This window comes from Oncorhynchus mykiss, chromosome 3, assembly GCF_057628025.1.
Source record: "Oncorhynchus mykiss isolate SJ-2025 chromosome 3, ASM5762802v1, whole genome shotgun sequence".
Classification (NCBI taxonomy): domain Eukaryota; kingdom Metazoa; phylum Chordata; class Actinopteri; order Salmoniformes; family Salmonidae; genus Oncorhynchus; species Oncorhynchus mykiss.
In genome coordinates, this window is record NC_143024.1 from 42,836,214 (window position 1) to 42,907,953 (window position 71,740).

General features: G+C 44.6%; 1 protein-coding gene across 2 annotated transcripts; it reads right to left on the minus strand.

Annotated features, from left to right (window-relative positions):
- Positions 1-5,331: 5,331 nt before the first annotated feature.
- LOC110518297 (zinc finger protein 516) lies at positions 5,332-58,366 on the minus strand. Of its 2 annotated transcripts, XM_036973838.2 has the most exons (6): positions 57,519-58,366; positions 26,720-29,066; positions 14,432-15,769; positions 11,078-11,182; positions 9,951-10,018; positions 5,332-8,508 (listed from the first exon to the last, which is right to left on the minus strand). In XM_036973838.2, exons 2-6 carry the CDS (start codon positions 28,518-28,520, stop codon positions 8,449-8,451), a joined length of 3,372 nt encoding a protein of 1,123 aa, XP_036829733.2. In that variant the 5' UTR covers positions 28,521-29,066; positions 57,519-58,366; the 3' UTR covers positions 5,332-8,448. The 2 variants fall into 2 exon arrangements, with proteins under 2 accessions (XP_036829733.2, XP_036829732.2); XM_036973837.2 differs by lacking the exon at positions 9,951-10,018.
- Positions 58,367-71,740: the final 13,374 nt, after the last annotated feature.

Genomic DNA, 71,740 nt, shown 5'->3' on the forward strand with positions numbered 1-71,740 from the left:
GAAAATTACAGGGGAATTTAAGTCTGCTGGCTAATGGCATTGGCACGGACAGTTTGCCAATATACATTTAGCACTGTAGCGGCTCGGCCAGCCCGGGTGCCTGAGGAGAGTGACACGTCTCTCTTGAGCCTGTCCAGGCGGGAGATTGGGCTGTCCGTCAGCGCCAGTTCCCCTGCCATTACCCATGAGCACCCACCACCACCTCTCCCCCGTCCCCCTCCCTCCCCTGTATCACCCCTCCACCTGTCCTCTTCTCCCCCCCCAGGGGAGAGTGACCAGTTAGAGCGATTAGATGTAACAAGAGGAGATGTGCTCAGCTGCTGTCCTCGCTGTCTCCTGCTCTGACACTCAGTCACCGGGCAATGCTGATGTGTTCATCTGCACGTTTGGTTTACGCACAAAGAACACATGGTACTGCCAAGACACAGGAAGGGATTGGCTGCTCAGTGCTCAATGTCCATGTTTCTCTTCTTTCTGTGCAGTCCTAAGAATGAGTAGGAACACACGGCAGCATTCCTCCGCTGATATTATATCCATTGTGTGATTTGGCTTTGAGAGGAAGACTATAGGCACGCCGCAGGGTTGGAGTTTGAAGACGAAGGGTATCGGACAGCATTTGTTTAAAGAGGGGGAGCGGAGAGCTAAAATTAGAGATGTGCACAGAAGAGACAAGAGAAAGCGAGACCCCGCTCTTAATCTCTGGCGACGCTGATGCCAATTGGTGAAGAGTTTGCGACCTACAGAATAGATTCGAAACTTAAAAGGGGTTTTACTACAATCCACAATCTCTCGCTTTAAGTCTTTCACTTCTCCTTCCTTGTTGCTACTCCTCAAAAGAAGCAGGGTGGCTGTTGGGGGGAGAGAGAAAGTTAAAGCGAAGGATTTCAGCCAAAAGTGTTCCATTAAATTTAAGCTGTAGGAAGAAGCAGCCACAAGCATTAGCTGGTTAAGTATCAGTAGAAAAGGGGGAAATGAATGTGGAGGGGAAGACATATGAAATGTCATTAATGTTCATTCTAATCACTTTTTGGCTATTAAGCGCAAATTAGTGAAGGCGATGTTAAATGTCATGGTCTGTCCAGGGAATCATGCAGAGGGTGTGTGTGTGTGGGGGGGACAGAATAGGTTCTCATTTGCATACTGAAGATCCAACTGAATTCTGGTCAGGATTGATATAAAACGAACCAGAGCGCTAAACCGATGATGTTGACACGTGGTGTTAAAAAACACATGCGTTCTTTGGCGGCTGATTGCTCATTGTTCGCTGGCTCAAGGTTATTTTCTTGAGCTTGTCATCACGAGAATGTCATTCCCTTGAATAATTCCACTCAGGCTTCTCTTCCTTTTTTTTTTTGGCTTTAAGGTTCCAGGGGTATTTAAGACCAATCACGTCAGTGTAAAAAATAATTCATCCCGCCTAAGAAAAAATTACATGACTGGAATGAATGTATTTCCTGATTCTGTCTCAGAATTTAGTACCCTGCAGTGTTTTAGGACAGGGCTGTATATAGTTGCTTATTTATGGCTTTGGTTTGGGGTAAAACTATTAAACAGACTGATATAGCTTTAAGAAATAATCACTATTCACAATTCCGTATTTGTGAGTTTTATGAACAAAGTCAGAAACATCCATCCATGATAAATAAAACAACAAACATGACATTTTATTTGACAGATCACCAAAGCGAAGTCCACACAGTCCTCCTATGCATAGTGCACAGAGGGCTCTGCATCGCTCTCTCTCTCTCTCCCCCCTCTCTCTCTCTTCTCTCTCTCTCTACCTCTCTCTCTCTCCCCCCTGTCTCTCTCCCCCCCCTCTCTCTCCTCTCTCTCTCTCACTCTCTCTCTCCCCCCCCTTTCTCTCTCCTCTCTCTCTCTGGCTCTCTCTCTCCCCCTCTCTCTCTCCTCTCCATCTCTCCCTCTCTCTCCATTTCTCTCTCTCTCTCTCCATTTCTCTCTCTCTCTCTCTCTCTGTCTCTCTCTTCCTCTCTCTTTTCTCTTTCTGCTTGTGGTACATATATATCCCCTTTCTATTCGTTACTGTCAATGTCGGTGGAGTTGCAGGAGGCGCAGGGAGGCACAGGGGGCAGAGGTCACCGTGTGAAGGTCCTCCTCAGGCAGGAGGGGTGCCTGTGGAAGCTGTCACTCTGACCCCCTCTCCCTCCCGACCCCCCCCCCCCCCCCTCAACGCGCCTTCACTCTCCTATTACCACAGGCTCCAGGTCATAACCTTTTCTGTGGCATTTGGCGATTCCGGAACCCTTTGATTAGTGCAATATTTACATATTTCTCGGTGGAGAGGGCATTCTCGTGTCGCCGACACTTGAAGTGTTGTAAATTGTGTTTGGCCTTTTGCCTGGATTCCCGAGCAGAGCTCTACTGTTCTGTGTATGTGAGTGTGTGTTTTAAGTTTATTTAGACCCCCCTCACCCCCCACCCACTCACACACCCTCACATGGTACAAGTGTCATTTGGTCTGGGTTGGTGTTCGATGTGGCCCTTGTCCTCCTGAAGATGGTAGTTTAGTGACCATTAGAGCAGAATGCTGCCCTCTGGTGGCAGGCTCAGATCAAGCCCCCGGACACAGCCACAACAGAGACAAGAGACACATAGGAGAGCTAGTCTGAAGAGACGGTGCAGACATGTTTACATAGTAGAACAACAGCAAAGAGCACTGAAGATATGGCTGTGAGTGTGAGCTGTGAGGTATACTGTACATACAGCAATACTCCCACTAAGGTCCGAGCTGTGTATTGTAAAGGGAAACGTGATCTTTTGTGTCTGTCTGTGGGGTGAAAACAGACTGTATGATCACAAACATTTATAAAATATAGGCCTAATGAGTTCTTTCCATAGGTGGTTTTATTGGCAATTTGTCTTTATTTTTCATGGTTTGACTTAAAAGCCTGTAAAAACTCCCAAGAAATCAGCTCCAAGTGATTTAACTTTTAACACATGATATAGACACGTGATCCTAAACAAATGTAAGCAAGGTTTGAAATGATTATGTTTTAGTCAAATATGATATGTTTGAGCTTCTTGAGGTCAATTTGCAGTCTACAAATGATTTGTAATGATGTTCCGCCCCCCCGACTATCCGCTCAAGAGAAAATCTGCCAGCGGCTGAATGAAGTTGATAATCCCTGTAGTACTCTACCCTGCAAAAACGGCATTTCACAAGTTTATTCACGTTCAAATGGATAAATCTATTCAGAAGGCACATATCATATCAGTCATCAAAATGGAGTCTGCTGCCTGAAGGTTGATCTCTCTCTCTCTCTCTCTCCCGTCAGTGAGACAGAAAGCAGAGATGTCAGGGAACAGGTTTCTCAGTGAGTGCTGCCTGCATGGCCGTCATGTTACTGAGGAGGGGGGGAGAGCGACAGGCAGCTGCTGTCTCTCTGTCTTTCCACCGGCCTGCAGGCCTCACTGGCATTAACGTCATGTGCCATGTTCTCTGGGAAAACCTGTCACTCACCACTCAGTCAGTCAGTCCTTCAGTCAGTTAGGTCTCAAAGCACACAGTCACAGGCTAGTACATGAAAAGGACTGGTAATAGTGAGGAGCAGGTCTGTCAAGTCCTAGGGCAGTCAGTGTGTCTCTGCAAAAGGTGGGTGGGAGGCTGGGAGTCCATTTTTGAACATTGCCTCAAATGGACTTTGGCCTTAACTAGGCAAAACATCAGAAATAGAAACAAGCTCAAGCTATTTTTCCACATTAAAGGCCAAATGCAGAGTATTAAGTACCTCTACTGTATTTGTTTTTAATTAAAATTGGCAGAAATAGCTTTTTAGCAACAACAAGAAATGCTCAAGCAAGAATTTTGCTAGGTGTGTCTGGGAGTGGTCTAAGTGGGGAGGGGAAAACTAGCTGTTACTGGCAGAGAGGTTTGGAACACCAATTTACCACCTGGTGATGCCACCAGGCAAGCCGAAACGTCCGCCCAAGCAAACCTTCTGTTTAGAAGGCCCTGTGTAGATTGTATTTTCAAACAGCAACTATCAGGAAATAACACTGATCAAACACAGGGAAAATGAATTTTGACTGGACTGGGCCTTTCATCACACGTGTCAGAAAACATCTAATTTCAAGTGTCACATAAAAGTGTTCATAAAAAAATATGGTCAACCCCTGAAAAGGTATTTTTGTTTCTTCTTAGTCTACTACCATACTTGCATCTGAAAATGGTTTCTGCCTAATGTTACTAAGTCGAAAGTCAGTTCTCTGTATTATAAGAATTAGTAGACTAGTCGTGTTCATTAAGGCACGAAACAAAACAAAAACATTTTAGAACCTTATGCAAAATAGTGTTTGTTATTGGACAAGTTCAGGTAGTTCTTCCCTATTTTCTTCCATTTGGTGCCTAATGAACATGACCCAGTACCTCTCTGGACCTGTAGGGGATAGTGGGATAAGTTGAGATAAAGGGGTAAGTTGAACAACCCTTGTTTCTAAGGAACCACACACAAAATGAATGATTTGACAAAAACGTTAGGAACAGGTAATCATGTCATGGAATTGGTGAAGGAAGCAACCACATGGAGAAAGTGGTAAGCAAGTCAGGTTCAAAAAACGAATTTATTATGTTTTTTTAAAACCTTTGTTTAACTAGGCAAGTCTTAAGAACAAATTCTTATTTACAACGACGGCCTAGGAACAGTGGGTTAACAGCCTCGTTCAGGGGGCAGAACGACAGATGTTTACCATGTCAGCTCTGGGATTTGATCTAGCAAACCTTCCGGTTACTTGTCCATCCTTGTAGCTGTGTGGGCTAATATAGTCTAAATGTTTGCCTTGTGGTAAGTGGCCATGGGCTAAAGCCAATGGCAAGTTGAGCAAATTGAAGTGTGTTTTTTTTCTCCCCAGGTGTAATGCAAGGCGTTATCACTGGAATGATGTTCAAAGTGTATTTAAATAGTGCCTGTTAGGTGTTAAGCCTGTGTTAAATTATGCTTAAAATGATTACAAGACAAAAATGTGATGTCGAATTGAATTTGGGGAAAAACGTAGACATGGTATTAAAAAGGTAGTGGGAATATTTCATTCAGTCTAAGAATTTGTAGGCATCTTAACCCATACCCAGGGTAAGTTGTGCCAAGGGACCACTTTATTGGACAAGCTATATTTTCAAAACTGTAATGTTTACATGAATTCCGATTATTTCCAGGGATACACAACATCCTGAAATATATGTAGATACCTTTGTTAGAAAGAAAACTATATTTCCCTTGACGGGGTGATCCTTAATGTAAAAACAAAAATGGCACAACTTACAATTCTTTCCCCTACAGGATGCTGCTCATTCTGTCACATGCGAGGAAGGGAGACCGGTTGAATGGTGCCATGTTTTGTGTATTTAATGTGGACATGGTGAAATGACATTTTCTGCAACGATGTGCAAAACTTTAACAGAACTGAGAAGGCCTCAGACGAGGTAGAGCTTTCACATCGGGGACAGTGAAAACAAAGTGTAAAAACAAATCAGAAAAGAATCAAATAAATCAACTCCTGTCTGCTTCTGCTCTGATCCTTGTAACTAATAAATACAGTTGTCAACCAGATACATTTCAAACAGTGTCATCTACGGGAAAAATGACAATGTAGTTCATTACAAATAAAAAGCCAACAGACACACACGACTTGGAGGATTTGTTAAAACCCCAACCAAATAGAAATAACGACTTCCACCAAGTTCTTTGGGAGGGCACCCTTGGATAATCTACTGAACAAGTCCTCATTTTTTAAGCAAAGAGAGAGAGAGAGACTAAAAACGCACTCTTTATGAAACATATTTCTGTGCCTATCATTTCCCATTAGAAAACTGAACTAAGGAGTGTAATACAAACCCAAACGCCTAAAAAAAGCAAAAACACATAGCAAATGAAATAAAATAATTGATATCTATAATAATATAATAATAATCATTAAAAACCAGAGGTGACATTGAACTGGAGCACCTTAACCAGTCAAAGACTGAATGAAATGAAGACAGTTAAACGTGTTAAAGCAGTAACCTAGTCTAAGTGCACCGGAAATGCCATTTGGTATCTAACGCTGTTTACCGGGTTTGGTAAGATTAAAATACAGACAGACACACTTACATATGCACGCACAAATACTCACTCTCTCACTCCCGCGTGGTCTGCTCATATCTGCTAAGTCACACTTAGGAGTACAAATGTGTATTTTAGGAGTTCATCTTAAAAAGGGTCATTCTGTACAACGGTATTGAAGGGCACTAATTATTAAGGACACTACTTGATAGGCTATATTATCCGCTTCAAGTATTTGACTATCCTCATCGTTAAAATGCACATACAGTAAGTGTAGCTATATTCAAGCACACAGCTGTATACATATTCAACCAACCACACCAAGTAACCGACACAGAAATCCTTTCATCTTGTGTTCATGTAAAAACTACTACTGAGGTCTCAAAGTAGACAGTATTATATCCCATGACAATAATTCCATATCTTTGACCCCCCCCCCCCCCCCCCCCACACACACACAAAAATATTATTCTAAACAGCTGATAATTATTCATTATTTTCCTATCTATTTCTGGCTCTCTGTCTCACACTTGGACATTTGCAGTGTCATGTACAGTGCACGTGGCCTTGCGCGCATACAACGTTTGCTCAAAAAGACCGTCTGACCAATCGTCTGCTTGTCTGAACGAACATGTTGACGTCCATGCACCAAAACAAGAATGTCTAACTTATTAGAGCGTCACCTCACCTGGGCTGTGTTCATTAGGCACCAAACGGAAGAAAGTGGACTGAAATAGGGAGGGCCCATCTGGTTTTGTCCAATCAGAAACGCTCATTTTTGTTTCCCGTTGCAAAATGTTTTTTTTTGGTGTCTGCCCTAACAAACAGGACCCAGGTACTTACATTCAATGTAATCCAATAGTCATAGGCATGGCTATGAATCCAGGAGGCGTTTTATGAGGGTGAATGCAACTTTGAGAAAAAAAAACATCACACATATGGTTACAGTGAAGCCTCTCCTTATATCGCATATACAGTATGCAAGCATGGCTTTGGTCCTCACTTCACACCTGGCCGTACAAAAACCAAAACAAGCTTTTATTGCAAAGGAGGTAGTATGCAAAGCGTCTAAAGGGAGTCTAATACGCAGAGGTAATCAAGAAGGGGCAAAACACGCACACACACACAGGCCGCACACACACACACACACACAGCAACCCTACGACGGCGCCGCAGCCATCAGAAGCAAAACACTGTCTTCATCAATGCTCCCTGAAAGCTCTAGACGCCTGACCTCTCAAAAGCCACTGTTGTGAGGACTAGCTTTTAGGAGTTTAGTCTTATTCAAGTAGAAAGGAGAGCAAGGGCAACTTGAACCAAACAGTCCGACCACTTTGTTCCTGCTAAGAGGTTTCAGTAAGTGGGTATAATTTGAGGTTGTGGGTGTGGGAGGAGGACTACGCTCGGATCAGAGGGATCAGAAAAAAACGGCCTCCTCTTCTTCTCCTCCACAATAATTGAACGACCGTTAAAACCGCACGCTCGTTTATACCCCCCATTAAAAGCGCACACTCTTTTTAATGAGCAGTAAAGCAGGCACCTCCTCTCACACTGTCATTAGCCCTCTCTCCTTCCCTCTCTCTCTCGTTCTCTCTCCTTAATGACCGGCCAAACAGCCTCGGAGTCAGATCGTGTAGTGGTCACTCCACTTCAGCCAATCATACTGGACTCATTATAGTGGTCCTCGAGAGGATAGAACACACACACACACACACACACACACTCACACACACACACACACACACACCCACACACCGTCTTAAGTTAGCTGCAATCGGGGGGTTAGCCAAGTGTGTTCAGTTCAGTCAGTGTAAGCATCGCCAACTTGGCTGCTCCCTTCTGCCGTGTGTTTTTAAGGGATCAGTGTCCTGAGGAATGCACAAAACCATTTCATCACAATCTAAATCAAATGGGGAAAAATAGGAAAACGGAAAGCTATAGGGACGCCGCCATGCCGTCCTTGCCCATGGGTCCGCAGAGGGAAAAAACAGCATTTGTTTGCACAGTGTCCGATTTTTCTTCTCTTTCCAAGAAACCCTTTTCTTTCTTTTTTAAACACATTTCAAATAATCCAGGTAATATTTCAAACCAAAACGACAACGGGGGGGAGTTCACGCTGATGTCACTCTGTCAGGTGGTGTCTCTGACACAGCTCTCAGTTCTCTCTGCTGTCTGTGGGGAGGGGCTGGGAATATGGATGGAGTCTCCAGCTCTATCTTAGGCCCTGGGGATGTCACGTTGGTGGGTCTGTTATTAGGTCGCGGTGGGTCGGTGGTGTTGGGTGAGAACCAGTCTCCCGGCTCCTCCTCCTGATCGTGGTCCAGTCCCGGTGGTCTGTAATCAGGGTACTGGGCGTTGTCGAAATGTACGTGGTGGACACTCTGGACGTGGGTCTTCAGGTTCCCTTTCTGAGAGGCTCGGTACGGGCAGAGGCGGCATCGGAACGGTCTCTCCCCTTTGGAACACACACAGCAACACACACACACACACACACACACACACATAGAGGTCAGAGGTCACACAGAGGGCAGATATGGCATGACCTTTCATAGAGTACGGGTGGTGGCAGAACTCTCCCCTGGAACGATTTCATTTGGGAGGGATTTAATACGAGGAACAATACATAGAATGATGTAAACCATGCTGGGACTGACTGTAGGTAAAACAGCACAATGAATAAGACCTGTATACATACACACAGTTATAACACAAACAGGCACAAGAACGAATTTAACCCCAAATCATGAAACTTCATGGCAACAGACGTCTAACCATTAAAATATACTGCACCTGATTCCAAAAGCAACACGTCAACTTTCCTCTTTTCTAACCTAGATGAACCTGCCCTCCTCTCCTGTGACCATTCATTTCTCTCTCTCTCTTTCCCTCAAGTCAGCCAGCTCCACCCACTCGCTTTGCGAATTAGACTGACCCACAAACGGGCTCTGGCGCCAAATCACATAAATAAGCAACGGCACACCTGAACTAAACAAATGAAAATGCCGTTTAATTGCGCCTAATTATCATAATGATAAATGGAAGAATATAAAATGGGGGGGGGAAACAAATGACTCCTTCTGCCCTCAACCTCTCATTCCCTCTCTCTTACCTGAAGAAGAGGCAGAAAAATATGTGTGTTATCATACATCATTATCATGAGGGAAATAAAAATAAAAAAAATACACAATTAATCAAAAAATAATCTAAAAGCAGAGCCAGGCGATCAGGCGGGCAGGTTGAGACGTGAGCGGAAAGCGAGCACCTCTAGGACACCGTCGTCCTGTTAGGAAGCGAGGCGGGGAGGGAGGCTGGATGGGAGTGGTGCACTAAATTACACTAAAGGTTATCGTCACCGTAAAGCACCGCCAACACTACATCTAATTGGACGCTGTTTCTGCTCCCATCATTCATAGCGTCGCGATACATTTGCGGATGGGTGATTCATTAAGATGGAGGTGCGGCTTGCGGACCTGGCTCTCTCCGAATGTCAAAGCAGAGGAGATTTACCTCACCCAACCCTCTCTCGTTCTCCCCCCCCCCCCCCTCTCTCTTTCTCTCAGAAAACGTTCATCTGATGCAGAGAGAAAAGAGACATTTTGTGTGTTCTCAGGGCCAATCCTTCACACAGGGACAGACTACCCAAACTGTCTTGTTGCCGCCTATGGTTCTAGTGACTTGGTGACATCAAGAAATATGTGGAGTCTGAAAGCGGATGATTCCGGAAAGACACATAACTCATAGTGAAAATGACAGAATGAGTAAAAACAATAAGGACAGGAGCGCCAGCAAACATGCAGGCATGCAAACATACACAGGAAAACACACATGCACACTAAACTGACGGGCATGAGGAAACAGGAAGCAGCAGTCCAATGTGAATCTAGGGGAGCAACATACTTGTTTGGGAGCTTCCGAGGAGTTGGTTTGAGCGTCAGCACCTCGGAGTCCGTTATAATCAAACACGACTGTGGGGAAAAAGGAGGGTGAGGGGTGGGGGGGTGGGGGTGGGGGGGTTGGGTACTTGTTAAAAAAATTAGTCTCCATTCACCTGCATCACCATTTGCAAACGCTACCATCAACCACAGCAACAACCAGTTAGTTAGAGAGAGAAAACACAACAACAGCAGAGCAGAGTGGAACTAGATGATGATGGTGATGATGATGATGATGAGACCTGGTGGAGTGAAGCCAGTGATTTAATATGACACAGACATGCTAATGGGAGGCTTCGGGGTGACTGGCCTTTCGCGTGAGGGATGACATCCATGCTGAAGAAAACCATCGGTGACAACATTAATTACAGCTCACTCTCTGTGTGTGTGTGTGTTTGTGCGGTGTGTGTGTGTAGGGTGTGTGTGTTTACAGTGGATGCTGCATCCCTTGTCGTTTGGCTCCTGTCACTTAGCATCACTGGCTGTGCCGCATATCATTCACACTCTCCATAAAGAAGTTACTTATCTCACTGTCTACCACTATTACAGCTGCCCCCCACTGATGGACATGACCAAAGAGGAGAGGAGAACGAGGACAAAGGAGAGCAAGGAGGCACAATAACTGGTTTGGCGGCTGAACAAGGATGCGTGATAATGGAGACATACGTTGGCATGATGGACAAATGCTACAGTTCACTAGCGTGCACAATTCCTTCTCTCTATCTGGCACGTGATTAATAACGTACACTATTTGTCACAGGTCAGCAAATCATATGAGTTTAAAAAGCTATAAACAGCTATCCTGGTCAAGGGCAAAGAATGGACCCACAGGCTGAGGAGCGCAAGTGAACAAATAATGTAGTTGAATGTTACTGATGTTCAGTATTGGATATGTGATTGTATGCATTGTATATGTATGTGTGTATATGTATGTGTGTGTACACGTGTGTGTGTGTACGGGCATATGTGTTTGTGCGCACATACATATACACATGTGTATTTGTATACACACCTGCTTGTGTGTGTGTGTGTGTGTGTGTGTGTGTGTGTGTGTGTGTGTGTGTGTGTGTGTGTGTGTTAATCCCCATTTACCTGTGTGGGATCTCATGTGTGTGCGGAGGTGACTGGGCTGACTGAAGCTCTTCCCGCACTCTTGGCAGCCGTATTCCCCTTGTCGAACCAGAGGCCTCAGCATCCCTACAACAGAGAGAGAGAGAGAGAGAGAGAGAGAGAGAGGGGGGAACACGGATTAAAACGTCCTCTTAAAACGCACGTCATCCGGGACGACACCGAGAGAAGGATATGGGAAGCGAGAAAGAGAGAAGTAACAGGGACAGTGTGATAAAATAAGAGTAAGGGTAAATTGGGAATTGTGAGAGAGAGAGAAAAAAATGAAAATCCACACAAAAGACCTGATGACCAAAATGAAGATGTAGAGATGGGATGGGAGGATGGAAAACAAGAGGGAGAAAAGCCGTGAAGAACTAGATGAAGTGCACACGGTCCGCACCTGCTGCCTCGACCTCTGAATGCTCGGCTATGAAAAGCCAACTGGCATTTACTCCTGAGATGCTGACCTGTTGCACCCTCTATAACCACTGTGCTTATTATTTGACCCGGCTGGTCATCTATGAACATTTGAACATCTTGAAGAACGATCTCGCCTTTAAATGGCCATGTACTGTTATAATATCCACAGGTCAAGGCAGAGATGGCGTGACCTTCCAGAGAGGACAGGTGGTGGCAGAACTCTCCCCTTGAGCTGTTTTATTTGGGAGGGATTCAATACGAGGGAACAACACATAAAATGACGTAAACTATGTACTGTTATAATCCCTACACAGCCAGAAGAGGACTGGCTCCCCCTCAGAACCTGGTTCCTCTCTTAGGTTGCTTGCCTTTCTAAAGGAGTTTTTCCTAGCAACCGTGCTTCTACATCTGCAATTGCTTGCTCTTTGGGGTTTCAGGCTGGGTTTCTGTGTTAGCACTTCGTGACATCTGCTGATGTAAAATGCACTTTGGAAATGCATGTCATTGATTGATGGATTGATTGGATGGATGTAAATGAATGGAACACAGGGCCACCGACAGACATGGTCAGACTAGTCTCTCGTCTCTGGCTGGAGAGAGCTAGCCTCAACTCCAGTAGAGAAGAGTAGAGTATAGAGAGGGAAGCATCATTAGTATGTCTAATGTGTCATTATGGGAGGCTAGCTCCAGGGGTTGGACTGCAGCTGTCACACAGCATCATCTCAGGCTCTGACAGGCAGACACACACAGCTACACGGCCGCCGCATAAATTACAGCCAATTAAAACGCCCCGGCTGTGATGTGCCCGCTCCGCCGACCAGCCCGCGTGTCATCACATGTCAGGTGTGTGTGTGTGTTTGAGAGAGAGAGAGAGAGAGAGAGAGTGTGTGTTCTGTTTATTTGTACGTGTGTACATGTGCAGAAGGGGAATATAAAATATCTTTGGCGTGTCATCCGGTGATGCAGGATGCAGGGAGACAGCAGGAAGACAAGAGAGACCAACTTGGTCCATCCATCGTCACATAACTCCCTTTCCTCCCCACCACCGCCACTACCAAACTCCTCCTATGACCTCTTCCCCTGCCAGCCAAAAAGCCCCGGGGGTGTGTGCAGTGAGTGAGGGGGTGAGTTCCCAGCCCTGCCTTGGCATGTACCTGGGCTCGTGGTGCCCGCTGGTGGTATGGGTGACAAGGGAGTGGAGGTGACTGAGAGTGTCTCTGGCAGGCCTAACCCTGCCTGGCCCCTGGAAACATCCAGCCAGACTCACAAGCCTCTCTCTCTCTCGCCGAGGCACTAATGAAAGACAAGTGAGCTGGACTAAACACACTAATGCACACATACACCCCCCCCCCCTCGCCACACACACACACACACAACACACATACATCCTGGCTTTCTCAAAAAAGGTCACTTTATAGCATCTGACTCAAAGGGCTAAGGCGGAGCGTGACGGTATCGGCCTGGACGGGTGACAGCGATGTCATACGTCTGCCTCCCAGGCTGTTTTCTCTCTCTGGAACATGGGGAGGAATAGAAGCCTGCCAGCTGGGTGTCTTAAGCAGAGGCCCACTTGACCTTAGGAAAGCAGCAGCAGAATACGGGGGAAATATAGGATGTTTTGGTAATCACCATTTCTAAAGCAGCTGCTGCTGGGTTAATTATTATGTCACGTCTCTCGCTCTTTGCCTCTCTCTTTCAATCTTTCTCCCTCTCTTTCTCTCTCTCCCTGCCCTTCTCTCGCTCGCTCTCTCTCTCCATATATATATATATATATATCTGTAGCTCTCTTTCTTTCTCCCTTTTTACATATCGCTCTGTCTCCCCCTCTCTCTCTCCCCCCGTCTGTGAGAGTATCATCAGCCGGAGCCCTGATCCAAACAGTTGGCGACAGGTCAACGGGAGAGTGGAGATATGCCTTGCAGAACAGAGACCCACGAAGGTCCTGCCACATCTTTCACTGTTATAACATCACTCCCTACCCGTGGAGGCTGGTGGGAGGAGCTATAAGGAGGACTGGCTCATTGTAATAGAATGGAATCAATGGAGCGGATTCAAATATGTGGTTCCCATATGTTTGATGTGTTTCATACCATTCCATTGCCACCATTACAACGAGCCCGTCCTCCTATAGCTCCTCCCACCAGCCGCCACATCTCCCTACATATAGAACACACACTGCCCCAGATACAGCTTTTTTACAATATAAAGTACCTCTTGTGCTCGTACACACACACACACAGTCAGCACACACACACACACAGCTACTTTAATGCATCTCCCTTTCGTTATTTATGCCTCTGTCAGTCTGGCCAGTCGTCCTGTCTATCAATCATCTTCTGCCAGATGGTGTGTGTGTGTGTAGGCGTGCGTGCGTGTGTATGTGTGCGCGTGCGTACAACTGAGCCTACGTGTTCGTACTGACCACCTCAGGGGCCAGTCCCTCTGGTAGATCCAGTCCAGTGACGCCAGCCACCACACGTGATATGAGCTGTCAATCAGCGAGCCAAAAAAGGGCTGCTCAACATTTCCTGGAATCTGGCCTTTCCTCTAAACACATGATCCCGAGGCGTGTTTATCATCATCCCTACTGCCCTTCTGACTGTCTCCCCTTCTCGTCACAGCACTGACAGGCTACTCACAAAACACCGACTAGAAACATATCTGAATATTATAGTAGGCCTAAAGATAGAAAGAAATAGACTGTGTGTGAAAAGGGTGACTTTTATGCCAGAGGGTGCCAGAGGGTGACTTTACAGTCATTAAAGATATCTTGTCAGAGTGGCAAACAATGAGTGGATGTTCCCTCTGTTTTCTTGATGTTATTTTGTGTCCAGGTCATGTGCCAAGTTCGCTAAACATACTTTCCTATCTATTTAAAGACCTACGGTTGTTTGACAGCTCTGCCCTGGCTCTTACCTGTGGGGTCCAGTAGGGGGTTGGCGGCGCCCCAGCGGTGGTAGAGTGTCGCCAGGTCATTGGAGTTGCAGCTCTTCAGGAAGCTGAGGATGTCCATGGGCAGATCTGGTGTCTCCACCCCCCGTGCCTCCTCCTGTTTCACCTCCACACGCTGGGCTGAGGAGGAGGAGGTGGAGGATATCTGGACGGCGCTCCCATGTGTCTGGGAGTGGGAGGCTCCATAGCCCTGGCCTGCCGTGGTGGTGTTGTGGGCTGGGCGCTCTGCCCTGGGTCTGCCCTGGGACTGTGGGTGAGACTGGGTGTGGGACTGGGAGCTCCTGGGCTTGGGCTTGGGCTGGGGCTGAGGCGAGCTCCTGGCTCTGCTGTACTCTGCAAGGCCATGTTTGCTGGACAGCATGAATCCCAGGCCTTCCCGAGGCAACATGTACCTTTCCACCAGCCTGGTAGTTCCTCCGACACTGGGGCTAGGGGCTGAGGGTTGCTGGGGAGCCCCGGCTGCAGTGCTCTTCTCCAGGGAGCTGGTCGAGCAGCCTCCACGTGGGTAGATCTCCACCCTGGGCCTAGAGTTGGAGCGAGAGCGCTGGCCATGATCCGGCACAGCCTCGCCTCTCTGTCTGCTGCTGCCTGCCCTGGGAGGCCGCACACTCTGGGGGCCTGAGGCAGAGGAGGAGGAGGAAGAGCTGGGTTGACTGGCTGCCCTGTCCCTGCTGTCTTTCTTCTGGCCCCCATTCAACGATGGGGGGCGTGTCCGGGGGGTGCGCACCACAGGGGGCAAAGGGGGACACTCCCTCCCATCCAGAGCGGGAGGAGGGCCCGTGCGTCTCCTGGAGGACGAGCCCTCTCGGGGGCCCTTGAAGCTATTCTTCAGGAGGGCCCATTTGGGGGCCAGGGCACTGCTGTTGATGCGATGGGCAACGGTCTGGTGCATCCACAGCACCTCCAGGTAGTGGGTGGAGTGGGAGCAGTAGGAGCACTTATGACTGGGCAGGCCCTTCTGCTGAAGAGCTGAGGAGGCCGGGCCCCTGTGGCCCTCGGCTCTCACACACAAGTCCAGAGGAGCAACACGGTGAGAGTCAGTGGGTGAACTGCTCTCGGCGGTGCATTTGTCTCTCGACGGTCGGGCAGAGAGGTAAGGGTGGGGGGCAGAGGATTGAGCAAGCCCGTGGAGGAGAGCCCTCTTCAGCTTTGGGAAGCTACTGGGGGTGCCTCTCTCAGAGCTGGAGCTGGGGTCGGGAATAGGTCGGCCGTCACTGGTGTGCTGGAGACGTAGATGGGACAGGAAGGCAGAGGACTCTGTGCTGACAAAGTCACACAGGCTGCAGACATAAGGCTTCTCATCTGTGGAAGGCAAAACAGAACAGAGATGGTTTGGTCACTTCTCTGAAACATTCAACAAGTGGTGGGAAAAGCACTCAATTGTCATACCTGAGTAAAAGTAAAGATACTTGAGTCATTTTCTATAAATAAGGTAAAAGTGAAAGTCACCCAGAAAAATATTACTTGAGTAAAAGTCAAAGTATCTTGTGGAAAAAGTAGTACATTTTGAGTAAAAAGTAAATGCATCAAATTCTTTATATTTTATTAAGCAAACCAGATGGCACAAAGACATTTTATTTGCATTTTCTTACGGACAGCCAGGGGCAACACATTACAAAAAGTAGCTAATAGAGCCATGACTACAACAAACTCTCTTTCACATCAGGTAGCTCAAGTTAGCAATAAAATCCCATTTTTAAAAACATATAAAACAACACCTTGTGGCACAAAGAGACACACCGTTGTACATTGTAAATGTGTGATGGTGGAGCAGTGTACATTTGTATAGCGCACAATGTCCCGTGTGATGTGTTGTTACATTAATGATGTAGACAATGTTTTTTGTTGCCATCTGTTGTGTTATTCCTGTTTGGACGCCAGGAAGAGGACAGGCTGCCCGGCCAGCAGCTAATGTTGATCCTAATGAATCCAGCGGTTGTGTTTAGTGAGTCCGTCCAGATCAGAGGTAGTAGGGATGACAAAAGGTTATATTGATAGGTGCGTGAATTGGACCATATCGCTCCCCCGCCTGAGCACTCAAAATGTGACGAGCACTTTTGGATGTCAGGGAAAATGTACGGTATGAGTAGAGAGCACATATTTTCTTTAGGAATGTAGTGGAGCAAAAGGAAAAGTTGTCAACAACAAAAACAAGTAGTAAAGTAAAGTACAGATACCTCCCCCCGAAAAAATGAATAAAGCGAAGCCAGAACCCGAGAGCCTGCCTCAGCGATTGCACCAATTAGATGCTAGGAACAATCACGCCTTCCTTATTTGGCGGTCTATTTAAGCTGACCAGTTCTACTCACATATCCTGCTACCACTTGCTGCTACTGCTAGTATGCTTTTGCTTCTTTTGCTCCCACCACCACCCCAGCCGCCATCTGTTAGGTTCTGTTTTTCCTGCTGGGGGGGTTATAGCTTACAGCGCTCACTGCTTACAGGTCATTTTATATGTTGACGCTTTGCTTGGGCAGTGAGCTACACTGAAGGAGCAGAGTCTATATCGGCAAGACTTGCGTTATCCATTCTTACATAAATTGTGAAAAGCAAAACGTTGAGCGGCGGGGGTAGCCTAGTGGTTAGAGCGTTGGACTAGTAACTGGAAGGTTGCAAGTTCAAATCCCAGAGCTGACAAGGTACAAATCTGTCGTTCTGCCCCTGAACAGGCGGTTAACCCACTGTTCCTAGGCCATCATTGAAAATAACAATTTGTTCTTAACTGACTTGCCTAGTTAAAAAAAGTTCAAATCTGCCTAGAGATTTGCTTGAAATAGTAACTGACAAGTTGAATTGAGTCATGTTCCATGAAAAAGGGGGTGTTGTGCTTCCTCATGACCAATTGGTGGCAGTGTTGGCCTAAATACCAAACAGTAAGAATATATGGAGAAAATCTGAATTGATACCTCACATCCCCTCTCCTTGCCTCGTTCTCAAAACCAATTGGAGCATGAGGTCAGACAGCTGATGGAACTGTTTGCACAACCGAAGAATTTCTGCTCGTCATCCATACCAGGGTCTTGACCTGACTGCAGTTCAGCATCGCAACCTACTTCAGTCAGCAAATGCTCACCTTCGATGGCCCGGTCACGCTGCATGAGGCAAAATGGTGGTCACACCAGACTGGTTTTCTGATCCACGCCCCTACTTTTTAAAGTTATTTGTGATCAACAGATGCATATCTGTATTCTCAGTCATGTAAAATACATAGATTAGGGTTTATTTCAATTGACTGATTTCCTTATCTGAACTGTAAGTGAAATCGTTGAAATTGTTGCATGTTGCGTTTAAATTTTAGTTCAGTGTATATTTCTACTGGTTTGTAGAGTGCAGTAGTCAATGTTCACCACACGGTGGCATATATACACCGAGTCCCCTCCTGAACACACATAAACAGAACCCCACAATCTGTCACACACAAACATGAATACAAAAACACTCACACACCCACACTACTCCAGAGCATTGATCCCCCACCTCTCACTCTCTCTCCATCATACAGGAAGAAACACAAACACACACAAATGTTCAGTAATACTTCCTGAGGCCCCTTAAGGCGGCAATCAGCAGTTGAAACAATAACAACGCGTGCTCCTCGCCCCTGGAGATGGGACTGGAGATATGTAACCACTCTCAAATTCATAGACAGAGCAATGGATGCAAGGACTGACCATCCAGGACATCAAAATGATAGTTTTAACCATGTTTTGGCGCTATAGTGTGCATTTAAGTTTATTTTCTTTACAAACATTAGAGTCAAGCAAGCTTCTATTCTGGGTTATGCTGGGGTACCGGAGTTGAACTAAGCTCATGGGGCATTTATAAGTTATATCCTTCAAGAATCAAAATGGGCACACATCCTTCAAATATCATTACAAAAATGGATGTAGCAACTCCAGATTGCCCCCTTTAATTAAGAAGGATGTGTCCACACACTCAGTGCCTTCTGATGTACAAGACCTCCCTTGCCCACCGAAACAAATGGACGCACACACACACACACACACACACACTTCGTAATTAGAACATGCCATTGCCATCTGCTTTTCATTTGGCTTCTCTATTGTCCACATACTGCAGTGGCTAACACCCAGCCAGGGTTGAGCTGGAGGCTAATCCCTGTGTGTGTATGTGTGTGTTTTACATTTGACATTTTAGTCATTTAGTCATTTAGCAGACATTTAGCAGACGCTCTTATCCAGAGCTACTTATAGTTAGTGCGTTCATCTCAAGATAGCTAGGTGAGACAACCACATATCTCAGTCATACATAGTTCGCTTCTTTACTGAGGAAAAATGTACCATCACATAAGTCAGTACCAGTAGGTGGTGTGCATGTCAGTGTTGGAGAAGGGGAAAGAACCTGGTTCCCATAGAGCTGTCGGTGCCAAAACCTGCTTTGCTGCCAAGGGGAAACCACGAGGGGGGGGGATAACATCCATCTGACATAAACAAACACTGGCTGGGATATCCGCCGTTAACTGCACTCCTCCCTCGCTCCTTCGCTTGCTCCCTCCCTCCTTCGCTTGCTCTCTCCCTCCCTCCCACTCAGCAGTCAAGGCAATTGAGACTGACACTGTAGCTCCTCTCCTCTCCTCCACATGTACTGCAGGCATACAAGTGATCCTGGAACCCAGAAACCAAATCTTCCTTGCGCTCTCCAGTCTGTTGCAAGAGGCTAACAATTGGGTGGGACTAGGAGACTAGATATCCAGCGCCTACAGTAGCCATACAAACATTCTAAACGTACATTACTCAGCCGTTTAGAAAGCCGATCCACACTTCATAGGTAACGGCCTGAAAATGATCATGTTCTCCTGTACAGTATGTACTGTAGATAGTAAATAGGTTAAAAACAAGGCCTTGAGATACCGTCTCTGTCACCTCACCTCCATGGACCTGATCACCCGAGCAGCACACTCCCGCAGCCATTCAGTCATGTTCCTTGGCACTTCCAAACTATAAACAACACTGTCAACACCGCAAACCTTGAATGAACCCCCGATTTGAGCGACTTAGGGACCGATTCAATCCAATCCGCTTTAAGCAACATCCGCATATCTGATGTTTTGACGGTGTCTGAGTTGGAACAGCGTTAAGAGCTGTCAAATCCACAAGAGGCTCACGGTATACCTAAAGCGGACAAGGCCATTGGTTGCACGGAGTCGCATTAAGAGAAATCTTGCAGCCATGCAGCCTTGTTAACTGGAATGTGAGATGTAATCTACACCCTCATTAGGCTGATATAAATCCTTATTATTTTGTTGAATGATTTTAATTTTGAGCCTCATTATTTCTATACAACTGTCTCGCTGTGAACTTCTATTGCGAGTGGGACTGGTGTGGCTTCGTGACAATGGTCACATTTGACAGCGACAACGCGGTTCCACCTCCGACACCTCCAAAACATCAGCTATGCGGTTATCGCCGGCTAACACTTGATCTGATTGAATCTAGGCCTTTGCTCACCTTCCCACCAGATCACCTGTGTCAGTACACTCAAGTGAAGTCTGGGAGTGTGTATGTGTTTGTGTGTGCACATGCATTTATTTGACGGTTATTTGACCAGGTATGTTTGACTCACGATACATTCTCATTTACAGCAACAACCTGGGGAAGAGTTACTGAGCAGAGGAATGGGATGAATGAGCCAATATTGGAAGCTGGGGAAGATTAGGTGGCCATGATGGTATGAGAGCCAGATTGGGAATTGAGCCAGGACACTGGGGTTGACACCCTTACTCTTATGATAAGTGCCATGGGATCCTTAGTGACCACAGAGAGTCAGAACACCCGTTTAACATCCCATCTGAAAGACAGCACCCAACACAGAGCAATGTCCCCAATCACTGCCCTGGGGCAGTGGGAGACTTTTTGTTTTAGACCAGAGGAAAGAGTGCCTCCTATTGGGCCTCCAATACCACTTCCAGCAGCATCTGGTCTCCCAACCAGGTACAACCCTGCTCAGCTTCAGGGGCAAGTCAGCAGTGGGATGCAGGGTGGTATGCTGCTGGTGCATGCTAGGTGTGTGTGTCCTCTGAGAATATGTGTGTCCATTAGTAGTGTCTCTATAAATAACAAATCCCTGAGAAGTGGGGGAGCAGGAGAGGCATCAGGGTGGCTGGATGGCGTCAGCGGGGATTAGGTAACTAGCCAGTGGAACATAGAGGGTATAGATAGGGCAGAGGACGCCCTACCAGGCCCTGTTACCTGACTGTCTGACAAGGGATCTGAGGTAGCTCCTTTCCACCTTCTCCTCCCTACTTAATCCTCCACCCCCCTCCCCCTCTCTCCTCCCTCTCTGCAGATGACTTTGTCAACCACTTTGAAAAGAAGACTGACGTCATCCGCTTCTCATTCACTCAGCCTATTGAGTCCAGTGGTCCCACAGAACTACCCTATGCCTTGACTGCGTTCTTCCCTCTCTCTCCAGATGAAACCCTGCAACTAGTGAGTGAGGTCCGGCTGCCCAACAACCTGCCCACTTGACCTCATCCCCTCCTCTAGATCATCTCTGGAGGCCTTCTACCATTCCTCACTTCCCTCATCAACTCATGCCTGACCACTGGTTGCGTCCCCTCTGACTTCAAAAGGGCCCAAGTCGCTCCCCTCCTCAAGAAATCAACACTCCTCTGACATCAAAAACTACAGAACAGTATCCCTTCTTTATTTTCTTTCCAAAACACTTGAGTGTGCTGTCTCTAACCAACTCTCTCACCATCTATCTCAGAACGATCGTCTTGACACCAACCAGTCAGACTTTACGACGGTTCACTCAACCGAGACTGCTCTTCTCTGTGTCATGGAGGCTCTCCGCACTGCCAAAGCTGACACTCTCTCCTCTGTTCTCATCCTCCTAGATCTATCCACTGCCTTCAACACTGAACCATCAGATCCTCCTCTCCACGCTCTTAGGGCTGGGTGTCTCAGGCTCTACACACGCTTGGATTGCATCTTACCTGGCAAGCCGCTCCTACCAGGTGACGTGGAGAGGATTTGTATCTGCAAGTACTCTCACTACTGGTGTCCCCCAGGGCTCGGTTCTAGGCCCTCTTCTCTCTATATACCAAGTCACTCGGCTCCATCATATCCTCTCATGGTCTCTCCTATCATTCAACTACTCAACTACTTTTATCCATCCCCCCTTCTGACACCCAGGTGGCGAAACGCATCACTGCGTGCCTGGTAAATATCTTAGCTTGGATGTCAGCCCACCACCTCAAGCTCAACATCGACAAGGTGTGGCTGCTCTTCCTCCCTGGGAAGGCCTTCCCGCTCCAAGACCTCTCCATCACAGTTGACAACTCCACGGTGCCCCCCGCCCCGAGAATATAAAGAACCTTAGCAAGACCCTGGACAACACCCTGTCGTTCTCTGGAAACGTCAAAGCAGTGACTCGCTCCTGCAGGTTCATACTCTACAACATCCGTAGAGTACGACGCTACCTTACACGGGAAGTGGCGCAGGTCCTAATCCAGGCACTTGTCATCTCCTGTCTGGACTATGCTGTTGGCTAGGACCCTGCTTGCGCCTTCAAACCCCTGAAACTTATCCAGAATGCTGCAGCCCGCCTGGTGTTCAAACTTACCAAGTTTTCCCGTGTCACTCCGCTCCTCTGCACACTCCACTGGTTTCCTGTCGAAGCTTGCATCCACTACAAGACCATGGTACTTGCCTACAGAGCAGCAAGAGGAACTGCCCCTCTCTACCTTCAGGCTGTACTCAAACCTTACACCTCCAACCCGAGCACTCCATTCTGCCACCTCAGGTGCCTTTACCCTCCCACTAGGACAGCAGAGTCCCTGCCCATCTTCCCAAAAACATCTGAAACCCTACCTCTTCAAAGAGTATCTTAAATAATCCCACAGCACTCCCCTCTCGCAGCACCCCCCCATAACAAAAAGTTTTGTGAACTTTTTTTCCCCCTTACTATTTTTTTATTTCACCTTTATTTAACCAGGTAGGTAAGTTGAGAACAAGTTCTCATTTACGACCTGGCCAAGATAAAGCAAAGCAGTTCGACACATACAACGACACAGAGTTACACATGGAGTAAAACAAACATACAGTCAATAACACAGTATAAACAAGTCTATATACGATGTGAGCAAATGAGGTGAGATAAGGGAGGTAAAGGCAAAAAAAAGGCCATGGTGGCGAGGTAAATACAATATGGCAAGTAAAACACTGGAATGGTAGATTTGCAGTGGAAGAATGTGCAAAGTAGAAATAAAAATAATGGGGTGCAAATGAGCAAAATAAATTAATAAATACAGTAGGGAAAGAGGTAGTTGTTTTGGCTAAATTATAGGTGGGCTATGTACAGGTGCAGTAATCTGTGAGCTGCTCTGACAGTTGGTGCTTAAAGCTAGTGAGGGAGATAAGTGTTTCCAGTTTCAGAGATTTTTGTAGTTCGTTCCAGTCATTGGCAGCAGAGAACTGGAAGGAGAGGCGGCCAAAGAAAGAATTGGTTTTGGGGGTGACCAGAGAGATATACCTGCTGGAGCGTGTGCTACAGGTGGGTGATGCTATGGTGACCAGCGAGCTGAGATAAGGGGGACTTTACCTAGCAGGGTCTTGTAGATGACATGGAGCCAGTGGGTTTGGCGACGAGTATGAAGCGACGGCCAGACAACGAGAGCGTACAGGTCGCAATGGTGGGTAGTATATGGGGCTTTGGTGACAAAACGGATGGCACTGTGATAGACTGCATCCAATTTGTTGAGTAGGGTATTGGAGGCTATTTTGTAAATGACATCGCTGAAGTCGAGGATTGGTAGGATGGTCAGTTTTACAAGGGTATGTTTGGCAGCATGAGTGAAGGATGCTTTGTTGCGAAATAGGAAGCTAATTCTAGATTTAACTTTGGATTGGAGATGTTTGATGAGGGTCTGGAAGGAGAGTTTACAGTCTAACCAGACACCTACAGTGCCTTGCAAAATTATTCAGCCCCTTTACTTTCAGTGCAGCAAACTCTCTCCAGAAGTTCAGTGAGGATCTCTGAATGATCCAATGTTGACCTAAATGACTAATGATGATAAATACAATCCACCTGTGTGTAATCAAGTCTCCGTATAAATGCACCTGCACTGTGATAGTCTCAGAGGTCCGTTAAAAGCGCAGAGAGCATCATGAAGAACAAGGAACACACCAGGCAGGTCCGAGATACTGTTGTGAAGAAGTTTAAAGCCGGATTTGGATACAAAAATATTTCCCAAGCTTTAAACATCCCAAGGAGCACTGTGTAAGCGATAATATTGAAATGGAAGGAGTATCAGACCACTGCAAATCTACCAAGACCTGGCCGTCCCTCTAAACTTTCAGCTCATACAAGGAGAAGACTGATCAGAGATGCAGCCAAGAGGCCCATGATCACTCTGGATGAACTGCAGAGATCTACAGCTGAGGTGGGAGACTCTGTCCATAGGACAACAATCAGTCGTATATTGCACAAATCTGGCCTTTATGGAAGAGTGGCAAGAAGAAAGCCATTTCTTAAAGATATCCATAAAAAGTGTCGTTTAAAGTTTGCCACAAGCCACCTGGGAGACACACCAAACATGTGGAAGAAGGTGCTCTGGTCAGATGAAACCAAAACTGAAATTTTTGGCAACAATGCAAAATGTTATGTTTGGCGTAAAAGCAACACAGCTCATCACACTGAACACACCATCCCCACTGTCAAACATGGTGGTGGCAGCATCATGGTTTGGGCCTGCTTTTCTTCAGCAGGGACAGGGAAGATGGTTAAAATTGATGGGAAGATGGATGGAACCAAATACAGGACCATTCTGGAAGAAAACCTGATGGAGTCTGCAAAAGACCTGAGACTGGGACGGAGATTTGTCTTCCAACAAGACAATGATCCAAAACATAAAGCAAAATCTACAATGGAATAGTTCAAAAATAAACATATCCAGGTGTTAGAATGGCCAAGTCAAAGTCCAGACCTGAATCCAATCGAGAATCTGTGGAAAGAACTGAAAACTGCTGTTCACAAATGCTCTCCATCCAACCTCACTGAGCTCGAGCTGTTTTGCAAGGAGGAATGGGAAAAAATGTCAGTCTCTCGATGTGCAAAACTGATAGAGACATACCCCAAGCGACTTACAGCTGTAATCGCAGCAAAAGGTGGCGCTACAAAGTATTAACTTAAGGGGGCTGAATAATTTTGCACACCCAATTTTTCAGTTTTTGATTTGTTAAAAAAGTTTGAAATATCCAATAAATGTTGTTCGACTTCATGATTGTGTCCCACTTGTTGTTGATTCTTCACAAAAAAATACAGTTTTATATCTTTATGTTTGAAGCCTGAAATGTGGCAAAAGGTCGCAAGGTTCAAGGGGGCCGAATACTTTCGCAAGGCACTGTAGGTATTTGTAGTAGCTAGCTCGGACTTTGCTGATAGCTATTTTATTGAAGAAAAATGTACTTACTATGTGATATGTGGTTGTCCCACCTAGCAATCTTAAGATGAATGCACTAACTGTAAGTTGCTCTGGATAAGAGCATCTGCTAAATTACTAAAATGTAAAAATGTGGCCATAACTGCCACGGCCTGCTTCCTGTTCATTTGGCATCAAATAGGAAAAAGACTGACTGAAACAGGGAGGGACTACCTGTCCTTGTCCAATAAGAAATGCTCATTTTCATTTTCAGTTGTATAACGTTTAAGAATGTATTTCATTGTGTAACCTAATGAACATGACCCTGAGTTATGTTTAAACAAACTGCAATGAGGGAGGAAAAAAAACATGCTCACTCAGAATCCATTGCTGGGATCTTAAAATCTCCTCAATCTCTCATTAGCCTGGTCCCAGATCTGTTGGTGCTGTCTTGCCAACTCCTATGGTCATTGTGATGACAAACATGTTGAGTTGTCTATACTGCACTAACAGTTCTGGAACCAGGAACCCATGGCTCTGACTGAGTTAATAGTCTTAATGTTCTCATACATAGGATGTTATGTGCAGTAGCCTAAGGGACATGATAAGTAAGATCCATTCTCTGCATACTAACTGACTAAAGTAAATGTTCCTGTCTGAGGATTCAGTACATGAATGACAAAACAGGAAGTTCACAACAGACATGAAAAGGTGTTTTCTTTTTTTCTTGTGTGTGGACAGTACGGAGAACAAAAAAACTTTCTCTTTTCTTTCTTTAGTCTAGTGAAGTTGCGTGTTCTCGTGCTATTTCTCTATTTCTCTCTGCTCCATTTTCAAACACTCTCACGTTGAAAGACGAGGGGGGAGAAAAAGGACAGATTTCTTTTACTGTAAAAAAAGAAAAGAAAAAGGAGAGCAAAAACATATTCACACAGATAAAGGGGGGGGGGGGGGGGGTTTCCTGAGACAGGAAAAGCTGAAATAGCACACTGCTCGAGCACGAAGAAAAGCTACTTCTATTTCTGACATTCTAAACCGCCAGGGAAGAGAGTGAAAGAGTAAGCTCTGATTCTTAACTGTGTTGTATGAAAACATGATAAGCAGAGACATATTTTCAACAAGTTAGTGCCAACCCTGACACCCACTCAAATACCTGTCTGTACCCTACTGAAGAACATACATACCAAGCCATCTTGAATCTTAAATCAACCAAGATCTATATGTTTATCATTTTTTGTTCCCAGTGTTTATTGCTCAAAGGGGTGAAGAAATGATAGGCATTCCAAAAATTCCATCTCCATTGTAAAGCCACTTTCAAAGCATAAGCTTTCATCAAACCACCCACTGACTTTTCATCTTGGTCTGCTTTTGTCAACCGTCTTGTTGTTTTCAACAGTGGCTTGAACACAAATGAGAATATGACCTGACATGATACAGTCTATCATCTTGTTTTATGTAAAGCACACTCAAAAACAGATCCTGAGCAGTTCCGACTATCGCCACAGGGTGGCTCATGTCCCCACTCCATGTGGGGCTGAGTTGACGAGATGGAATCGCAATGATAGGGATCTCACCAACAGATGTTTGCTAATGGGAGACTGTCAGGAACAGGGGCCTTGAAAGAGCTTGAAAAGGAATGAGCTCCTACAGCATGCTTAACATAGTCCTTACATTGAAGCTTATCTCTTGGATCTGTTGAGAACAGAGCTAAATATCTTGCTGTTGTCAGAGAAAGGGTTTGTTCACATTCTATTTCCTCTCAAATATTGCCCAATTCCCCCCTCACTAATCCAACTACGGTCACACGACAGAGGGCTTAAATTAGGGTCAGTAACTACTTAAATAACAGTCGAGGTATGTTCACTAACCTGTCAGTGGGACTGCGTTGGCGGTGCCCATCTCAGGGGCGTCCTCTCCCAGGGTGGAGGCTGGTGGTGAGTTCCCGTACCCTGGGGTGCTGGGCCTGCTAGGGGAGCCTGATTCGGGATCACTGGTGGATCCCCAGCGGTCCCCTCCTTGCCCTGCCCTGTTGTCCCCTCCGGACCCGGAACCCCTGCCCCCGTCTCGCCTCTGGTGGACCCGCTGGTGCACAATCATCTGGTGGCGGCTGCGGAACACCTTTCCGCACTCGAAGCACTCGGTGGACTTGGACTGGCTCTGCTGGGAAGAGGAGGAACGTCGGCCCTGGCGGGAGGAGGGACGGTACTCCGAGTCACTCAGGCTCTCGGGAGTGTGCTCCCCAGGGGAGGTGTGGTGGCTACTACCCCCTCCCCCGCTGGCGCTGCTGCGTCTCCCTGAACGTCGCTCCCTCTGCTGGCCCTCCAGGATGTAGTGGCTGCTCTCCTTCTCATACACCACAGTCCCTCCAGCCAGGACCTCATCCCCTTCTCCACCTGCCTTTATACTGTATGCCTCCACAGGCTCAAGAACCCTGCCCCGCGTAGCCAGCTGCCAGGCCTGGTAGCTACAAACTGGGTCCAGCTCGGGGATCCTCTGGCCTAAGCGCCTCTTCTCTTCCTGGGGTTTTACTTCGACAGCTGGCCGGAGGTTGAGGTAGTCCAGGAGGCGCCTTTTGGCACCGAGAGAGTCCCCGTTATCAATAGGTCTTCTCTGGCCCTGTGTCAGCTGCTTAGCCTGGCTGTGGATCTTCTCGTGGGCCTTCAGACTCTCTCGGTCATGGAACAGGTTTCCACACTTGGAGCAAACCTGGTAAAGGCTTGTGGAGGTCACATTGGTCTCTGGGTCTTGGGCCACGTCGTTGATGGTGGCCGCGGCCTCTTGGGAGTCTGCCCTGGGTTTCCCCCGGCCGGAGGCCTTGGAGCCATTGTGGGTCTTCATGTGGCTCTTGAGGAACCAGGCTTCCCTGAAGCGGCGGCCGCACACCCGACAACAATGCTCAAGGAGGCCTGCGTGTTTCTTCATGTGGGACTTAAGGAACCAGGCCTGTGTGAACACCTGGCCACACGTCTCACAGGGGAAGGCACCATCAGTGACCTGAGTCCCTGCTTCTCCCTCCGTTGCCACTGCATCCTGACTCACTGGGTTAGTCTCGTCCTCCATGTCGGCTGTGATGTGGACCTTCTCGATGTGACTGAGGAGTTGGTCCTCGCGCTGGGTCTGGTACCCGCACAGACGGCAGCAATATGGCCGCTGCTCAGAGCTCGACTTCTCCCTTTTGACGCTCCTCACCGCCGTCTTCCCTATGCCCTCTTCTGTGTTAGCGTCTCCGTTGACGACCCTGTTACAGGCCGAGCTGCTCTTCGTCGGACTGGTTCCACCGTCCAGGCCCTCAGACACACCCACTTCAACTGACCCGTCCTCTTCCTCCTCTGGCCCCTCCTCCTCCTCGGGGTGGTGGCTAGTGAGCGTGCGTAGCTTGTGGCTGCGGATGTGGACCTTGAGGTTGCCCTTCTGGGAGGCGCGGTGGTCGCAGTAGGGGCACTTGTAGGGACGTGCGCCTGTGTGGCGCCGCATGTGCTGCGACAGAGAGCTCTGGAAGGGGAAGCTGCGGCCACACACGTTGCAGTCGTAGGCTGAGGCCTTGTCTTCTTCCCCCTCTTCTCCATCTCCTCCGTGGCTGGCTTTGCCTCCCTCCTCCCCCACCTCCAGCCCTCCCGCCTGAGTCTCCATGGCCTCCACTCCTCCTCCTCCGCTCTCTCTGGGGTTCATGGTGCTAAGCCTCCCACTCCCTGCCTGCGCTAGCTCGCTAACAGTGGATCTGCACTGCTATCTGCAGTAGCTCATCTAGCTCTAGCGTTCTCCGTCTGTATCAGCCAATCCCAATTCTATCTGTCCGTGCTCATCCACTGCCAACTGTAAGGGTGCATCCAGTGTTATTTAGCCCGTGTTCAACAGTCTTTTGCCATCTATCTTCAGTATGCCATCTATCTGTCTTCATCCATGCCCTGACAGTCAGTGAATCCAACACTGTCAATGTCTCTGTACCTGCTATACGGCCCTTTGTAAAATAGCTTACACAGCACTATCGGGAATCGTACATCTCTGGGTACCGTACACTGTGTCAGAAGGAATCAGTCATGGTATATGGCAACACATTAACAAGCTCTATCTCTGGCTGACACTGTTACTCCATGTCTCCTCTCCTGTTCAGTTCACTGGCTGGCCTTTCTTTGGCTTTATTTTTCAGCATATCAGCAGCTTCCAGGTTGCATCACTCTCTGTGAGCTCTCTGCACAGCCTGTGCAGGTCCTCACCCTGAGAGAGAGAGAGAGAGAGAGATCAAATAAAATTGAGTACTCACTAATTCTGATAAATGTTTCTAAATGTCTTTTATATCTTATTGAATTGTCAATAATCAACATCGTTATTTTGGCAATACAGAAAAGGAGAGAGAGAGAGAGAGAGAGAGCGAGAGAGACAGAAAAAGAGACAGCGTTAGCATAGCCAAAGCATGCCACTTCACCCACAGTGATCCGTTACACATTTGCATATTCATAACTCCAGGTATGTGTCAGAGCATGCCGCACGTGCGTACGTTTCTATGTAAGTAGCGTGTGTTTGGGGTGATATCATATGTAGGTCTGTTGAAGTGTCAGACAGAGAGGGCCACACTGTGTGTGATTGTGCATGGCGCTGCCACTGACGCCACTCCAGCTGAGTCGACAATTTGCACACAATCGCACCGCAGTGCAACGTTCATTCACATCAGCAGGATCAGCGCCAGCAGCCTGAGCCTAGCCACCATATTCCCCACGCCCGCTTCAACTGACACTATCACATGGCAGGGATCTTAAGCACACAACAGGAAGTGGCTCTTTCTACTCTTCCAGAGGGGGGGGGAAGAGAGAGAGAGAGAGAGAGAGAGAGAGAGAGAGAGAGAGAGAGAGAGAGAGAGAGAGAGAGAGAGAGAGAGAGAGAGAGAGAGAGAGAGAGAGAGAGAGAGAGAGAGAGAGAGAGAGAGAGAGAGAGAGAGAGAGAGAGAGAGAGAGAGAGAGAGAGAGAGAGAGAGAATTTATGAGTTGCTTTACACTCTCTCTCATGTCTCAATCTCACTGTTGCAAGTTCCACAATTCTGAATGTGGACTCAACAAAAGCCCAATTGAAGTGCAGGACACATACCAACAAAGGCACCAATTAATGTAAACTTTTTTACCTCGAAAAGCCCCTTACTGTATTCAGATTCATTTCAATTTGAAAAGATACCAGAAGAGACTAAAAGGAATAATACATATATAGAAAGGGAGAATGACAGAGGAGTGAGTTGGAGTTATGAGGAAGGATGATTGACAGCATGATTACAGGTTATTACATCATCCACAGCTCATAGCTCACCGGGCTATAAGTGTATAATCGAGGATGAGGTGGGAAATGACGGGCTATCAAAACACACACACACACACACACACACACAAACTGCCATCACAGTGAGTAAATGGTGTTGCTTTAACACGGGGAGAGTACAACACCATGTGTCAGTTTAACTGTGCCTGTGCAAGTTATCACAAAGCAGTTCTCATCTGCTGCACATGGACATCATACGGATTGAGCAATATGTCAACAGCAAGTCAGGCATGAATGCGATACGTATTGAGGAAAGCCCATTGTACTTGTATCAGAGAGAGAGTATCTCAGACGCAAGATTTCACTGGTCCACATGTTACAAACATAAGCCGCTTAAAGTTAAAACCGGTTGAAGACTTTGGTTTCACCGCTATTCCCCCCCCCCCCCCCCAAAAAAAAAACGACGCGCTAGTGGTGGTGTTCTCGAAGGTGCTGAAGACAGTATGTTTCATTGAGGACTACTGAAAGATTCAAGGTCTGAATGCCAGCCACAGCCTAAAATACTAAACACTCACTGTTAAATAAGTGAGACAGTACAGGTGCTTCAAAGCACTCTACCCTTCCCCTTAAGAGACTGCTGTCCTATGTACACAGCCATTGAACACTGGACACTTAAATAATGTTTATATACTGTTTTTACTAACTTTATAAGGATATACTGTATTGTAGTCATGGCTTATTCTATATACCTAGAGCTGTACACAACTTTTCTATTCATATTCTGTCCACACTGTCTATACACACCATTTATATACTCTGAGTGTACAAAACATTAGGAACACCTATTATTGAGTTGCACCCTTTTGCCCTCAGAGCACCCTAAATCTGTTGAGGCGTGGATTCTACAAGGTGTTGAAAGCCTTCCACAGGGATGCTGGCCCATGTTGACTCCAATGCTTCCCACAGTTGTGTCAAGTTGATTGGATGTCCTTTGGATGGTGGACCATTCTTGATACACACGGGAAACTGTTCCGAGTGTTGCACTTCTTGATACAAACCGGTGTTTCTAGCGCCGGCTTCCATACCCCGTTCAAAGGCACTTCAATATTTTGCCTCGCCTATTCACACTGAATGGCACAAACCAAGAAAGCACGTCAGAATTGTCTCAGGGCTTTAAATGCTTCCCTTAACTTATCTCCGCCTCTTCATCTACACTGATTGAAGTGGATTTAAAAAAGGTGACATGAATAATGGATCATCGCTTTCACCTGAATTCACCTTGTCACTCTATGTCATGGAAAGAGCAGGTTTACCTAATGTTTTGTGCGCCCAGTGTTCTGACATTTCTTCATTTCTTGTTATCCTTTTTTTTACTTTTTTGGATTATGTGTGGACTGTTATTGTATTGCCAGATATTAGTGCAACGTAAGAATTTCACTGCACCTGCGACAACATCTACAAATCTGTGTTCGCAACCAATAGACTTGACTTTAATCAAATCAAATCAAAGTGTAAGACAGGATGATTTTACTGGCAAAGCATTGAGCCTCAAAGAAAATATATTAGCAATCACAAAAAAAAAACTAAGAGACTATAAACTTGACTAAATCACACTAAAACAAGCCTTAAGCAAATTACATAAGGGCATTTCCATTGGTTTGTGAAGTATTAAGTGATTCAAACTCATAATTCCTTTACCAAATTTGTAACGAAATTACCCAAAAATCAGTAACGGAATTACTGCAACTGATTTGGCTACAACGAGAAATCAGAGTAGTCACAAACTAGCTCGCTGTCCTCCCTTCCACTGGCACACTGTTATGTTCAGTTGATAACAACCCCTCCCTCTCTCTCAGCCTCTCTCTCCAGTTAATGTCACCTCTCCCAGCACTTACTGACACCTACCCATAAGGCACCTCTCTTTCCATTTAATGTAACCAACATTTTCACCCACTAAGCACTGGACGTGCATGGACATTGAAAAGTAGTTGAAATGTGGTCAGTCCCCACTGGAGTTGATGTTAACGTCCACAGACAGACGGGACTGGACCAAATCCGAACCTATTATAGACGTATGATTGACAAGTTTGGATAGTACAGTAGAGTATTCTTTTTTTATGCGAGAACTACACTCTACTGTATTGTCCGGAACTCTACTGTGCTCTACTGCACTTTACTGAACTCAACCCTGCATTACTCTACCCTACTCTAATCTATTCTACTCTACTGCCCTGCTGTGCTGTTTTGAACTGCACTGCACTCTACTGTGCTCTGCTGTGCTGTTTTGAACTGCACTGCACTCTACTGTGCTCTGCTGTGCTGCGCTGTGATGTCCAAACTTGTGAAACCTGAGGAGAATGAGATTCAGATACATAACTATGCATTTCTGTGCAGTACAGGTCATGTAATTCCGTTACCGTAATTCCGTTACCGGGTGTATATCCACTTCAGTTACTGTAGTTCAATAACTGAGAGTTGTTTTTTTTTTTTTCAAATTCAAGGTACCATGTCATAGCTGACACCCCACTCTCTCTGCAGACATCTTTGAATTTTAATTCGGGGCAGATATTTAACAGAGCTTTTGGAAAACATGGTCGTATAAAAACCTGAGGGAGATTTTACCCCAACTCTGTTACCCCAAGTTTGCATCTGCACAGTTCTTCCAATAAATGAGTTTTTGTTGAATTGTCTGTAGCAATTGTTAAAAGTATTCCTTGTGCATAGAGTTGTACTTTGAAATCAATGGTTTTTGTTTGGCATCCGTTTTAATGTCAAAGCGTCAATACCTTGGAATTGCCCATAAGGAATTCACATTGCTGGAAAGGACTGACAAGTAAACACCTAGATCTGAACAGATCTTCATTCTCCCCCTTTTTCTTCCGTAATATCCCTCCTGTCTGTCTCTTTCCCCATTTAGTCTGAGAGTGGTTACTATTTCTCCAGCCCCATTCCTCAGCTGTTTACCAAATCAGTGGCGGGGTGTTCACTTTGTTATTGTTCGAACTGCAGATTGCCCCTTTAATACTTCCTGGTTTATTTCTTCCTGTTTAAGTGTTAAAAAAAAGAGGATAATGATCTTATTTGTTATTAAATGGGGTTTGCTGATTGGGTAAGTTTTCAGCGAGCATTAAGCCTGTCATCCACCAGACGGTCACATGTCCAAATTAAACTGTAATGAGATTAGCCTAGCTGAAGGAGAAACAATGTGCTTCCCTCTCAACACAAAGTAAGAAAAAAAATGACAAATTGGCTAATAGTGTGTATGTGTGTCTCTGTGGACGTGTTTAACTATTCTTGTGGGGACTTTTTTAGTAAACAAACAAAAATTTGACCAACTGAGGACATTGTGTTCATCCCCACAAGTTCAAATGCTATTTCTAGGGGGTTTAGGGTTAAGGTAAGAATTAGTGTTAGGGTTAGAATTAGGTTAAGGGTTAGAAGCTAGGGTTAGGTTTTTGGGTTAAGGTTAGGGTAAGAGGACAGGTTAGGGTTAGGTTTATGGGTTAGGGAAAATAGGATTTTGAATGGGACTAAATTGTGTGTCTCCACAAGGTTAGCTGTATAACATGTTGTGTGTGTGTGTGCGTGCGTGCGTGTGTGTCCAGAGGAACAATGTTACCATTCATTATTAGGACTTCTGTGATGACTGTTACAGTAATGCAAAAACTACACCCACCACGGGTTTCTTGTCAAAGACTCGATTTCAACATGTCCACCCCCATTGCCCCCACCCCGCTGACCCAAAAAGCTCCTCATAGCCTATGATAAGCCCAACCTTGAATTGAATGCCTTGGCTGTCATGTAGCCCACTCCATCTTGCTAGTGTTGATCCCAACCCTGATACAGATGCATGGTTTGAGAAGGGCTAAGTTTATTATACCGTAGCTCTATAATAGCTCTATAAATGTGTCAGATATACCGATGCACTTTTAACATGTCGTACCATGAGTTTAAAACCCACATAAACCTTCTCAGCTGAGATAAAAGGGGCTGTTAGTGGGGAGGAAGACAAAAACACATTTCCCCCCGCAAAAATGTTGAACTCAGGCAGCTGAAGGTCTAGCTGCTGTGCGAAACGAGGAAATCCGCTCCTATTTTTTTTCCCCCATCGATCCGGAGCCCTTTAAAGAAAGGAGGCCTATTTCCATCTCAGATCTCAGGGAGGATCTTGGGACATCTGGAGCTGGTCTTGCAGCACATTCTTCTGTGTGTCAGGCAGGGAGAGAGGCGAGGAAGGTGAGGGTGAGAGGGTGAGGAGAGCGGAGGGCTGTAGCTGCACTCTCGTCGTTGTGATGGACGACACCGTCAGCCAGAGGGAGGGCTCTCAATCACAACAAACACCGTGAAGAGAGACGGAGATGTGCAACACACACATCTCCAAACACAGAGGAAGGAGGTGGAGTGATATGGCCGTTAAAAAACACACTCCTTCCAAACCACTATACGCTTTATTAAAACAAATGGCTCAGGGCCATTTCAGTGTGGGGCATCGTCAGCCCTGCTGTCTGTTGTAGCCTCATTGGGACACAGAGCACAGCATTTAAGAAGAACATATACGGATAGAAAATGAAAAGTGGTCTGCTTTATTCACACACACACGCGCGTGAACAAATGCACAAAACACGCACAGACACACGCACGCACACATGCCTGCACACGCACAAAAAAAAATGTAATTGCCAAACAGAGGGGTGCTTTTACAAAAGTTATCCACACAGATTTCTATGAGGTCCCATGCACACTGTGAGATTTTAACACTGCTCCATACAGAGAGAGAGAGTAAGCTTTGAAAGCGACTGGTACATACTGAGAGCTTCACAGTCAGTCACATGTGTGCTTTGGGCATTAAACACAGAGAACTCTTTAAAATCACACACACACACACACGTTATAGAGACAGGGGCTCATAAAGTGGACACATTCAGTGCTCAGGGCGGGACAGCAGTGGTGTTGACAGAGCCCCCGTCCCCACGCCTCTCCCTCCATCAACCCCCAAGCCAGCAGATTCTCAGACCAATCAATAATCCATTATGAACAAACTGTGCTTCGCCTCCCCATTCCCGGCATGCAGACAAAGAGCCCTGCTGTAAGCCGTGTGATGGAGAGAACCAGAGAACGAGAAGAAGAGCGGGATAAATAACGACAAGAAGACAGGGAAAGCACAGGCTATTACTTCTGCATGCAACTTTTTAGACAGTGGAGTTATGGTATCTGATGACTTTTGTATGTATGTATGCAGTGCATGTTAATGTACATGTATGAATGACCAATTGGTGTCGCCTGTAGCATACAAACACAAATCGAATCAATTTGATTCTCTGTAGCTTACTTTGTTGTTTAACTTTTCTTGTCATGCTCCCTGTTTATATAGCTGAATGTACTAGCTTGAATGACAATAATGAGGCTTTGCGTTCTAGTGTAGTCCCAGTCCTGCTGTGTGTGTGTGTGTGTGTGTGTGTGTGTGTGTGTGTGTGACTGTATGCATGCATTTGTGAGCACTGCATGCATTTGTGAGCCCTGCACTGTGTGTGGGTGGGACAGGCCCATTTAGTGTTTGGGTGGAGGGCAGCAGAGAAGTCCCACAGCCCAGCACCCTGTGGACTGGCTGGGCCTAGGCCTGGGACTGTCAAAGCAGGTCACACTCACAGACCGGGAGACCAGCGGGGGGCTCACGGCGTCCATTGTCCCCCCCCCCCCCCCCCATTCTCCGTCCCCTATACCCACCCCAACCATACCCCCCACCCAACCCCAGCCACAGTCCCAACAGCAGAGACAAAACAATGGAGGGATCTCCCCCCCCCCCCCCCCCCCCTCTCGATGGTTGTCTCCAGACATTGGAGAGTGAGGTGGGATGAGGGTGGTGGATGGAAGAGGAGAGGGGGGGGGGGTCTCTCTATTTATGTGAGAAGGGTCTTACAAATGAAAAGCACCCACTGCTTGGGTGTGTGTACGAGGGCTGTAGGAGGCTACGGGGACCAGAGCAGGTGTTTGGGTCAACAATGTCATGTTAGATTTCGGAGTGGGCCATGCTGCTGGGGTGACTGCATGGTCAACGAAAGGAGAGAGGGGTTTTCAACAACAAAAAAACAGTTGTTCTGCAGTACCCGGCCTCCCACCACTAGAATCTGAAGTCAAATGTCTACTGTTTGCTGATGATCTGGTGCTTCTGTCCCAAACCAAGGAGGGCCTACAGCAGCACCTAGATCTTCTGCACAGATTCTATCAGACCTGGGCCCTGACAGTAAATCTCAGTAAGACAAAAATAATGGTGTTCCAAAAAAGGTCCAGTTCCCAGGACCACAAATACAAATTCCATCTAGACACTGTTGCCCTAGAGCGCACAAAAAAAACTATACATACCTCGGCCTAAACATCAGCGCCACAGGTAACTTCCACAAAGCTGTGAACAATCTGACAGTCAAGGCAAGAAGGGCCTTCTATGCCATTAAAAGAAACATACAATTTGGCAATTAGGATTTGGCTAAAAACACTTGAATCAGTTATAGAACCCATCGCCCTTTACGGTTATGAGGTCTGGGGTTCGTTCACCAACCAAGAATTCACAAAATGGGACAAACACCAAATTGAGACTCTGCATGCAGAATTCTGCAAATATATCCTCTGTGTACAATGTAAAACACCAAATAATGCATGGGTGATGCCCGCTAATTATCAAAATCCAGAAAAGAGCCGTTAAATTCTACAACCACCTAAAAGGAAGCGATTCCCAAACCTTCCATAACAAAGCCATCACCTACAGAGAAATAAACCCGCAAGCTGGTCCTGGGGCTCTGTTCACAATCACAAACAGACCCCACAGAGCCCCAGGACAGCAGCACAATTAGACAAAACAAAATCATGAGAAAACAAAAAGAGAATTACTTGACACATTGGAAAGAATTTACAAAAAAACAGAGCATACTAGAATGCTTTGGCTCTAAACAGAGTGTACAGTGGCAGAATACCTGACTACTGTGACTCACCAAAAATTAAGGACATCTTTGACTAAGTACAGACTCAGTGAGCATAGCCTTGCTATTGAGAAAGGCCACCAAAGGCAGACCTGACTCTCAAGAGAAGACAGGCTATGTGCACACTGCCCACACAATTAGGTGGAAACTGAGCTGCACTTCCTAACCTTCTGCCAAATGTATGACCATATTAGAGGCACATATTTCCCTCAGATTACAGATCCACAAAGAAATCGAAAGACAAATCCAATTTTAATAAACTCCCATATCTACTGGGTGAAATACCACAGTGTGCCATCACAGCAGCAAGATTTGTGACCTGTTGCCACAAGAAAAGGGCAACCAGTGAAGAACAAACACCGTTGTAAATACAACCTATATTTATGTTGATTTATTATTTTCCCTTTTGTACAGCATTTGCACATCATTACAACACTGTATATCGACATAAAATGACACTTGAAAAGTTTCCCGTTATTGTTTATTTCCCTTTTGTTTATGATCTATTTCACTTGTTTTGGCAATGTAAACATATGTTTCCCATGCCAATAAAGCCCCTTAAATTGAATTGTTCTGGACACTTTGGAATCTGTTTGAGTTGTTCTCACATTTTTCTATTTTGCTTAGGGAATCATTGTCTACTTTGCTCATTGCTCTACTTTGCTCATTACTACACCCCAGCATTTTACTACACCTCAGCATTTTACTACACCCCAGCATTTTACTACACCCCAGCATTTTACTACAATTACCAAACAAACCAACGTAAAACAACAGTACTCTCAGAGAAAAAAGGTGCAATCTAGAACCTAAAGGACAACCCTTTGAAGAACCCTTTTTGATTTGAGGTAGAACCCTCTTGGGTTTGATGTAGAACCCTTCCCACAGAAGGTTCTACATAGAACCCAATAACCCTATTGGAACCGTTTTTTTCTAAGAGTGTAGTGTACTGTATACTTGTTGCCTGTATGTTGCGCTGTCTAGTCCAAGGCTGCCCCCTTGGTGGAAAAACAGTCCCCCGAATGGCCCACACATCTGCATGGTTAACTCCAGAGGGCTGTGTGTGTGTGTGTGTGTTTGTGTGTGTGTGTGTGTGCTCCCCCCACCCCTGTCTGTTTTTCTCACACCACTCGTTAGCCCTAGCTGCTCCCACAGGAACGCCCTGTTTGTATAAATCTGTGTGACCTCTACTCATGACAGCATTCCGCACAAAGATGCAGAGTTGACCACCTAACTAAACCAGAGACTAACTACTGCTGAGCTAAACCACCCAGAGAGATTGAGAGATACAGCAGCGACTTGACATTGAAAGTGATTCGGGCTGGCACAATGAACATAACCGATCAACTGACAGTTATGGATGAAAATAAAATGTAAACCTTTTTTTTTTTACCATTCAAATTTCCAAGTTTGTTGTAATAATTATACTTCAATGTATGCTGCTGCATTGTGGGGGGAATTGCCAAGGCAACTGAAGACTAGTTTGCTACAACGTTTTATCATGTTAAGAGTCCGCAGAAACTGCCTAAAATCACATGAACACACACATTGACACACAACACACAACACACACATATATATACACATATACACATATATATATACATATACATATACATATACATATATACATACATACATACATACATACATACATACATACATACATACATACATACATACATACATACATACATACATACATATATATATACACACATATATATACACATCTACATATACATATATACATACACACACATATATGTACATACTGTACATACATACATACATATAGATATATATATATATTTATTACATTTTTGGGGGGAGCAGCTGGGGGTTGACGAGTGGTGTGAGAAAAACAGACAGGGGGGGTGGGGGGAGGGGGGTGGGGGGAGGGTGGAAGAGGAAAGCACACACACACACAGACACACACACACGGCCCTCTGGAGTTAACTGCAACCTCACATCTGCAGGGTTAAGGGACTGTCTTTCATAAGTGGGCAGCCTTAGTGTGCTTCCCTTTTTTTCAGATCCTTCTCACATTTGGATTAGACAGCCCAACATACAGGCAACAAGTATCCACTACCGTTGTTTTAAGTTGATTTGTTTGGGAATTGTTATGGCCACATCAGCTCACATCGTTTGAGTGAAACTTCTACATCACCATGGAAATGATTGCATCAACTAACAGCTGACTGAAGAAAGGACGGCCGGGCAATTAAGTCAGTTTCTGCGGTAACATGGACTCTTAGCAATGTGATGAAACGTTGTTGTTCCTTGCTGAAACAAGCGAGGCGCTGTAGCAAACAAGCCTTTGGTTGACATGGCAACGACATCCACAATGCAGCAGCAGCACACTTAGAATTAGAATAAATAGAACAGACATGGAACCGATAACCGTGGACATTTTAATGGTACACCCATGGCACCCTGGTATCGTGACGCAATCATTTCCATGGTAATCTAGAATGGTAAACCCATGGGTGCACTCGCAATAGCTGCCTGGTATTGTGATGCAATCATTTAGAATGTTCATTCAACTGATGTAGGGTTCTTTCTCTCTCTCACTCTGGAGTGCCCGAGTGCGCTCCGGGCGTTGGTAAACTCAGAGCGTTGTCAGGTTGTCTCTTTCGGAAATTCAGAGTGTTTTGCTCTCGGAGTGCTCAGAGTGGACCCTCTGGCCGAGGAGTAGGGTTGATCAGAGTGTTCTGGTCACACAATGGCAGTCAAGCACCCAAGCTAACGTTGGCTAGCTTTCTAGCTACTTCCAGACACAAATGAGAGAACACCTCACTCAGATGAGAGTGCTCTGAAATCGGAGTAGATAGCCAGAGCAAATGTACGTACGCACCCGTAAACTGATATGGCTCATGTAATGGAATGTATTTTTTTGTAACGTCAGTTGAGTTGAAACAACAAATATTGGTGGGTACACTTCCTGCTTTTATTTCCTGCTTTGCCCCTATAGATACACTCACAATGGCCGCCAGTCCACCCATTATGCCATCACTGACTTGAATGGCAACACATGCAGTCAGGAGCAGAGGAGAACATTTGTATCTATATTTATTTTTTTGCTATTCGGATGGTTATTCTTTTTTTTTGTTTTTGCTATTGTTAGCTAGCGCTAGTCGACTGCTCTTGAGCCAAACTCTGGTTCATCCCATAGCTTGTTCACCATCTTCCTTAAAGAATAGTGAGCCAACATGTTTTCAGTACTTTGACTGATCAAAACTAGTTTTCTCATTCTATCTTTTGTCTCTGTGCAGCAGATACAGTGAACAATTCGTTCGGGACATCAAATCGCAATAAAACACAATATCGACTTGCAATCGTGAGAATCGCAATACATATCGTATCAGCACCTATGTATCGTGATAATATCGTATTGCGAGGTCCCTGGCAATTCCAGAGACAAGGTTTAAGCTCCCAAGACAAGACATCTGGTTTTACAGATAAATGAAAACAAAAATAGAAGATGTTGGAACTGGAAACACACTTGGACAGTTGATAAGATGCATTTGTTTGTTTTGGTCATTTCGTGTTGAGCTCTTTGCCAAACCAGTTCTAACAGGTTTCTTGTGGACTAGTTGTGACTGAGGCGAGCGAGAGCGTAGTAGGCTGCGATGAGACTCCCATATGGAACCTCCATCCCAGGGTCTGTCCCAGGGTCTTCTCTCCCTACGACCCCCTGTGTAGGCAGCCCAGAATAACCCCTGGAACAGCAACTTAAATGAGCCTCTCTGGAATGCAATTAGGTCACTGAACTCCCCGTGCATTCCCCCTCCGCAGCGCAGGCCCACGAGAGACACTTCCAGCCAGCCCCACAGCAACACACACACACGTGGCCACAAGCAAAACAGGAACAAAAAGAATGGACGGAAAGAAGGACATTATCAATGTATAGCTGTGCCATGGTTTCTCCTATCTTTTCGTTGTTGTCTAGTCCCTTCTAATCCTTTTTAATCTTAGTCTAGCGTGAAAGTCAAAACCTGACGATAACATAGCATGTACACATTATAGAAAAAGAAGTGCAAAGGAAGATGAGGTGAAGAGATAGGGATGAAGAGTCTCTCTCTCTCGCACACACACACACACACACACACACACACACATATGGGCGTGGTTTCACAGAGAACTTCTCAGCTCAATGGAGACTGTGGATGCTCAAACACTAACTTGGTTCAAACTGTTCAAAACAAATACAATAGCACAACGAGGTGCAACCTAAATAAAATAACCAGTGGGTGAAATCCAATTTCTTCGCAACAAACACCTTGTTACTGTGACACGGAGTCCACTTCACTATTGTTCTGGGAACAGAGAGAAACATCTGCCCGGGGCCTCAGAACCAGCACACAGGAAAACCACTACTTTAGGTGTTTGATATTTCACAGTTTCACACAGGACTTTACAAGGAGTTCACAAGCAGACCTGGGTTCAAATATTACTTGAAATCTTTCAACTACCTTGAGTGTTTGCTCTAGCCTTCCAGGAGTGCCAGATTGGCAAGGATAGGAGTTTTGGAACTATTCTATTGGTTGATTGAGGCAGCCAAGATCAATCAAGCTCAGATAAAGTATTTGAAATGATTTAAAATAGTATTTGAACCCAGGTCTGTTTACAAGGAATCAACATGTAAAATAGTTCCTTCAAACTGCCTCTGAGACATTACAATGATGTGATTGATAGCAGAACCATGGACATCTGTGTCATGTCTTTACAGGGCTGACTGATTCCCGCTGGTGAACATCAGCCTTGGTTGTTAACTCCCCAAGTGGAAAGTATAAACTAAGAATGAAAGCTCCCTCTGAAAAGAGAGAGAACTTGAGCGAGTGAGATAGATATATATATATATATATATAGATAAAAATAGTATGAGAAACAAGATAAAGACAAAACAAGAGAGATATATATATATATATATATATAGATAAAAATAGTATGAGAAACAAGATAAAGACAAAACAAGAGAGATATATATATATAGATAAAAATAGTATGAGAAACAAGATAAAGACAAAACAAGAGAGATATATATATATATATATATATATATAGATAAAAATAGTATGAGAAACAAGATAAAGACAAAACAAGAGATTATGTGAATGGTTGAGCAAGAGAGATAGAGAGAGGGTGAACCGCAGGCTCCAACCACAGCAAGGAAATGCTACATGCTCTCCAATCGCCAAACACTCCTAGCCCAGAAAGCTCCTATGGGGGAGAATCTGATAGGATTAGAATTTCAGAGGCTTCCTCTTTCTGTCAGCTTATGGCTTATGGGTGCTACATGCATGTTGAAGACAGGAGTCTCTTTCTGCATCCCAAAGGCAACACAGAATAACACCAGAGTCACTGTGTGTTAGTATCTAACATCATGACTCTGCATAGTTTGATACTGAATCTACCAAAATGTCTCCTCGTGTTGCGTGGGATTTGCTAATACAGATACATTCAAATGGTTTGATTTGGAGGCCCCTTCCACTTGAAATGCTAAAAGGTCAACGTTCAGATATACGAGGTTAAAAACAAGCAGAAGTAAGGACGTAGTGATGTCTGTCACAGGTGGTTTCAGAGGACGTGTCTGATCCAGAATGACCAGCACGATACATTGGTCTGCCTCGAGCCCCTCGAGGTCTCCACCTTGCTTTGTTCTCTAAGAGAGAGAGAGAGAGAGAGAGGAACCTGGGATGGTCTGCTTATTAGTTACTGTTGACTAGGAGCCACAACTTTCCTGCGCCAGAGTACACTAGAGCCATAGCGTCTCCTACAGCGACTACCAGTGCTTCTGGAATACCGTCGCCCAATCCAAAAATCAACCTATGTCCTGTGCCCTGTGCACTTGTATTTTTTAAATTCTCTTTTATTTTCTAAAATGTGTAGAAATGGTAAAATGTTGGGCCTCCCTTGTGAAAAAGACCTCGGTCTCAATGGGACTCCCTGTTGAATCAAAAGGTACAATTACAGTGCCTTGTGAAAGTATTCGGCCCCCTTGAACTTTGCGACCTTTTGCCACATTTCAGGCTTCAAACATAAAGATATAAAACTGTATTTTTTTGTGAAGAATCAACAACAAGTGGGACACAATCATGAAGTGGAACGACATTTATTGGATATTTCAAACTTTTTTAACAAATCAAAAACTGAAAAATTGGGTGTGCAGAAAAACAGCCCCAAAGCATGATGTTTCCACCCCCATGCTTCACAGTAGGTATGGTGTTCTTTGGATGCAACTCAGCATTCTTCCATTCCTCCAAACACGACGAGTTGAGTTTTTACCAAAAAGTAATATTTTGGTTTCAGCTGACCATATGACATTCTCCCAATCTTCTTCTGGATAATCCAAATGCTATCTAGCAAACTTCAGACGGGCCTGGACATGTACTGGCTTAAGCAGGGGGACACGTTTGGCACTGCAGGATTTGAGTCCCTGGCGGCGTAGTGTGTTACTGATGGTAGGCTTTGTTACTTTGGTCCCAGCTCTCTGCAGGTCATTCACTAGGTCCCCCCGTGTGGTTCTGGGATTTTTGCTCACCGTTCTTGTGATCATTTTGACCCCACGGGGTGAGATCTTGCGTGGAGCCCCAGATCGAGGGAGATTATCAGTGGTCTTGTATGTCTTCCATTTCCTAATAATTGCTCCCACAGTTGATTTCTTCAAACCAAGCTGCTTACCTATTGCAGATTCAGTCTTCCCAGCCTGGTGCAAGTCTACAATTTTGTTTCTGGTGTCCTTTGACAGCTCTTTGGTCTTGGACACAGTGGAGTTTGGAGTGTGACTGTTTGAGGTTGTGGACAGGTGTATTTTATACTGATAACAAGTTCAAACAGGTGCCATTAATACAGGTAACGAGTGGAGGACAGAGGAGCCTCTTAAAGAAGAAGTTACAGGTCTGTGAGAGCCAGAAATCTTGCTTGTTTGTAGGTGACCAAATACTTATTTTCCACCATAATTTGTAAATAAATTCATAAATTCTACAATGTGATTTTCTGGATTTTTTTCCCTCATTTTGTCTGTCATATTTGAAGTGTACCTATGATGAAAATTACAGGCCTCTCTCATCTTTTTAAGTGGGAGACCTTGCCCAATTGGTGGCTGACTAAATACTTTTTTGCCCCACTGTGTGTGTGTGTATATATATATATATATATATATATATATATATATATATATATATATAATGTCAGACTTGATATCTCTTAACAAAAAATGTATCAACCCCTACAAAAATGTCAATTTATTATAATCCACACAATAATTCACATTGCCTGTTGCTGCAGGATTATTTTTCTGCTGTGAGAAACATCTGTATGTCTGTGTGTTTGTCTTATGTACACGTACACTACTGGTCAAAAGTTTTAGAACACCTACTCATTCAAAAGGTTTTTCTTAATGTTGTACTATTTTCTACATTGTAGAATAATAGTGAAGACCAAATAGGGCTATCTTCTGGCTATTTGAAGAATATCAAATATGAGATATATTTAGATTTGTTGAACACTTTTTTGGTTACTACATGATTCCATAGGTGTTATTTCATTGTGTTGATGTCTTCACTACTATTCTACAGTGTAGAAAATCGTAAAAAATAAAGAAAAACCCTGGAATGAGTAGGTGTTCTAAAACTTTTGACCGGTAGTGTGTGCGTCCATAAGCACAGAGAAGGGCGTAGTGTGGGTGTGTATTCTGTGTAAATCAGCAGCATGGGACTGCACAGTGAAACACAACACACAGAGCAGCTCTGTGCTACAGCACCCTGCACAGAGCAATACACTAGCCTACACAGAACTCATGTCAGTGATGTCTGCACTGCACAGAATTAGGTGATTTATACCAGAATAGACGAGCACCGAGGAGAGGAGAGAATAACATATTGGCACAGCTGAAGACATACAGTATAAGGTAGTGGTGGTACACTGACTGTAAAGATCCACAGAGACAAAGAAGCACTCTAACAGCAGCACAACAGAACAGGCTGCAGACAATACAAGTGTTCACATCACAATTGTCCACTAGCATTATCTGGGCCAATGACACCTGTCTGCAGCCCCCTGTAAACTGACTCCCTTTCTGCCTTAACAGCGAGGGTCGTGTTCATTAGGCACCGAACAGGAGAAGACAGACTGAACCAGGGAGGGACTACCTCGACTTGTCCAATAAGAAACAGACATTTTTTGTTTTCTGTTACTGAATGTTTTAAAACATTTTATGCTTCATGCTCAAATGAACACGGCCCTCCTGTAGCTTCCCTCGGTTATGGCGGTGAACAGATTTCTCCACCCACGGTCATGGGGCATGAATTGGGTGATTTTGTGCTAGTCGGCAAGGTATAATCTGATGAGATTAGTTTGCTCTTTAAATAGAGTTCTGTGGCCAGGGATTAGATTATCACGGCCAGGAGCCTCAAGAGCAAAGAGCCTCTGTCTCGTTGACTTTGTTATGGGAATACCATGACAACAATCATTCCCGAGCAAGATAGTGGTATTAGAGAGAGTCTGTCTGTGTGTGTGTGTGTGTCACCTCTAATCAATAATATTCTGACAACGAGCCCTGATTCTCCGAAGTCTATTAGATTCCATTCATATGTGGGCTCAGCAAAAACAAAATGTTGTTTTTTTGCATGGCACGGTTTTCCTGTGGTGACATAGGTCCAACTTGAAGCAATGCTGGAGACCAAACAACTGAATTTCTACGATTCTCATGGAAATATTTGTCGTGCCTGTCTATTTACCACCAGAAACCGATGCTGGCACTAAGACCACACTCAACGAGCTGTATAGGGCCATAAGCAAACAAGAAAATGCTCACCCAGAGGCGGTGCTCCTAGTGGCCGGTGACTTTAATGCAGGAAAACTGAAATCCGTTTTACCAGCACATGACCTGTCCAACTGGAGGCGAAAAAAACTCTAGATCACCTTCACTGTACACACAAAGACGCATACAAGCTCTCCCTCGCCCTCCTTTTGGCAAATCTGATCATAACTATCCTCCTGATACCTGCTTACATGCAAAAACTGAAACAAGAAGTACAAGTGACCCGCTCAATATGAAAGTGGTCTGATGAAGCGGATACTAAGCTACAGGACTGTTTCGCTAGCACAGACTGGAATATGTTCTGGGATTCATCCGATGGCATTGAGGAGTTCACCACATCAGTCACCGGCTTCATTAATTACTGTATCAACGACGTTGTTCCCACAGTGACCATAGATACAGTACATATCCCAACCAGAAGCCTTGGATTACAGGCAACATCCACACTGAGATAAAGGCTAGAGCTGCCACTTTCAATGAGCAGGACACTAATCCAGACTCTTATAAGAAATCCTGCTACTCCCTCCGACAAACCATCAAAAAGGCAAAGTGTCAATACAGGGCCAAGATCGAGTCATACTACACCGACTCGTCGGATGTGGAATCAGAGGGCCGAACACACCCCATCCACATCGATGGGGATTTTGTGGAACAGGTCGAGAGCTTCAATTTCTTGTGTCCACATTACTAAGGAACTATCATGGTCCACACACATCAACACAGTCGTGAAGAGGCCACGACAAAGACTCTTCCCCCTCAGAAGGCTGAAAAGATTCAGCACAGGCCCTCAGATCCTCAAAAAGTTCCACAGCTGTACCATTGAGAGCATCTTGACTGGCTGCATCGCCACTTGGTAGGGCAACTGTTTGGCATCTGACTGCAAGGTGCTGCAGAAGTTAGTGCGTGCGGCCCAGTACATCACTGGGACCAAGCTTCCTGCCATCCAGGACCTCTATACCAGGCAGTGTCAGAGGAAGGCCCTAAAAATTGTCAAAGAATCCAGCCACCCAAGTCATAGACTGTTCTCTCTGCTACCGCACGGAAAGTGGTACCGATGCACCAAGTCTGGAACCAACAGGACCCCGAAGAGCGTCTACACCCAAGTTATAAGACTGCTAAATAGTTGGTTAAATAGTTAACCAATAAACTACCCAGAGTATTTGCAGTGACCCTTTTTTGCACTAATCTCTTTTGACTCATCAAATATGCTGCTGTTACTGTTTATTATCTATCCCAATGCCTAGTAACTTTATCCCTACCTATATGTACATATCTACCTCAATTACCTCGTACCCCCACACATCAACTCAGTACTGGTAACCTATGTATATAGCCAAGTTATTCATTGTGTATTTATTCCATGTGTTGTTATACTTCTATTTATACCTAATTTATTATTTTCTATTTAAAAAATATATAATTATTATTAGGTTATTTGAAGTTAGTTCAGTTACAGTGCATCACAGAAACAAAACAAGATCACGACAAAGTGTTTATTGTGATTCCTAAAGTGTTATAACCCAGTAGAGCTAAGAGAAGCTAGGTTAGATATCTCCAGGGCCCTGTTTGAATACTTAAAAAAATATATACCCTTTCTCCCACCCTTGAAGTTATCACTGGTCTGACATTAATTGTGACAGCAAGAGTTCCATTCACCACTTGTCATGCCAGATAAGTGATTACTACAATGAAGGGAGGAAGGAAGTACGCTTTTTATATACAGTATATATATATATATATATACACACACACACATGGTATACAACTTCCAACGAAATGCTTACTGGCAGGTTCCTTCTTGACCCTGGAAAATGTAAATGTTTATTTAAATGGAAATACATGGAAATACATGGAAATTGAAAGTGGTGTAAGAGGGCATGGTAGTCAGTTCACCATGATGACATCTGACTTCCGTTCTCTCAGTAGTAGGGTCAACAAAGAAGTCTAGTGAATGAGTGTGTTTAATAGCAGCTTCAGATAATCTGAGTCTGGGCCTGGCTACTGGGGGGCCCCTCCCTCCCTCCCTCCCTCCCTCCCTCCCTCCCTCCCTCCCACACACACACACACACACACACACACATCTGGATATAATGTGGGAACAGGACACCGAGGTCAGCGGGGTAGGGGAGCGTATGGGGGAGTGCAAGGAGATCTAGGTCTTTACAAAACACCAAGGACCAATGAGGAGGGGCGAATGGGGGGGTTGGGGGTCATTGCTAAGAGCTCCCTGACTTTGGTTTCCCCTCTCTGAACCGCTACTACACCAACAAACTACACCCAGGGCAAGAGGTATAGAGGCAGCAGCTGGGAAACGTGCATTCCCAGTGGATAACACTGGCCGCTGGCAGCAGTAGCCCATGGAAGGCAGAGGGTAGAAGACAGAATCTGGACTAGAGGAAGGTGGAAAACATCGAGGGTCGGGTTCCTAGACTCAGATTAAGCCTAGTTTGGGACAATAGTGCAGCCTTTCAGCAATGAGAGAGAGACAGAGAGAGAGAGAGAGAAAGGGAGGGACAGGGACAGAGACAAAGAGAGAGGATGGGGGGGTGGAAGAGAACAGCCACTCAGGAAGCAGCGATCTTTCATTTTGTTTCATTGCCTTGGCTGATGTAGTGGAGAGAGGCCAGTAAAGGCAGTGGATCATGTGGTAGCTACCTCTGTCCAGCTTTACATTCAGCTCCACACATGGCTATGGGGCAAGTTCATTAGCCCCTGGCAGTCATCATCCTCACCACCATCCTCAGTGACCTCAAAACCAGTCTCCCCTGTCTCCCTTCTCCACAGCTCGCTCTCTCTCTGAATTTCAATTTAAGGGGGTTTATTGGCATGGGAAACATATGTTTAGTGAAATAGATAATTAACAAAAGTGGAATAAACAATAAAAGTGTCATATGTCTATATATAGTGCTGTACCGATATAGAAATAGTTCAAGTACAAAAGTTAAAATAAATAAGCATAAATATGGATTCTCTCTCTCTCTCTCCCTCCCTCTCTCCCTCTCCCTTTCCTTGCCTCCATCTCTCTCCCTCATTCTGAGAATGCAGACACAGCTGCTGACAGAGACAGAGAAATCAAATAACCATCCTAGACTATCTCTCCCTCCGTCTGGCTTTTCCACATGAGTAGCTTTGTGAGAGAGATGCTTACTAAGAGAGAACACAACCATAACAAATATTTCAGGTTTTTTTTTTTTTTTGGGGGGGGGGGGGGGGGGGGAGAATACTATAATGTGCATGAAAGCAACATTGATCATCACTTTATTACTTTATTACACACTTGCGTACGTAGGAACACAGAAACACACTTCTAGTGAAGCAATGTGTTTAAACACAGCTGGGCCTGGCTACTGGGGGACCCCTCCCTCACACACACACACACACACACACACACGCAAGCAAGCACGGACGCACACACACACGCATGTACACACACACACACACAACCCAATACACACCCATACAAATAGGAACATAAATATCGCCCTCCGTCATGCAAGGTTGGGTTGACATCAGTGGCTAACGATCAGGTCCTCTTTAGTGAATGATCAGCTGTAGCCCAGAGACATTTCCAGCTTGTTTCCCTAAGTCATTCAGACATTGAACATCACCAGGCTTCAAAGAGCACAATAACTAGGCCTACATCCATCCTGTTCCACTCTCAAAGCACACATCTACCCAGGGTCCTCGTCTAGAAACTAGATCATCCTCGTAGAACTCAAGTTAAGTGGAAAGCAGAGACATAACTCTGTTCTATTTCGAGTTACTTGTCATCCACAATTATTAGGGATGACGAAGCAGATCCTTTGTTTTCGGTAAACAACATATGTTGTGGCTCACTGGTGTGGAAATATATGCCCCTTTCTTTCCAATGAGGTATTTTCTTGACAATATTTCCGTCTGTTTTACGTGACCCCTTTTGGCTCAAGAACAACCCAGAGGCAAAAGTTCTGTATAGCCACTTTAAATATGCTTCAATGAGTCTGCTGGGCTGTTTGTATGTGTGACTGTGACTATTGGGTGTGGTCTTTGTGTGAGCCTGTCCAGCCTACGATGCCGTGCTAATCTAATCTAATAAGAGCATTCACTAACCACCACGAAGCAGCCTCACTCACAGCAGGACCACGTCTCCTGCTGTTCACTTCATGGACCAGCAGAAACAACATGCCAGCTAGTTGTCCCACTGTACATAAATCTCAGCTAAATGACGTGTTTGCTTACAAGTAAGTATAAGAGCTCTAGTACCCGACTGGGATTCAAAGGAAAATCAAAGCACCACTTTCGTGGCAGAAAAACAGTAGCATGTGTTTTTAAACCAGCGTTGTTTTTAAAAAAGGGGGTCGCCTCTCGAGATTCGAATGAGATATAGGCTGAAGCCATCGTTGCCCCAACCCCCCCCCCCCCCACCCCACTTTGTTGACCTTCAGAACACAGGGTTTGGATTAAGTTCGTAGTGTCCTCATCTCTCCACCCCTTCACCCTTCTATCCCTCCACCTCTCTACCCCTCCCACCCTCCACCTCTCCTCTCTTCAGACCTTACGGTTGGGTGTTTAGAGCTGGCTGGGGCTTAGCGACTGGCGGTGGCTCATCAAATATGAACAAGGTCGTGAGGAAGGCCACAGCCTCCGTCACACAGCAGAGACAGACGCAGAGGCATGGCCAGTGGAAGGCAGTGTCAGGATGAATAGTGTCAGGCCACTACTAGTGTTAGGTAGAGATGGGCACGGTTATTTGAACACCCGAACGAACATTAGTGTTTGAACACTTGCGAAACCTACAGAGATGTCACACGTTTGTTGTTATTGTTGGCAAATCAAAGTGGTACCGTCAGTGGCTCCATGTGTAGCAGCCGACGTGAGAGATCGCTAATCAATGCAAAAATGGAATTAAAATGACAGAATTAAGTTAGTTAAATGAGAAGGAGTAGGCTACAACGAGCAGCCACCGGGTAGGCTGCTGTTTCATCTGAATGGAGTTGTTGTGGACAAGGAAGGGGAAATGCAACAGAATAGCCTCAATTAGCCTAGGTTGCTAGCTTGGCTAGCTTCTGTACATCGATGCGATGCAGTCAAGACAGTCACTACCAGATGGGATGATAGACAACCTATGTTTTTATCTCTATCTGCATAGAGAGATACCAAAGGCTAAAACAAACATATCGAGGACATATTACCTGTTAATGTAGACAAAACAGGAGCAATGACCTCACCTCGTTCATATCCCACTTATTATTGATTTAATGATTATCATTTGATCAACCGGGACTTTTTACCAAAAGGTTTTCTTTGTTGATGGAAAAGTCATGTTCAAAAGCTAAAGGCCTAATTCAATCAATTTCATTTGATGAAGGCAATGGAAGAAGGTAACTGATCAAAGACAAAATATGATTATATTAGCGAGCGTTTCATCACAGTCATTTTTTAACTGTATCATGTTGGTCTTATTCAACTCAACGTCTGCTTATAATGCCATTATTCTATTGAGCAGTGGGCCTATTAAAAAACTTGGATCGATAATACCAGTGAGCTAGTCGCTAGTGACATCTGGGCTGGACAATGAGCTCGCCCCAGCGCGCGCGCACACACACACACACACACACACACACACAGAGAGTATCTTTCCAATCCCTGATTGCATCCACGTGACTCAGGGCTACTTCTCCCTAATCGTATTTCTCTTCTTTAATCCCTTAGCAATCAGAGCAACAATGCCACCATTGGTTCACAGAGCAGGCAAAAAAATCTATTAGACATATGTTCCTTTACTACAGCATACCACAACCGATGGGGATTCAAATAATTACTGTGAGTATTAATCAAAGGAGTGTTTTATGAATGTGTTTGTGATCTGCTGTGGGGGTTAAGTTACTGACTCGCCAGGAGTGGGGCAGATGCATAATCAACATGGTGTTGTTCAAGCATTCTCTCTCACTCTCTCATGTGAGACGAATGGCCAATAATAGGCATGATGTGTTAATTGGAAGGGAAGCATTTATGTGTCAGAAGGACACTAAACACACACTAGGTAGTCTCGAAATCACCCAATCAAATGTTCCATTGAAACTCCTCATTCAATCTCAGATTCAGCATTCCAAAATCAGTCTCACTACAACAGTCCCTGAAACACAACGGTGACACTTTTTGACAATGCTTCTAACAAATAATGAAAATTTTATTTTTAATGCTTATTCATGAAGGTGTGTTATCAAGTGTTACCAATACACCCTATTACATGTTACCCCATCACAATAGCACAGCCTCTTGACTAGCTAACCATGCAGTCTCAAATGTGCCATGTTAAATCCCTCGGCCCCAGCCTCCCCCCGACCTCATTCCAACCCTGCTCCTCTCCTCTAACCCCTAATCCCACGATGACTAAATCATTTTCTTCGGGTCTAATTTGGCCAGATATCTTGCTAGATAGCTTACTATCAAGCCCATACTTACGTAGCATGGCATTTCATTGATCCAGCCATGGGGTTGCAGGTGTGACCCAAATATGGGGATTACACACCCACCTGTTACCCTTTGCTCAGAATTAGGAGAAAACACACGTGTGTGTGTGTGTTTGTAGTGATGATGAGAGAAGATACAGCAGTGCCTTAAAGGGTCTGCAGTCAGTCTTTTTGCCAAATACATTCCTTTTGATTATACTGAGGACATAAGCAATGAGTTTCCTATGGAGGGGCTCATTTATAATTTAATCCAGGAGCCACAGTCTTTCTGAACTGGCAGAGAGAGACTGCCCTTTCACAGGAGGAGTCTTACTGTGCAGCTGAAATCAATGCCATGGCCACAAACTAACACAGCCAGGTACCACTACCTATCAGTCTGCCGATAAACTAATTATGGGATTGTCTGTAGACAGCCGCCAGGTACAGATTCCATTAGAGTAAATTAATTTAATAAAAACAAATAGCTGTTTTAGCTGTTTTACCCAAACCAAGTGAGCCACACAAAAAAATGAGTCAACACTGTGTGTATGGATAAAAGACTATAGGAAGTATTTTCTACTCTGGATACAGGTTATGCAACAACATTACGTATCTTAAATCTCCTAGAATGTAGTAGAGGTGTGGTGTGTTTACCACATCAGCCTAGCCCATTAAGGTGTTGCCAGGGTAGACAAAAATTGAGGAAACAAAAGACACACAACTGTTGAGTGTTGCACCTCAGGTTATCCGGACAAAGAGACAGGATACACAGGAAATTAAGATGCATAACCAAATGGGGTTCTATGGATCTTCCATAATGTGATGATATAAAATATAGTAAGATGTGTATGACCCCTGTGTGTGTGTGTGTGTGTGTGTGTGTGTGTGTGTGTGTGTGTGTGTGTGTGTGTGTGTGTGTGTGTGTGTGTGTTGTTCAAAAAGCCCAATAGGAGTAATCAGTAATGAAAACAGCAGAGGGAGTTACTGGTGCCATTCAGCTAGGGCCTGGTGCGATTCAGCTAGGGCCTGCTGCTGTGGAATGTGAGGCACCATTCACATGGGTAAAAAATGCATTGCAGCCACCACAAAGGCCTGCCTTGTCCTCATTGTTTCACATAGAACACATTTGGCTCAAAAAATGAAATCACTAATTTGACTCCTACAGATAGAGAACGGGAGGGGGAACTATGACAAAACGTCTTTGAAAGACATTTCATGGTACAGTGTGTAAAGTTTAAGTGTGATAGGCCAAGAGATGGAAAGTAAAGTAAGCACACAATCTACTTAAGGAAGACTAACATTTCAATTTATTCATCATTCATTTGGAGTCAAGAATTTTTTTTTAAAGCATGATGGTAAAAGGCAGGTAGCCTGGTGGTTAAAAGCATTGGGCCAGTAACTCCCTGAGCCAGCGAGTTGGACAAATCTGCCATTCTGCCCTTGAGCAAGACAATAACAACTGCTCCCTGGATGCCCATGACGTGGTTGTTTTTAAAGGCAGCACATCTCTGATTATGAGGGTTTGGGTTAAATGCGGAAGACACATTTCGGTTGAACGCATTCAGTTGAGCAACTGACTAGGTATCCCTCTTTCCCAATCAAATACAAACTCTGTTGGGTCATGTATGTGCTACTGTGTGACTTCATTGCAACAGTGCTTTTCCACCAGTGGCTTTCTTCTGTGAAGCTGTGCATTTTTGTAGCCCCAACATGATCAGCTGTGGATCATGGTACAGTATGTTGCTACAATGTGGATCTTTAAATAAATAGATATTTAATCAAGATTTAGAAAGCATGTTAAACATGGCCACCGTGTTCCTATTTTCATATATTTAAACTTATATTTGTGAGATTTGGAGATGCCACATGCACATGCATGTCATCACAAGACTCTGAACATTTATATACAGTCCCAGTCAGGGGTTTGGACACACCTACTCATTCAAGGGGTTTTTCTTTATGTTGTTACCATGTTCTACGTTGCAGAATAATAGCGAAGACATCAAAACTATGAAATAACACACATGGAATCATGTAGTAACCATAAAAGTGTTTGTGCACATAAAAGTAGTGCACATAAAAATAACTTTTTAAATTCCCATGTACCTAATAACAAATACAAATGAAATGGGTTTCCATCGCATTTTCAACTCTACTGATGGTTTTGTCACATTCTTTGTTGTTGCTTTATTTAGCTAATGTGCCCACTCCGGTATTGGCACACTCACATGTGCTCTAGCCAACATCTTGCGTGTAGGGGCGGCAGGTATCCTAGTGGTTAGAGCGTTGGACTAGTAACCGAAAGGTTGCAAGATCGAAGGCCCGAGCTGATATAGCAAAAATCTGTCGTTCTGCCGCTGTGTTCCTTGTTCTTAAACCTTCTTGAAAATAGGAATTCGTTCTTTAACTGACCTCCTTACTTAAAAAATAAATAATAATCAACAGGGCAGGTATGGTCCACATGATGAGATTAGTACAGACAAAATAGCGAGTTTAACGAATAGTTTTATTTGTCAAACTGCAGCCAAGTATTGATCATCATGTCACCAGAATAAGACCCTCGATATTTAATTGGAAAAGTGCATCAAGCTTGCCACCTTGCACTTTCACCAACCTGTTATTTCATCTGTAGCCTAAGAAACTGCATGCGTTGCCGAATCGTAGTGGGAGCATCAAATAACATGTCATTTCGTGACTCCAAATGTACTTCGATATAAAGGTTATTATACCAATATTTGCGCACAAAAGCGTTCCCAGAGCCATTACTCGCATCATTAATTGTGCCAACACAAAAAGATCCCACCATGCCTTAGTGTATTTGTTTAGTTAACATTTAGAAAGCTTACCAACAAATGTGATGTTTCCATCAGGCCTGTCATGACATGTTTTTATGCAACATGTAATTTACTCGCATTAAAAGGTTGGATTGAAACGTTTTTAACTGTAATGAATTTGAAAATAATATGTAGGCCTATTACGACAGGTGGCGCTCCAGTGGATTATCATTCTAATTTCGTTGGCTACTCAGTTCTGAGGGAGAATACAATTAGGCTACGTCGTGTGTTACGATCATGTCCAAATGTCACGGATGATTTTGTGTATCTAAAAGAAAAAAAACTATTTTCATCAGCGGACTTTTGAAAGGTGAATACAATTTTCCTATACGTCTGAAACCTGATGCCGCCAGAGACAACAACAACTGCATCCTGTAAAACACGTGGGAAGTCTAAAGACACTGTCCCCAATGCTGCATTCTGCACCGTTATTAGCCTGCTTTGTATCAAATACGTCAAGTTATTTTACACCTTTCAAGTTTCTAACTATATCGTAACTTTTTTTTCAGCACGCAGGGTCATTCAAAACACTCAACTCTGATTGTACGCTACATTGCCAACGAAATGTAGCCAGACAAGTTCACTGCTATACTTATACGTTGTTGCAATGTCCTCGAAACAAAACAGCCATGTTTTGATATTATGACATTCTTCAAATCAGGGCACAGGCAAATAAAACAAAATAGTAGCCTAATTGAATGACCACTCCCATTCCTCATCAAGTAACACTGTATTCACACGGAGTCAAATACGTTTGTCTGAGGCTATAATACCATTCCGACCTGCAACCAGCAACAATAATATGTATTTAACGACTTCCTTTCCCAGTAAGACAGTAGACAACCGTTTTCCCCTTAGGAGAGGTATGGTTATGCAATATGAGGGAATTACTCCAGATAGGCCTAAGGCTACTTGGGGCACTATATTTTGAGAGTGCCGGTTCCACTCATCTTTTGATTCTATTAATGACTTATTTACATTGCATGGCACGTTTCTGGCGTATTTTACTCGTGGTGGTCTCGTTGCCGTAGGACTGTACAGGTTCAATGCTCTCTGTCCCTGTCTGTTACCCTCTGTCACCGGCTCTCTTCCTCTCTCGTGTCACTTGCGCTAAGAATGTAGAGCACCGGCGTGACGTCCCTGCAACGTTATGCATCGCATACTATAACCTACAGCTGGCTTAAATAGCTTGGAACTTCATATTTCATTTGTTAGCCTATACGGCAATATATTTGGGTATTGTGCCTATAGCCTTTACCGAATGTTAATCTTTGTAGTCTGCTAGTAAATAAAACCAGTCAAATAAGTAAATACATGTTAAAAAATATATATATATTTTTAAAAAATATATGAGGTTTGAATAGGCTAAGCGTAGCCTAATTGTTTCTACCAGACATCTGTGCGCAGACGTGTGATTTGCTCCCTTGCCCTACGTGGACACTACTTTGTGATTGTGACGTCACAGCCCTCCTGCTTTCTTTCCTTCCACAATGTCACACACATCTCTCCATGCATAGGAGAACGGGAGAATAGTTGTTTGTTTAGGCTTCCCCATATAGAGCATAGGACCTCCGTCTACAATGGCGCATTGAAGTTTATAAAGGACAATAAGACACGTAGTTCAAAAGTTGTGCTCCATCTGATTCCGACACCCCCCACCCAGCATCTTTCGACTCCACACCCCCGCCACATGTTTTGCATCCCCCCCCCCCCACCACAGAGTCGATTTGTAATGAGCTCCAACTAATTTTGTTGGTAGGCTATTTAACATGTTGGCGACTTTAGAGTCGGCGAGCTCAAAATCAGTTATTATGAACGCATGAAATGTGTGTCATGTTCCTCTAACTAAATGACAGCTATGGCATGTCCATTAGACCTATGTGTAGGACATTGGACTTCCTAATATGGATGTGCTTTCATCTGTCTCTGCCTGTTTTAAGGAACAAACAACAAAGTCGATTAAATATCCATTTAATAATTGACTACGATTATAAAAACAACAAACATGAATCTAGTCAACCATGCACTTCCAATAACGTTCCTCCAATCGGATTAATCCCTTTGGGTTTTGATGTTGCATGATTACAGAGCAACCTTTTCAACTTCACATTTCAAGAATATGACAAAGCAAAGGTAGCCTATATTAGGGCAGCTCTATCCAACCCATAAACCACGTACGCATGTTGTTATAGATCCAGACTATTGATAATGGAATGTTTGTTGTGTTTGTTTGATATAGTCTCACGTAGGTTAAATTAATAGGTTCGTATTTGCTCCAACTCCTACTCTTCGACTCGGCTGCCATTCAGAACCCTCACCAAACACACGGAAGCGAAACATCAATGTAATCTAATATTGTTACGTACCTGTGTGCAAGTGTGTGATCAAAACATATCCTGGAAGCACTCCCGAAGAATAGGCGAACGCAAAAGGTGAAAGCATGCGCTGTATGTTGAAGTGCATATGATTGAGTGAGTCGAAACCACTGTGACACAGGGATAGTCATCGGTCTCCCAAGTATTCAATGCACTAAGAGCTTGATTCCTCTCGAGCGATGACGATAAGCAAAGCCTCCAATTGCTTCTTTAACTCCTAAGTAGAGCCTATTTCCTGGACTGTGTTCCATTAGGAGCAAAACCAAGACGTTTGCGCCTCGGTCGTTTCATGGATACACCTTTCAGTGGCTGTGGATGGTCTCTCCCGCATTAAATGAACTATTTACTATTGTCTCCATCAGCACAAAGTTCTTGATACTATACTAAATCAAATATTCGGTTGACATACACGACGACATGACATGTTGGCCCAACACTTGTATATTCGCCAACATATTGACTATCAATGTGTTATCATTTGGATTCAATTCAGACAGGTTCTCAAACCTGCTTACGCACGTCGTAGATAGAAGCCGTTTGGAATGCATGCAGTTACAGACAGAGGAATCAGATAAATCCCTAACAAATAGCCTAGATGAACTAGTCTAACTTCTAATTGGCCTACGTAATTATAAGTAATATACTGTAGCGACCCACGCTATACGATTCCCACCGAGTTAACATATTGGCAAGATGCGTAGGGTGTATACCTTTCACAGAGACCCGGGTTCGCTTCCCACGCTCTAAATGAGCTATATCGGTGTCAGAAGTGGGGCCATGGGATTGCACCGTGAGGCTGAAGTTAGTTGAAGCACGGGGACGTACCTTCCTTTTCGAATGGGGCAGTGTAGCCCTCGTTTAATGAGCCATATTAAAATTCCACAAAGTGAGTTTACCCCATTGGTGCGATGCATACGGTGTTTTGCCTTTCCAGAGACCCAGTTAGCTTCCCGTTCCATACGTTCGCTATAACACCATGGCATTTTAACTTTTTTAAATCATTCATTAAACACGTATTAGCTATATTAAAATCTTTACGAAGGTGTAATTACGTTTTTATTCTGTAATGATCGGTAAAAGCAAAGTGTATTCATTTGTTAGTTGCATTAATACAGGATATGTTTGTAACCTACTCTATTGTTTTTGATACAGTGGAATTCACTTGTGGTGTTAAAGGTAAAATAGTAATATATTGTTTCAGTGAAAGAAAATATCTGCGTGGTAGGTTGGCCTATTTTTGTAGACTCACTAGCATAGGAAGGCTGTATAAGCACACCGATTTGAAAGATACATTTAGGGTTATCGGTTATCTCTTGATCCGCCTAAATTGACTTTAGACTATGTTGAATTTAAACGAAGAGGCCTAGATAATATGAGACTACTTTTAAATTGTGCCACTTTGAATTCAATTTATGTTGTGGGTAGATTCATATCTGCATTGCAGTGAGTAAGCCCTGGATATAGGGAGGGTGTTTGCTTTGCATGCATAGGGAAGAAGCCTTTTTCCTAACTTCTGATGTACCAGTGATTTAAGCCACCGAGTTTTATCAACCACAAGCCTTGAATCGGTACCCACTGATACACCACACTCCAGCTCACAATGGCTTTCCTGAGCATACACATACACACTGCCTTCAGAAAGTATTCAGACCCCTTGACTTTTTCCACATTTTGTTAGGTTACAGCCTTGTTCGAAAATTGATTCAATATGTATTTTTATCAGCAATCTACACACAATACCCGATTATGACAAAATAAATACCTTATTTTACACAACAATTCAGACCCTTTGCTGTGAGACTTCCATTGATCATCCTTGAGATGTGTCTGCAACTTGATTGGAGTCCACCTGTGGTAAATTCAATTGATTGGACATAATTTGGAAAGGCACACACATGTCTATGTAAGGTCCCACAGTTGACAGTGGATGTCAGAGCAAAGACCAAGCGATGAGGTCAAAGGAATTGTCCGCAGAGCGCCGAGACAGGATTGTGTCGAGGCACAGATCTGGGGAATGGTACCAAAACATTTCTGAAGCATTGTAGGTCCCAAAGAACACAGTGGCCTCCATCATTCTTAAATGAAAGACGTTTAGAACCACCAAGACTCTTCCTAGAGCTGGCCGCCCAGCTAAACTGAGCAATCAGGCCTTGGTCAGGGAGGTGACCAAGAACCCTATGGTCACTCTGACAGAGCTCAGGGGGGGGAGCCTTCCAGAAGGACAACCTTATCTGCAGCACTAAACCAATCAGGCCTTTATGGTAGAGTGGCCAGACAGAAGCCACTCCTCAGTAAAAGGCAGCCCTCTTGGAGTTAGTCAGAAGGCACCTAAAAAACAAGATTGAAGCCTTTGGCCTGAAAGCCAAGCGTCACGCCTGGAGGAAACCTGGCACCATCCCTACTGTGAAGCATGGTGGTGGTAGCATCATGCTGTGGGGATGTTCTTCAGCTTCCAGGATTGGGAGACTAGTCAGGACCGAGGCAGAGAATAACAAAGCAAAGTACAGAGAGATCATAAAAAACTTTTAAAAAATCTGCTCCAGAGCTTTCAGGACCTCAGACTGGGGTGAAGGTTCACCTTCCAACAGGACAACGACCCTAAGCACACAGCCAAGACAACTCAGAAGTGGCTTCGGGACAATGAATGTACTTGAGTGGCCCAGCCAGAGCCCGATCAAACATCTCTGGAGAGGCCTGAAAATAGCTGTGCAGCAACGCTCCCCATCCAACCTGACAGAGCTTGAGAGGATCTGCAGAGAAGAATGGGAGAAACTCCCCAAATCCAGGTGTGCCAAGCTTGTAGCATCATACCTAAAAAAAAAACAAGAGGCTGTAATGACTGCCCAAGGTACTTCAACAAGGTACTTCAACAAAGTACTGAGCAAAGGGTCTGAATACTTATGTAAATGTGATATATATATATATATATATATATATATATATATATATATATATATAGAAATATATATATATATATATATACATACACATTTGAAGTCAGAAGTTTACATACACTTATGTTGGAGTCATTAAAACTTGTTTCAGAATTACAGAAAATGATGTCATGGCTTCAGAAGCTTCTGAGGCTAATTGACATCATTTGAGTCAATTGGAGGTGTACCTGTGGATGTATTTCAAGGCCTACCTTCAAACTCAGTGCCTCTTTACTTAACATAATTGGAAAATCAAAAGAAATCAGCCAAGACCTTAGGAAAAACATTTTAGACCTCCACAAGTCTGGATCATCCTTGGGAGCAATTTCCAAACACCTGAAGGTACCACGTTCATCTGTACAAACAATAGTACGCAAGTATATACACCATGGGACGATGCAGCTGTCATACCGCTCAGGAAGGAGACGCATTCTGTCTCCTAGAGATGAACGTACTTTGGTGCGAAAAGTGCAAATCAATCCCAGAACAACAGCAAAGGAAAGTATCTATATCCACAGTAAAACGAGTCCTATATCGACATAACCTGAAAGGCCTCTCAGCAAGGAAGAAGCCACTGCTCCAAAACCGCCATAAAAAAGCCAGACTAAGGTTTGCAACTGCACATGGGGACATAGATCCAGTCTGATGAAACAAAAATAGAACTGTTTGGCCATAATGACCATTGTTATGTTTGGAGGAAAAAGGGGGAGGCTTGCAAGCCGAAGAACACCATCCCAACCGTGAAGCACAGGGGTGGCAGCATCATGTTGTGAGGGTGCTTTGCTGCAGGAGGAACTGGTGCACTTCACAAAATAGAAGGCACTGTATATTCACACACACACACACACACACACACACACACACACACACACACACACACACACACACACACACACACACACACACACATAAAAAAGACAAGTGACTAAATCATTATTTTGGGAGAGATAGTTAGACATTTAAAAGTGCATATGCATTGAACATGTGTACAGTACACACAACGCCATATGACAACGACATGGCCATAGGGCCCCCTTCCTCTTTAAGCTTCTCTGCAGTGTCTTAGACTAGTGCTCTGAGATGCTTCTTGTCACAATAGAGGGGTCGTACTCAATACTCCCTCCATCTCTACCATCTGAGAGGCAGGGAGGGTCAAGAGACAAGGTGTCCTCTGTAAGCCAGTCATTCAAGAGGCTTCTCTGTCATTTGTCAAACGTCCTATTGCGGTTCTTTATTCACACAGCAATAACTGCTTCAGGGTTGTAGCAGAACTTCAATGAATCATTCGAATCAATGTCACCCTCTAGGCTTCATTCATACTCATACACAAGTGCGGGCTTTTAATAGCTATTCTACTTGTATTCACCACAATGCCTTACACTTTGTAATATTCCACTCATACAGGAACGCGACAGAGACTATGTTTATAAAAGTCCTGTAGTTGGGCTAGCTTGCCGTAACAGTGAAGGTGTGTTACACAACTGACTGACACCACAACCCCTTGTGCTCAATTAGCTCCCAGTACATTATTGACTCCTTGCTAATTGTCAGCTGTTTGGTGTGCACCGAGAACCTTACTGCCTTACCACAGGGATTGAAGGGGAGTGCTTTGTTACCTCACGGCCAATGACCACATCATGAGCACACGCAATCCCCACCATAATGCTATACAATATCAACTATTAATGTGATGTGTCAGATTACTTGTTTTGAATAAGAGGCAAATAACTAACACTTTATTTACCCTCTGTTTTCTATCCTCTATCCTTTGTCATTTTTTATCAGTTGCCTTAATGTGCTCTTCCCTCCCTCCTCTCTCTCTCTCTGTCTCTCTCCCCTCCCTCTCTCTCTCTCTCTCTCTCTCTCTCTCTCGCTGTCTCTGTCTCTCTCCCCTCCCTCTCTCTCTCTCACTCTCTCTCTCTCTCTCTCTCTCTCCCCTCTCTCTCGCTGTTTCTGTCCTCCCCCTCACTGTCTTTTTAAAAGCACTGTTTGATTTTCCCTCTTATCAAGTTCCACTGTGGCCTTAGAGAGGGGATCCGCCCCCACCATTGATCCTGCTATTTTAGCCACGTCGTTGAGGACCGGGAAATATATCCGACCACAGGCCTTGGCCGTGCAACACGAGGCATTACATCCTAACAACCCCTGCTATCAATGGCAACAGAACAGGTAACCAACCCGAGTTGGTCGTGAACACCACGCGGCGTCACACAAACATCAAAATGCTGTTCTTCTGTAAAAATGTGTTGAGATGTGAAATGCACCATGAATAAAATGTGACTTGACATCTAGGCATTACACATTGGTCTCATCTGCATTTGACCATTGAAGTGGATATTGATACAGGTCCATGTTGCTGTGGAAAATTAATTGTTTGTTGGGTGTGTGATTGTGTTGACAAGTCTGGCCTCAGATAGGGAATAAGGCAATTGATTGGGAAGTCCCAGGTTGCATCCTCCTCCGCTAATATAATCATGTGGTGTAATCATGTAATATCATGCTAATCCTATCTTGGATGAGAAAGTGGACTCCTGCGCAGCCAGCAGCCAACCCAGGAAGTGAACCCATTTCCTGTGGGGGCTGTGTGTGTGTGTCTCTGGCAGTGCATTTTAAACAGCAGTGACTGCAGAAGGAGGAGGAGGAGGAGGAGGAGGGAGCCTGATGGATACAGCACACAGTGATGCTGCTGCAGCACTGAGATTGTCTCACCCCTCCTCTGCCTCTCTTCACCAGAATTACCACTGTCTGAAACCCATTCTCCTCGACATACACATGCACGCCAACTTGCACGCAGATAGACACGCATGCACGCATGCAGGCACACACACATGCACGTACGCAGGCACACGCACACATGCACACACTATACTCCCTTCATCAAGGCCACTGTGCCCCCCCCCCCCACCTCACTCACACATACAATCCCGGCTGCCACAAGTAGAAGAACGAGATCATTCAAAGCAAGGGAAGCATGCACATAGTCCATGCTGCTGCGAGAACAAAGAACAAACACAAAACATCAAGAGTCCGTGAATGTATGTGTTTTATACAGTAAGCTGCCATCCTCTCGATACAACTTGAGAGGATAATATGATTCCTGAGCTGAGGGGGTTGAACTGCACATTGTCATCGTAACCTACCTTTACAGCTTACATTGTACACATATCCTGTTTCGAGAGCACAGAGGCAGGAAGTACTTTTTCATTCTTTGCCATGCATGGTTTCTCTTTCAGTGATAGCCTCATCATATGTAACTGAGGAGAAAGGAAGGATACACTCTCCTCTTTCATCAATGTCTTTTAAGTACAGGGCTGCGCTTTTTATTTTACCTTTATTTAACTAGGCAAGTCAGTTAAGAACTAATTATTATTTTCAATGACGGCCTAGGAACAGTGGGTCAACTGCCTGTTCAGGAGCAGAACGACAGATTTGTACCTTGTCAGCTCGGGGGTTTGAACTTGCAACCTTCCAGTTGCTAGCCCCAGGCTTGGCTCTAGCAGGGTCATTTTTAGCTGTTTGAATGCATTAAAACAACTTTTATTTGTTGACAAATAGTTGAATAGACCATAGACAGCTTGTCGAGCATCTCGTTCCAAAATCACGGGCATTAATATGGAGTTGGTCACCCCTCTTCTGGGAAGACTTTCCACTTGATGTTGGAATATTGCTGCGGGGACTTGCTTCCATTCAGCCGCAAGAGCATTAGTGAGGTCGGGCACTGATGTTGGGCGATTAGGCCTGGCTCGCAGTCAGTGTTCCAATTCATCTCAAAGGTGTACGATGGGGTTGAGGTCAGGCCTCTGTGCAGGCCAGTCAAGTTCTTCCAAACTTCTTCTGTATGGACCTCGCTTTGTGCACGGGGGCATTGTCATGCTGAAACAGGCAAGGGCCTTCCCCAGCAACAGGTGTGGCTGAAATAGCCGAATCCACTCATTTGAAGGGGTGTCCACATACTTTTGTATATACAGTGTATTTGATGCTATTCATTGTGACTAAATAATGCATAATATGCACTTATGCATTTAGGTGTATAGTAACTTTAAGATGATTGGGATATGAAGCTCAAAGAATGCTAACGTGGGGGATATTGAGTTGTATTGGTTTTGAAATGCTAAGAAGTTAGCTTTTAAGGATATTGGCCATGTAAACAAAGCCAAAGCATGGATTAATGTCTTACCTTGTCCATAGACCTCTTACAGGGCAAGGAAGCCAATATTTTGTAAATTGAGTGAACTATCCCTTGAATCATGTTGAATACACAGTGTGTATGGGTGTGTCTCTGTGCCTGTGTGAGTGACAGCTCAGCTCGTGAAAATTTCTGATTATCAAGCTCATTTTGCATGGACACACTCCAATAGAAGACGTCTACTATTGTATTATAATGTCACTGAAGCTAGTTGGTTGCACTTGCTGCTGCTTAGGGCGATCAATGACACCAACACCATCATCCCAGACCCACTCTAATTTGCATTCCACCCAACAGATCCACAGATGACAAAATCTCTATTGCACTTCACACTGCCCTCTCTCACCTGGACAAGAGGAGCAGCCATGTGAGAATGCTGTTCTTTGACTATAGCTCAGCATTCAACACCATAGTGCCCTCCAAACTCATCACTAAGCTAAGGACACTGGGACCTAATATCTCCCTCTGCAACTGGATCCTGGACTTCCTGACTAGGCAAGTCAAGTCAATTCTTATTTACAATGACGGCCTACACCGGCCAAACCCGGACGACGCTGGGCCAATTGTGCGCCGCCTTATGGGGCTCCCAACCTCGGCCGGTTGTGATTCAGCCTGGATTCGAACCAGGGTGTCTGTAGTGACACCTCTGGCACTGAGACGCAGTGCCTTAGACCACTGCGCCATGCTGACCCTCAACATGGGTTCCCCTCAGGGGTGCGTGCTTAGTCCCTTCCTGTACTGAGTGGCCACGCCACCCACAACTGCGTGGCACGCAAGACTCCAACACCATCATTAAGTTTTCTGACGACACTACGGTGGTAGACCTGATCAGAGCTGATTAGCCTAAAGTATAGGGAGGTCAGAAACCTGGCAGTGTGGTTCCAGGACAACAACCTCTCCCTCAACGTCAGCAAGACAAAAGAGCTGATTGTGGACTACAGGAAACGGCGGGCCGAGTACACCCCCATTCACATCGACGGGGCTGTAGTGGAGCGGATCGAGAGCTTCAAGTTCCTCTGTGTCCACATCGCTAAGGACCTATCATGGTCCACACACACCAACACAGTCGTGAAGTAAAGGCAGAACAATGCCTCTTCGCCCTCAGGATGCTGAAAATATTTGGCATGCACCTGTAGACAAAGTTCTACAGGTGCACCGTTGAGAGCATGGCTGCATCACTACTTGGCATCCGACCACAAAGTGCTACGAAGGGTAGTGCGTACGGCACAGTGCATCACTGGGGCCAAGCTCCCTGCCACCCAGGATCTCTATACCAGGCAGTGTCTGAGGAATGCCCTAAAAATTGTCAAAGACTCCATTCACCCAAGTCATAGACTGTTCTCTCTGTTACCGCACGGCAAGCGGTACCGATTCACCAAGTCTGGAACCAACAGGACCTTGAACAGCTTCTACCCCCAAGCCATAACTGTTAAATAGTTAGTCCACGTAAATAGCTAGTCACTCTATTCCTAGTTATATGTATTTTACATAACAACCTCAATTACCTCGGACCCCTGCACATCGACTCGGTACTGGTACCCCGTGTATATAGCCAAGTCATCGTTACTCATTGTGTATTTATTATTGTATGTTATTACTTTTCTATTATTTCTCTATTTTCTTTCTCTCTGCATTGTTGGGAATAAGTAAGCATTTCACTGTTAGTCTACACCTGCTGTTAAAGAAGCGTGTGACAAATAACGTTTGATTTGATTTTTGATTTGATTTGATCACCTTTTCACTCGACCATCTCGGCAGCTCCTTGCCCTGAAGGTCTTGATGCACACCACCGTCTGACATTAGGGTTCTATTAGCCCTATTGACTGGGCTCTACCAGCCAGCACGTTGCTGGCTGAGATATCCTCAGTAGACACACAACGCAACCTAAGCACTCATTCTTTAACACAAATGTGTCCCAAAATAATGTAAATCCAATGCCTTGCTTTGTCGGTGACTATAGAATTGAAGTTTCAAATTACAATTATATTGCAAGACCAGTATAACACATACTAGGAAATTCACAGGCTCAATGTAGATCTATTGCTTATCTCTTTGTCTCTTCACTCATCTTGATCACACTAATTACGTCTAAGTAACTACTGTGTGTGTGTGTGCGTGTGTGTGTCAGAGACAGCTGTTGTTTGTGTAGGGCTGAGTGCTCAACCCGTCTTGTAATTAGACAAACGCTTCAGTTTAGTGAGTTTGACAAAAAAAAATAGAGGAACTGGAATCCCCTATCTCCTATTCCTCAACACACTACCCCTCCCCCAAACGGACACATGCACACACAAAAGAACTCACTCACTCCAGACAATAATGGCTGAAGCCAACAGAAGCCCAGCTGACTTTGAGATATATATAGTATCATCCGACAGGTGAATGAGAAAATGTTTCTAGCTTTAGGAGTGAGATACGAGCACATTTCAGAATTTAGCGACTTCATCTACAATGTTGTGTGATATGTATTAACAAACAAAATGCTATTTTTTTTGTTCACATATTTTTGGGGAACCTGTCGCATTCTTCACAGGACTGAGTTTATTTCACATCAGGGCAACTCAATTTGTTTGTAGTTGAAGCAGCAATAGCCCGAAGTGCGAGAGGCTCAGACGGAAGTATTTCAGAAAAAGAAAGAGAGAAAGAAAGAAGAAAAACATCAGAAGGTAAAGGAGGAAATCATGGAGCTACTGCTTTTTGTGAGAAGGGGGGGGGGGGGGGGGTGGTTTTAGATTCTCCCTCCTCCCTCTTCCTCTGTTTTCTCCTCTCATCTTTGTTCGAGTGCTTGATGAAAAACAGTCTCCACACCCTGAAACACAATAAGCAAGTGAAGGACGACACATCTCAGACTTCAACAGGAGAGAAAACAAAGTAAACGCACTCTGTCAAAAGTACTTGTGTCAGCGTGTGGTTATTTGGGCATGGAGTCAATATGCACCTCTGGTTACATTTAGAGGACATTTCAAAGCATGGGACGGTGGAATAGATTTATACTCATTTTAAATGAAAGGAAATGCATGTTAACAATAGGATGCAACACAGTTGACACGTAATGGATATTGGAAATGACACCTTCGTTTAAAAACCTTTGATGTTTTTACAGTTCACGTCCATCGTCATCACCCCCGCCGCCCGTGGTCAGTCCTATGCTATGCTTTGAGACGGTCTTTTACAAAGGAACGATCACATCCTCTGGTTTATAATAAGTCCTTATCTAATGAGGAGGGATTGGTCACAGCAGGGTGTCTCATCCTCCTCCTTCTCTCTGGGCTGGGGACACACAACAATAGCCTTGATATGTGTCTTGTCTGCTCTGTCTCAAAACCTACCTTCCAAGAACTGCCCCGCATGCCTGTCATCTGTAAATCACTTTTTAGAATTATGACACGGGCCTCTTCATAGATTCTCAGTGGTTTTCCCAAAGCTTGTGGCAAACGCCATTCATAATAGGAGTCTTATTAAATATTGATGGTAGTCAAACTTTTATTTAATTTAACGAGGCAAGTCAGTTAAGAACCAATTCTTATTTACAATGATGGCTTAACTGCCTTGTTCAGGGGCTGAACGACAGATCTTTACCTTGTCACAGTACAGTACTTCTGTGAAAATGCACAGGAGGGGAAATTGAGATCAGATATAAAAGTAATTGTTGTCTTTTAGGGGTTACACTTACATTACTATGGCTACCAAAGCTGTGAAATAATTAGAGACCAGAGAGTTTAGTGGATTAAAATCCAAAACAAAGGCGTCTTGTCAACAGAATAATCCCACAGGAATATTTCTGTTGCAGAATTGGAATTTACTGGAGGCTTTCAGTCATGTGACGGTGTTATCAAACTGGGTTTAAGGCATGCTTTCACTTAGTGTGTTGAACCATGACATGTTTGGGCTCTGAATACAACCAAGGCGATTGCCAATTGGAGAATAGAGATTTGCAATGTGTCACGTTATCATCATAATGATAATATTAATCAATATTCAACATGTTTTACAATGTTGTGTTTGAATTGTAAGAATTCCGACATTTTATTGTATTGACTCCTTATTTTAGTTTGAATGTCTTTGGATGCATTGATTTAATCTTCCATCAACACAAACACAAACAACAGTCAGAAATCAGTCAGAATTGTACTTTTCCATTGCATACAGGAAGCTGTTTAGCACTTAGTTTATGAAAGGAGAGAGAGAGAGAGAGAGAGAGAGAGAGAGGAGGGGCAAAAAGACCCCTATATGTATTTACTCGATACCCACACTGCGTCTTGACACTGTTCACACTCCAAGGCACAAACTGAACTGAACCTTCTGTGTAGGAAGAGCACTGCATCTGCTGCTCCAGATTTGACATTTGAAACTGATACAACTGTCATGCAACAGCCCCGTGCTTTCGTGATTTACCTTAAAATACGGTCTCATGCAATATTAACGAGGTATACTTTGTCGAAGGATAGATAATTTTCTCCCTCCCTACTGCCTGCTTCCATCATCCCCATTAAGCCAGCGCTCACACTCAAATCCCTTATAGAAAACAGGGCTGGGAGAACCTATGTGAGGAGGGAGTTGAGGTGTTCTCTCTCACTCCACACTACCACCACTCCACTACCGTTCTATTGAAATGATGTATTTCTGTTTCCCCCTTGGCTTCAAAGTTTATTCACTGCTGGTCTCTCACGGCGCCGGCTAGTTTGCTTTTCGCTCTCTTTCTTCTCTCCCCCACCTCTGCTCTCCCGTGTCTTTTGTATGAGGCCATTGCATCATCCCCATTGTCATGTTAATGACCTGTTTGTTCTCTTTGCAGAGGCCTTACCATCCATCAAAGCGTCTTCCAGCTTTTCATCTCGCCCAGACTATCTATACCTGTAATTAGGTTTGGGTGAGGGAGAAGATGGATTTGGTTTGCAGCACCATGCAGAGAAAAACAAGACATCAGGAAGTCCTTACCGCTGTTCTGGGACCAGCCCTTAATGGGTGTCTAATTGACCTGGTCTGTCACGTGGCCATGGCTTCATGCGGTCGGGGGGCAGTTATCTATATGTGTGATCCTGAGAGGATTAGCATTAGTAGTGTCTGTCTGTCTGTCTGTCTGTCTGTCTGTCTGGTTGTGGGTAATGGGTGGCATCATGGGGTTGCTATAATTGCCTTCCAGATGAGATATGAGTGAATCAGGAAAACATGAATGAATTAACATAGTAGCCTTCAACCTAAAAGTCTGGCATACAACACATTATCTGAAAGAGGACCTTTAAAATCTATTATCCAAATGCTTTATAAAATATTAGTGAATCCAGCATCTCTATTTACTCCCTGTCTTTGGTGCAGCTGTACTGCAGACACGCACATCGCTTCAGTGACCTTCAGGATGATATGAAAACCAAGGATGATGCCTCCGGTGTGTTACTGGTGTGTCTCCTCTCCCAAGATGGACAGCCGAGCATTATTGATCACAAAACACTTCAACAGTGCTATGTACTGTGTCGCCTATGGAAGCACATTTGAGAGAACATGTCGTAGCAATTCACGTTTTTTCTGCCATAAAGCGTGTGATGAAATGGTGTTAATTGGTTGTGTCGGTTTGTTTGTTTGTTCGTTGTTATCGCTCTTCCCCACGGTCTCTCTCCCGACCCCTTCTCGTTTGAAAACCCACAGGGAGGCTGGATGGTAGAACTGCAGGGACAACTCCCTTACCTCTCCTCTCTGTTCTGTTGTTCACAAGGCGACGGTCCCTTCCATGACAACTCCACCTCATCTACATTGAAAAAGAGGGCAATTTCCTTTCTGCTAGCTTGTTTTCCTCTACTGGCTATGTTCAACATGCAGTCATAGTCTGAAGCTCATTGCAAGCATTTGGAAACATGTTGAAAGTGCCCAAGTAGTTTGTAATACCAGTCCATTTGTCAAATAAATCCACATCCTTCTACAGGAGAGAGCAATGCAATGCCCTTTTCGCATAGTATGAAACCTATTTGCCTATTGACAGATGTGTCTTTTCTTCAAGGCAGGTAGAGCAGACCTTTAATGGCACATACAAATGGACTCTATACACCCTGCTATGCAAGCTGGCAGACACTATTTGATATCAGCCAAATAAGAGATGAGAAATGAAAAAACAAGACGTGTGTGTCCATGTGTGTGTGTGTGTGTGAGAGAGAGAGATATGGAGAGAGAGGAAGAGAGAAAGAAAGAAAGAAAGAAAGACAGAAAGAGAGATAGAGAGAGAGAAAGTGAGGTCTATGTTGTCAAACACAGGAAAGGGCTCCCAAGTGTCACGTAGAATAGATATCTCATGCATTGACTCACAAGTTGCTGCATACTAAGTGGAATAACCTAACTTAATATGAATTAAAAAATACAAGACAATATAGAAATAGGAAGATACAATAAAAAAATGTTTTAAAAACAAGCAACATTGATTCTAACAGTGAACACATTGAGTCCTTTTGTTTAGTTGACCTATTATCTAATATTTGACCTAATACCCACATTTATCAGCCTACATATATCAATTCAATTTCAATTCAAAATAAATAACTATTTATTGATTGCAATAATATTGGTAATCATACATGCCCTGTGGGAAAATGTGATGCGTATTTGGAATGTCCAGTTCACAGTAATGCACTGAAGAATCCCTGAGTTTAATTACTTTATTGTACCATTTCACAGGGGAGGTAGATAGAGACGCTGAGAGGCGCTGAGAGCGCATGGCTGTGCTTCCTTTGTCCCCTGTCGAGGGGCCACAGGGGAGGAATGCCCATAGCGAGAACTGAGCCACCCTGTCAGATGTTATTTCCATGATGCCTAAGAATGATTGAGTTCATAGATCCAATTGTCCCTCTCTGACATCAGAGAGGACACATCACCGTGGTTACCACACCTGGGACATTATGTATGGGCAGGATGGTAAACGTAGTCAGTACAAGGTCATACCAGATGTCGTCGACTCATCCCTATACCTGTCACACATCACGTATAATCCATATAATTATGCCAAGTCTCACTAATGGACAAAACGCATAGTAGGTTTGATAATTTATATATATTTTTTAAAATTGTATTACCCCGTTTTCTCCCCAATTTCGTGGTATCCAATTGGTAGTTGC

Excerpts from the sequence above, each read along its gene's own strand:
- LOC110518297 (XM_036973837.2), bottom strand. The coding sequence starts at position 28,520 with ATGAACCCCAGAGAGAGCGGAGGAGGAGGAGTGGAGGCCATGGAGACT. Across the intron at positions 15,770-26,719 it reads CAACGCAGTCCCACTGACAG|ATGAGAAGCCTTATGTCTGC; the intron begins GTTAGTGAACAT and ends TGCCTTCCACAG. Across the intron at positions 11,183-14,431 it reads CCCCCTACTGGACCCCACAG|GGATGCTGAGGCCTCTGGTT; the intron begins GTAAGAGCCAGG and ends TCTCTGTTGTAG.